At 41.5% G+C, this 66844-nt stretch overlaps 1 protein-coding gene across 2 annotated transcripts; it reads right to left on the bottom strand.

Moving 5' to 3' along the window:
* Positions 1–9561: 9561 nt before the first annotated feature.
* Positions 9562–45761, bottom strand: LOC149448775 (sulfotransferase 6B1-like). 2 transcript variants are annotated; one of them, XM_089694264.1, is made up of 7 exons: positions 45521–45761; positions 32945–33054; positions 29704–29793; positions 21241–21367; positions 17943–18037; positions 12473–12629; positions 9562–9818 (listed from the first exon to the last, which is right to left on the bottom strand). In XM_089694264.1, exons 1-7 carry the CDS (start codon positions 45723–45725, stop codon positions 9769–9771), a joined length of 834 nt encoding a protein of 277 aa, XP_089550390.1. In that variant the 5' UTR covers positions 45726–45761; the 3' UTR covers positions 9562–9768. The 2 variants fall into 2 exon arrangements, with proteins under 2 accessions (XP_089550390.1, XP_089550389.1); XM_089694263.1 differs by having other exon boundaries at positions 9562–9802; positions 45521–45756.
* Between the last annotated feature and the right edge of the window lie 21083 nt (positions 45762–66844).

The raw sequence follows: 66844 nt of genomic DNA, 5'->3' as shown, positions 1-66844 counted from the left end.
GTCTCTGCTCTAATTCACCCAAACGGTGTTCTATCAGGTTGAGGGCATGCCAGTCAAGTTCTACCACCCCAAACTCGCTCATCCATGTCTTTATGCACCTTGCTTTGTGCACTGGTGCGCATTCATGTTGGAACAGGAGGAGCCATCCCCAAACTGTTCCCAAAAAGTTGGGAGTATGAAATTGTCAAAAATGTCTTGGTGTTCTGACACGTTAAGAGTTCCCTTCACTGGAACTAAGGGGCCAACCCCTGAAAAACAACCCCACACCATATTCCTCCCTCCACCAAACTTTACACTTGGCACAATGCAGACAGGAAAATAACGTTCTCCTGGCAACCGCCAAACCCAGACATGTCCATCAGATTGCCAGACAGAGAAGTGTGACTCCCCACTCCAAAGAACATGTCTCCACTGCTCTACAGTCCAGTGGTGGTGTGCTTTACACCATTGCATCCGATGCTTTGCATTGCACTTGGTGATGTAAGGCTTGGTTGTAGCTGCTTAGTCATGGAAACCCATTCCATGAAGCTCTCTACGCACTGTTGTTATGCCAATCCTGATGGCCACATGAAATATAGAGGTCTCTACCTATTGACTCTGCAGACAGTTGGCAACTTCTGCGCACTGTGCGCTTCAGCATGTGCTGATCCTGCTCTGTCATTTACATGACCTTTCTGTTCCCAGTTGCTTCCACTTTGTTATAATACCACTTACAGGTGACTGTGGAATATTTAGTAGCAAGGAAATTTCACGGATGTACTTATTGCACAGGTGGTATCCTATCCCGGTACCACACTTGAATTCACTGAGCTCCTGAGAGCGACCCATTCTTTCACAAATGTTTGTAAAAGCAGTCTGCATGCCTAGGTGCTTGAATTTATACACCTGTGGCCATAGAGGTGATTGGAACATCTGAATCCAATGATTTGGAGGGGTGTCCCAATACTTTTGGCATATAGTGTTGCTAAAAAGATCAATGATGACAGTGGGAACTTGTCAGTGAGAAGATATCTCTAAAAATAATTGTGTGGAAAGTATCCCCACTACACATGACTTATGTTCTAACAAGAGATTAGACCATTGTGATATGCACATACAGTACATTGTATTATGTCTGGAGTGATTGGGAGATTTTGCAGCAAATGATGTATATGCTTGTATATTCAGAAAAAAAAGTCTAAAAATCTGACGAAATGACAGGAGAAAATAAGTATATTTTACTACTTGTAATGGGGTGGATTTACTAAAGGCACATAAAGTGAACACTCTGTAAGTGAAGTTGCTCCAGAACTTAGTAAGCGAGGAGCTCTGCTGACTTCCATCATCCAATCATGTGCAAGCAAAAATGCTGTTTTTTCCCTTGCGTGTGATTGGGTATTCTTTGTAGAGTGAAGCTTTACCTCATGTACTAAGCTCTTGCAAATTGTACAGTCTATTTGCTTTAAAGTAAAATAATGGACAACACCTTTTTTCATTTTGGATAGAGTAATGGAGGGTTATAACCCTTGTCAGTTTTTTTTTTTAATTATTTGCCATTTGTGTCCCCATTGGAAAATGTCCCCTCTATTACTTTTATGGGGACAATGCCAAATTTGGGATTTTCTTTTCATTTTCAATGATAATGGTAAACAGGACAAATAGAGAGGGTGAATCTCCCTAAGGGGACACAGGCAACAATAAAAACCTTACAGGTGTCCTAATCTGCCTCCACTCTATCCAAAAGTAAAAAAATATATATAGAAATCATATTTAAGTTTCTGTGTATTACTGTTGAGAGAACTGACCCAAAAAGGCAGAAACTACTCAAAATTGCTATTATATTTTTACATTTCTTAAATACTGCATGCCTGGACCACTACTTAATGATTGCATGCATTCAGTTATTTATTTCCTTCTGTGAATTGAATTTAATGCTTTTCCATGCAGTATTTACTGAGAGTTTTGCAGTAAACATCGCAAAAATGTATAGTGAATTGACATTTTTCAGGATCACATGCAATCAGTCTTGGACTAGGGCATAACATAGGCCCAGGCATTTTCAGCCAATTTGTCCAGCAACCGCAGGGTGTTTGCGGGGGAGGTTGGTAATGAGATATTCATGGTCGGTCCTCTGCACTGTAATAAGGGACACTGTAATGATTACAGTGCAGTTCCCTTTACATCACAGTCCCCCTGTACATTACAGTTCCCCTAGCAATCACAGCCCCCCATCACAGTGCCCCTTGCAGTCATGCCCCCCCTTTTCTCTCTAATCACTGTGCTCCCTTTTACTCTCTGCCTTTCCTGCACAGTTGTACCTTCGGCAGGGCAAAGGCAGGATTCAGCCTGTGTCTCCTCTCCCGGCCCCCGCTTCACCAACAATGTCATCCTAACAGCAGAGCAGGGAGTTGGAAGAGCTGCAGATACAGATCACATTAAAGTGCAGGTGATTACCCACTTGTTAATATGAAAATATCCCCAGCTCCTCCCGCCCCCTGCTCTGCTGATAGGATCAGATCTATCTAAGTAGATCACTCTCTCTTTATACATGGGATTCCTCTCTATATATCAGATCTCTTCATGTATCAGACCTTTCTCTCTTTTCTTTGTATAGTAGTTTTTGCTCTACCTGTATAGGGGATTGCTCTGTATAGCTGATATATCCATGTATCTTGACGGTCCTTTCTGTATGCATAGTAGATTTCTCTGTATAGATGATCTCTCCATGTATCGGAACTCTGTATTTATGAATAGTAGATCTCTCTATCTATGGGACCCCTCTCTGTAGATGAGATCTCTCTGTGATTTGGATTTCTGTCTCTCTATATAGTAGATCTTTCCCAATCTCTTTCCCAATCTCTCTCTGTATATGGGATGTCTCTGTACAGTAGATCTCTGTATACAGATATACACCCTATTCCAAATTAATATGCAAATTCTATTTAAGTGTCACAAAGATTAAATATTTTGTTTTTCAGTTTAACTCATGGATGGCATTGTGTGTCAGGACTCTTTTGATCACTGAGCACAATCTCGGACACCTATGATAATTAGATTGGCAGGTGAACCCAATTTAAGGAAAAACTACTAAAGGAGGGTGTTCCACATTATTAAGCAGAGCACCATTTTCAAGCAATATGGGGAAGAAAAAGGATCTCTCTGCTGCCGAAAAGAGTGAAATAGTTCAATGCCTTGGACGAGGTATGAAAACATTAGATATTTCATGAAAACTTAAGCGTGATCATCGCACTATTAAGAGATTTGTGGCTGATTCAGAGCACAGACGGGTTTGTGCAGTTAAAGGCACATTGAGGAAGATTGAGCAAGATCCATGCATCTGATCAAGAGAGCAGCTGCTAAAATACCATTACATAGCAGCAAACAGATATTTGAAGCTGCTGGTGCCTCTGGAGTCCCACGGACATCAAGGTGCAGAGTCCTCCAGAGTCTTGCAACTGTACATACACCTTCTATTCGGCCACCACTAACCAATGCTCACAAGCAGAAACGGCTGCATTGGGCAGAAAAATACATGAGGACTAATTTTCAAGCAGTCCTGTTCACTGATGAGCGCCGTGCAACCCTGGATGGTCCAGATGTACGGAGTAGTGGATGGTTGGTGGACTGCCACCCTGTTCCAACAAGGCTGTGACATCAGCAAGGCGGTGTTGGAGTCATGTTTTGGGCCGGAATCATGGGAACATAGCTAGTCAGCCCCTTTAGGGTCCCCGAAGGTGTAAAGATGACTTCTGCAAAGTATGTGGAGTTTATGACTAACCACTTTCTTCCCTGGTACAGAAGGAAGAACTATGCTTTCCGTAATAAAATCATCTTCATGCATGACAATGCTGCAAAGAATACCTCCGCATCAATGGCTGCTATGGGGATAAAAGGAGAGAGAAAGTAATGGTGTGGCCTCCGTCCTCCCTTGACCTCAATCCTATTGAGAACCTTTGAAGCATCCTCAAGCAAAAGATCTATGAGGGTGGGAGGCAGTTTACATCCAAACAGCAGCTCTGGGAGGCTATTCTGACATCTTGCAAACAAATTCAAGCAGAAACTGTCCAAAAACTCACAAGTTCAATCGATGCAAGACTTGTGAAGCTGCTATCAAATAAGGGGTCCTATGTTAAAATGTAACGTGACCTGTTAAAATATTTAAAAAGTTAAAATGTTGTTAAAAGTTTGATTGAAATAGCTTTTGATTTCCGTAAATATGCTGCAAACACAACAAATTACAGTTTTCAGTTCTTTACAACCTATAAAGTGTTTTGAAACTAACTGTGCATAATAATTTGGAACAGTGCATTGTAAGTTTTTTATGTTTAACAAAAATACTGTTATCATTAGGAGGTTTGTTCAATAAAATTTGAATTGTACTCTTAATAGTTGATAACATGAGAATTATGCTGACTGTTATTTACATCAATTATTTAGGTAAATAAGAAAAATATCATTTGCATAATAATTTGGAACACGGTGTATATCTCTCTCCTTCTATCTCCCTTTCTTCTTCCCCCCCATTTCTCTCCTTGTATCTCCCCCTCTCTCTCTGTATGGTAGACCTCTCTTTCACACTCTTGGGGCCCCCGGGGCTCTCCCTGTACCTCTAAAAAGTGTTTCTGTCTCTCTGTCGAACATGTGTAGTCGCTTCATAGCCAGGCTGGGCATGGTGCGGCCCCTGAATGCTCCTCCCTGAGTGTCAGTCCAGACCTTCCTCGCTCCCTAGTCCTTCCATTCAGCAGAGTGGCCAGCTGAGCACTGTTCTGGGGGATCAGGGCTGGATCAACTTGGGGGGATCATTTCTGATGACTCCGGCTCTCTGTGCAGCTCTCCAGCTCCTCCCACAGTGGGGCGGGACAGCAGAGAGAAGAGACACTGGCACAGCTGCATAGTGGGAGGTGAGAGGCAACCATGGTCTGGGTTAACCCTCTCCGGACTGCAGTTGCCACTTATCTACTGCTGTGCGGTCTGGTAATCAACAGGCCACGCAAACCGGGGGTGGGCCCAGTGGCCTCAGCCCACTGGGAAAGTGCCCGGTATGCCCTATGACCAGTTCAGGCCTGCATGCAATATTTAGGCAAAATGTGTCAATTACATACCGCATGTGATTACTCTTGTGAATGGAGCCCATTATCATTGATGGTATTTTATGTTTCTAATTATCAGAATATATTGCATGTAATGGGCATTGTTAATTCTGCAGTATCTTAATATAATAATCTATTGAACTAAGCCCTAATTGTAAATCATCATCTTTGGCAAATAACAAATCTGTACTGGACGATGAAGTGACAGCATACAAAGACACACTGTAGTTTGATCAAAAGCCTATCAACTTGAATATATAATCTCTGTTAAGCAAATGGAGTTACCCCATGGACAAAACTAATTAGATAGTATAATCTATCTTCCTACAGATATGTAATACGGGTACACTCATCCACGGGCTTAAAAGTCAGCCTCTCATGGATAAGCCCCATTCGTCACCATATCCCTCCTAGATTGTAAGCTCCAAGGAGCAGGGCCCTCCTATACCTCTTGTATTGAACTGTAGTGTTGCTGTATTGTCTCCCGTTATATTCTAAAGCGCAGAGCAAACTGTTGGCGTTATATAAATCCTGTATAATAATAATAATTGTAATATCCACTCAAAAATACTTCACTGTCTTGAGGAATGCAAATATGCACTGTAAAACGCAGTACAGACCTCTCCAAAATAATTGGGGAGAGGAGTGAATACCATGTGCATTAAAAATGTGCTCCCAAAGAATGACCCAAAGAAAAAAAGAAACTCTACATTTTTTGTTCCAGAAAACAGTGCTTCGTCAGCAGTATAAAGAATTAAAATAGGTCACATAGTGGCTAGAAGTTGTGCTCGGCTGCACATGGTGGCAAAATTGCACCTATCATTTGTGTCAGCTCTATATATAGAGATGGCCATTAAAATGCCCCCCCCCCCCCAGCACATGCTCAGTTCCTCAAAAGATGCCATCTTGTGGACAAAAAACAACACCACAGCAGCACATCAGTCCACAACACAATAGACACTGCTTGTGCTCTTAACCTCCTCGGCGGTATGATTCTTTCAGATTTTTGGTGCTGAAAGCGGTACATTTTTTTGCATGGAAATATATCGTTTTTTATTGTAGGCTGTAATTTTTAGGAATAACTCACTGAAATCTGTATGAACAAGAGTCCAGTAAACATTCCGGATATGATAAAACTTGAAACACAAAATCATAAATTATAATTTAATAAATAATCATAAAAAATAATAATATAATAATAATACATTTAATTAAATAATATAATCAAACCGAAAACACTGAAATTTGAAATACAGAGGCAAATTCGCACATCGCTGAGCAAAGTCGCAAAATCATTTTCAGTGTCTGATGACGAATTTCCCCACGAATCATTATCACTCAATTCTGCAAGTGGTTCTGATTTACTATCGCTGTTCTCTAGCTGATCTAAACCCGCTTTTGACCTAAAGGGACACTTTTTAAACGCCATGGACTTTTCTCAGTTTCCAGGCAGAAAGAACAGACAAAACGCAGGCAGGGCACAGGACAAAGCACTAGGGACAATATGTATGTGAAATGGGTTGAAACAGCAATGTTTTACTATGAAAAATGTGTTTTGAAAAAAATGACATTTTTTAAAATTTTCAAATTCCCCGCCGCCGGCGGCGCCCGCACGTCCCGACGTCACAGGGACTAGAACACAGAAGTCGGATGCCGGCATCGGCCGGAGGGTATGACCGGGGATGCTGCAGGGGACACATCGTGGGAGCGAAGGACAAGGTAAGCTCTGCACGGACTCCCTATGCAGCGCCGCATGGTAAGCCCGAGTGTAGCTCGGGGTTACCGCTTTTGGCACTGACATTTTAGCCCGAGCTACACTCGGGAATACCGTTAGGGAGGTTAAAGTAGAACTATAGGCAATCATTTTTTTTCATTTCGGATAGGGTAAGGGAGGGTTATAACTTCTGTCAGTTTATTTTCTACCATCTGTGTCCCATTGGGGAGATTTATCTTAACTTCCTTGGGGAACCATTGAAGAGATTTACCTTAACAGGAAGTAAGTAAGATAATCCCCACAAATTAAGATAATTCCTTGGGGACCCCATGGTCACCAGAACTAGTGTCCCCATTGGAAAATTTCCCCTCTATTACATTTGTGGTGACAGCCCAAAATTTGGGGTTTTCTTTACTTTCACTTTCGATGATAATGGTAAACAGGACAAACATAGAGGGTGAACCTCTCTAATGGGGACACAGACAGCAATAAAATCTGACAAGTGTTCTAATCCCTCTCCACTCTATCCAAAACTAAAAAAAAAAGTTTTACCTTTAGGTATACTTTAAAGGACACTCCATAGCAGGGTTTCTCAGCCGGGGTTTCATGGAACCTTGACGTTACTACAAAGGATGTTAGAGGTTCCTTGGGAAATGAAAAATGTCTAAATGTCTAACCACTGATATCAAACCACCACCAATGTATTGGACTGATATACAACTTCCAATGTAAGGAGATGTTTTTTCCACTGGTCACCAATGTAAGGGGCACTATGCTTTTTATTTTCTGGCCATTATTTTTATTTGTTCCATTTCATGATTGTTACTGAAACAGTTTTTTAATATAGTACATAAAAGAAAGAATGTTCAGTCGGGTTCAAATAAATAGAACTTAGGCTTTACTCCAGAAGGTAGTAAATAGACAAAATGATAACTTGGTGAATATACCTCTTCTTGTTCTATTTAAATGGCAAATCATTCCCTGTTTGGTGGCTTAAGAAATTACTCTTTCCAAACTACACTCATGCTTTAGTAGTCCAAAGAAAAGGGTAAACTGCATCTCAAGATTCTACTTTTCTTATTAAACTTGGTAAATCCCCACAAGGAGGTACTCACAATTGTGACCCAGCATGAATAAGGACCATTGTAAAAGGGAATACACAGCCACTTATTCTGTGTGTCACACTCCTTTCTCCCTCTTATAGAAAGAAAATTGCTAAAGACCTCCTCTAACACACCCAATTGTCTGTACTAGAAGAGTGGATTCCACATATATTTTAAAATGTATGCAAGAAAAACCTTTATTTTTAACCAAACTAACTTGCTTGTTAACTAACTTGCTAACTTGGGCCAGGGACCTTTTGCATTGTTTTGCATATTACCCTGCCCATGTGCACCTTTCCATTTTCTGCTAGTTTCAAATATATGAAGAAAAGCTGCCAATTCTGATGTTTTTTTGAATTTAGGTCAGATGCATACTGGAAGTCTCAGCTGCCTTGAAAAGGCTATTCCTAGGCTTCTGACATCAAGATCTCTAACTCATTCAATCAAAGAATACTTAGCATTCACCGAGAAAATGCAAAATTTTCACTGAATGGCACCCATTCCAGAAAGGCGACCTCTTATGTTCACAATGCAGCAGAACAGCCTCTCAGCAAGGGACCCCGAAGCTAGTGGGGATTACTGTAGTAGCGGTTTCTACAGTGATTTCCAGATTCCATAGGAATTCCACAGGTATGGCACATACAAACTTACATTAGTCTAAGCTGGGCCAATCTAACTATGTTAAAATTGCCTGAACTTCAACTTCAAGAAAACGGCTTGTACCCAGGCAAGGCACCAAACATACAGAAAAATTACAGGTTCGCATGTACATAATGCAAATATATGTGTTTATTTGTATTATTTCACCACTTGCCCTCCTGAGTATTTACCCCCCTTCCTGACCAGGCCATTTTTTTCTTTACGGCACTGCATTACTTTAATCAATTGCGCGGTCATGCAAAGCTGCACCCAAATTAAATTTACGTCCTTTTTTCCCATGAGTTGAACTTTCTTTCAGTAGTATTTGATCACCTGTGCATTTTTAATTTTTTGAGCAATAAAAATCAGCGATCAGCGACTTATAGCGGGACTGCGGAGGGCATTCTGACACTGGGGGGAACTGACTTGGTGTCACTTTCATACCCAGTGACACCAATACAGTGATCAGTGCTAAAAAAAAGCACTGACACTGTACTAATGGCACTGGACAAGAAGGGGTTAACATGAGGGGCAAGCTAAGGTTTTACTGTGTGCTGTGTGCTGTTTTACTATGCACTGTGTGTTGGTGCTTCACTGTAATCACACTGCTTTGAATGGCTGTGCTATCCAAAGCAGTGTGCATGAGCTGACAAGGAGGAGAATTGTATTGTTTACATACAGCTCTCCTTCCCGTCGGAGATCCTCGTCAAACGCCAGGCGCCGGAGACTAATCGCCAGCCGGGATCCAGTGATTGACAGCCGCAATTGGCGGCGCAGGTAGGGCGAGCACGCGCCTCGTGCACCTTCTACCCGTAAATGCAAAATCATGCATATATACGTGATTTTGCGCAATCATGCTGCAGTATATCTGCTATAGGGAGGTCGGGAAGCAGGTAAACATAACAGCAAAATGCAACAATTGTAGCTGATCAATGGGTTTTTTTTATATATATTCTTTATTTATTTAAAACTTTTGATAAGTGCATACAGTTGATTCAATAAAGTCAGATAGAAAAACAAGCAGACCAACATGACATAATTTTGTCAATAATCTACAAATGTTTTATTTACTGAGATTTATAACCTGTTAATTCTGATGCAATTGCAGTTACATTGTTTATTAACCATGATTAATTTCTGAAATGTCTAAAACTCGCAGTATTTAGAATAGTCCAGCAAATCTCCCAGTTTTGTTCCAGCAAGATATTGTTGGAACTTTGCATCCACCTCTTTGCTCTGTTCTTCAGTGAAGAGGCTCTTCCAATCTCCAACTTGTCCTGTTCAAAAACAAAACTGATTCTCATATTTCTTAACAGAAATAGCAGAGCACAGACATCTTGTCTAAGTAGCAGTAAAGAAATACAGGTGTGTCTATAAAAGCAGGACTGCCTGTGGTATATATCTTGTTTGCAGTGATAGCAGTGACTCTTTCCTGGTTCTCCTCTTACCTAGCTCAGCACACTTTCAGTGTCACATACAACACCATTTCCTCAGCTCCTCTTCCTCTTTCTGTTGGGGTATCCCATAACTCCGTCCTTGGGCCCTCCTGTTCTGGTAACCTCCCATGGTTTTCAATACCACCTGTACGCCAATGACACCCAGATCCATCTCTTGATTCCTCAACTCACCTCCTCAATCTCCTCACATATCACAAATTTACTGAGCGACATATCAGTATGGATTTCTCACCATTTCCTCAAACTCAATCTTTCTAAAACTGAGCTTGTAATATTTCCTCCTCCATGACCACCCCCCCATGACTTTGCCATTGAGATCAATGGCACAACCACACATGCCAGAGTGCTGGGTGTAATCCTAGACTCTGACCTCTTCTTCAACCCCTACATCCAATCACTGGCTAAATCCTGCCACCACCTCCACAACATTTCCAGAATTCATCCCTTCCTAACTAACAACACCACAAAACAACTTATTCACTCCTTGGTTATTTCCCACTTTGACTACTGCAATGCCCTTCACCTACCTTTACACAGGCTTTAACCCCTTCAGTCTGTCATGACTAATACACCTTACTAACTGAAACGTGACTGCTGCTCCTCGCTGCCAAGTGGCTTCCACTACCAAAACGTATAAAATTCAAAATACTAACCACAACATTCAAGTCCATCCACAACATCGCTCCCAGCTACATCACCAACCTCATCTGCAGATACCTCTCAAATTGTCCACTACACTGCTCCCAAGATTTGCTCTCTAGTTCCCTTGTTACCTCCTCCCATGCTCCCCTACAGGACTTCTTCAGAGCCTCTCCCATCCTCTTGAACTCCCCACCCCAGTTTGTCTGGTAAGCTTCTACCCTGTCTGCCTTCATGCGTTCCTTGAAAACTCATTTATGCAGAGAAGCCTATCCCATCTCCACTTAAGAACTGTACTTGGGTCCCCTCCACCAGATCATACCCTGCAGCTATTGTACTGTTCCACTTTATATTGCAAAGTGCTGTGTAAACTGTTGCCACTATATAAGTCCTGTATAATAATAATAATATTAGGGAAAAGCATACTATAGCCTGCATCTCAGTGAATTATTTTACGTGCATGGGAAGTGTGTCTTTAATACTGAGATCAAAATGACTATTCTGTCCCACAGTTTTTATGCATAAACTCTGATGATATCTTTGTAAGTGCCCTGCTCTCTTTTTTGAATTCCAAAAGTAAAAAAAAAAATATACAGACACCCATATGATTCAGTTATTATGATGCTTTGTTCTCTTTATCAAAAATACAATTTCCTCATGTGGTAACTTTGGGGGCTTTACAAAAATTGCTATAGTTGTTAAATTTCGTAAATGAAACCCATTTTATTGAACTCATAGAAGTTACTATTGAAAAATTTCCTTTACTGTAATTTGTGCTTTTCCAATTTTACATGCTTGTTGTACCAGATTTACATATAAATATATATATATATAGTATTTAATGTATACAGTATACACACAGTGTGTGTGTATATATATATATATATATATATATATAAAATATCAGTTTTATTTGTCTATTGGTATTTTGCATCTCTTAACCTCCTTGATTAACAACTGCTGAGAAGCCTCAGCCATGTAGAGAAGGCATTGTTTTAAAACAGGCCTTTGACTGGTAAATTTAATTGTGAGAAAGCAAGGTATCCATAGATATACAGTAGGAGGGTGGTCAGCAATGCAGGTACAATCACCCTCCATAATCTGTAAGACTGAATCATTCTGTCATTCTGATTGTCTTAAGGGGGAATAAGAGCAATCTGCAAATTTTAATTCTGTCTGATTAATGGTTCCCTTGAACAATGGCTGGGTGGTGACAAGCATATAGGAAAACAGCCAAATCAGGTGACTGTCATTTCATGTCTATTGCAAGCTTTAGGCTAAGCAGGAATAAAATATGGCTGTCCCTATGTACAGACAGAATTACAAAGAATGTAAAGTATGCAAGAATTACTATTTTTAAAACAGTTATATACTTATACGGGCACTTAACATGCTGAAAATCACCATCAAATGTATATTTAAAAACATACAAAAACCTAAAAAGAGCCTGTTCACACCAGCCTGGCCTTTTGCAGTGTATTACACATGCATGTGAACATGCATTGGTTCACGTGTTAACATGCACTGCATTTTGACAGTTAATTCATTTGAATGGGCTGCCCGACACACCACAATGCACAAAAAATCATGCATGCTACATTTTCAGCAGTGCAGCACATCACATCGCAAGCGTTCTGAGAGGGTTGTGTGTGTAATTCAGACAGAATGGCACCAACATGCGTAACATACATTTATGTGCATTGCCAGACCCTAAATGATACCGTGTCAAATTCAACTACGTACACTGCTTGCCTTTAAAAAAAATTAATGATGTATTAATAATTACAGAGCTGCTATAACCTAATGATTTCTAAAACTCTATTTTCTCCTAAATGTTAGAATTGTTTCTACCTTTTCTGAAGAAAGCCTCATTAAGTTTCCCATGTGTGTTTTCAGATTTTTCTTTCATAGATGTAAAAGAAGTTCGTCTTTCAACCTCACAAAGTTGCTCTTCTGTCAAAGCAAACCCAAGGAATTCTGAGATTGTTTTCAGTTGAGTTAGACAATCCTCAAAGTGAAAAGAAAAAAAAAAGATCAGTTGTATTTAAGGTATAGGTTAAGTAGTGACAATTACTGTTCATACAATAAAAAATGCCCAAGAGAAGGGAAAAGTGAAAAGAAATAGTTTTTGACCTTCTCCTTGTACTTTCCCTTTCCTTCTTCCTTCCTATTCCACACCTACCCTTCCCCTTTTACCTTCCCTCCCTCATTATCACCCATTTAGGCCCATAATGAACATGGTATATTTAGTGAATAACTTAAATTCCACATTACTGAAAACATATATCTTGCATGTCCTTAAAAATTTATCCTACCTTCCATTTACCCCATGCCCAAAAAAATGGGGTGGGGGGAGCTTTCTTAGTCACCCAAGTACATTTTTATCTAAAAAAAAAGTTAGGGGCCTAATACCTAACCCAATCTCTGTCCTATTTTTATCCACTATCTCTTTTCCATACTATGGGGATTACTCCACCCGTCCCTCTCTCCCCTCTTCCAATGCATTTTAATTACCTACCTAACTTATATAAACCAAAGACTGTTTAAACTCAATCCAACTTCTCCAGATTCCATAAAATCTTGTATAGGAATAATTTTGTAAATGTATCAACTCTTCCATTAATCTAGCTCTATCTACTTCTCTAAACCATTCTAACATAGTTGGTATTTTGTTTGATTTCCAATATTTCGGAATTAGTACCTTCTCTGTATTCAACAAGAATGGAATAATAGAGATTTTATATTTTTTCATTGACTCACCAGTAGCACGAAGTAAACACTTCTAGATAGCTTTCCAAATTTCAGAGTTACTAATCATCTACTTATATTTAATATTTTTTCCCAATATGGCTGGATGATTGGCCAAATATGAGCATGCATTCTCTGGCCAATTTTGATGGAAAATAGTACCACCTAGTCAACAATTTATAATTAATTTCTTTTATCTACATATCTATTGAGGTAGAGTATATATAATCTATTTAAACAAAAAAACTTATTCCTGCGCCAAAGCTTTCCAAATAACACTCTAAAAATGCTGCTGTGCCAATCGTGAAAACACAAACAATATAAATATAAATAAACAGCGCAAATTTAGATAATTGATCAATTATCTGTGGGATCGATCGAGTTTCAGCACATTGGAGGGGAGGAGATAGGGTCAAGTCCATCTCACAGAATGAAACGAGATGGATCCTAAAATTGGGGTCTTTGTTGCCCAGGGGGTTGAACTCAGATATAGATATCAACTGTTTCCTGTCAGATTGGTAAGAGTAGAAGATTTAGTGTTTAACCTCCCTGGCGGTATGATCATGTCAGGAATTTTGTGCTGAAAGCGGTACCATTTTTTTGCATGGAAATATGTAGTTTTTAATTGTAGGCTGTAATTTTTAGGAATAACTCACTGAAATCTATCCGAAAAAGAGTCTATTAAACATTCCGGATATGATAAAACTTGAAACACGAAATCATAAATTATAATTTAATAAATAATCATAAAAAATAATAATATAATAATAATAAATTTAATTCAATAATATAATCAAACCAAAAACACTGAAATTTGAAATACAGAGGCAAATTCGCACATCGCTGAGCAAAGTCGCAAAATCGTTTTCAGTGTCTGATGACGAATTTCCCCACAAATCATTATCACTCAATTCTGCAAGTGGTTCTGATTTACTATCGCTGTTCTAAAACCGCTTTTGATGTAAAGGGACGCTTTTTGGCCGCCATGGACTTTTCTAAGTTTCCAGGCAGAAAGAACAGTCAAAATGCAGGCAGGGCACAGGACAAAGCAGTGGGGACAAAATGTATGTGAAATGCAGTGAAAAAGCAATGACAGCAAAAATGTCATTTTTTAAAAATTTCAAATTTCCCGCCGGTTCCGCCGCCCGAACGTTCCGACGTCACGGGGACCGGAACACGGAAGTCAGATGCCGGCATCCGCCGGAGGAGATGGACGGGGACACTGCAGGGGACCCATCGTGGGAGCGAAGGACAAGGTAAGTGCTGCAGGGACCCCCAGAGAACGCTGCATAGTAAGCCCGAGTGTAGCTCGGGGTTACCGTTCTTGGTATAGAAATTCTACCCCGAGCTACACTCGGGAACACCGCCAAGGAGGTTAAAGACTATTTTTTATTTTTATTTTATTTTATGCATTTATATTTATTTTTATTTTTATTTTCATTTTCATTTTCATTTTCATTTTCATTTTCATTTTTATTTTTATTTTTATTTTTATTTATATTTATTTTCATTTTCATTTTTATTTTTATTTTTATTTCATTTTATTTTTATTTTTATTGTTATTTTTATTTATATATTTTTTATTTATTTTTATGTTTATTTTTATTTTTATTTTTATTTATTATTTTTTATTATTTATTTTTATTTTCATTTTTTATTTTATTTTATTTTATTTTATTTTAATTTATTTCATTTGATTTTGTAATCTGTTTTTAGATAGATACACATTTGTTAATATGAATTATATTAAATTATAAAGATATTGTTTTTATTTGAATTGTTTACATCAATTGTTAAAATTCATGTTGTTGTTATGTGGATTGGCATCTTGTAAAGGTCTCTCACGTCTTGTAGTGGGAGGAGCAGCCTCTGTAATTATCCTGGGAGGTGGTCTGACCAATTAAATTGGAGGGGAGGGCATTACATTGATATTTAAGTGAGTGAGGACTGGAGATGGGTGTCTTGATAACGCCCTATGGGAGGGGCGAAACGCGTTGACGCATTTCCGGTCCACACTCTATGCGCCTGACGTCATTTCCGGTGAGTGGAACGCACGCGGAGCGGTGCGTTCCAGCGGCCATCTTGGTTCATTGTTTGGTCTAAGAGGAGTTTTGTCCTTGTTTCATTGTGGATGTGAGAGTCCTGGAAGGAAAAGGTTGTATATCTGCTGGAACTGAAGCCTGTTATACATAATAAACATGCCTTTAGCAAGTGATTAACATGTGAGTGGCCTTAATCTCTATTTGGAATAAGTTACTATGGTGTGACAATATTATGCTATGTGAGTTTTTTTCTTTTGGTTGGATGGTGGAGTCTATTCGGAGGGTGAAGATTTTCCCTAGCGTGGCACCAAAGAGGGTTTAGGATCCCTAAAATTCCTTAAAAGGTCTTTTACTCACCAAGTTCTGGTGAGTGTATTCAATGTTGGTGTGTGCACTGGTGGAAGGTGAAAATATTTTTTGAAGAAAAGAAGTTGGCACTTTCATTATATTATTTTTTATTTCTACAATTTAATTATGTCTTCAGCACATGGACTTTTGGGTGTTTTTGTTTATTATTAAGGGGAAACACGAATAATTTATGCACTTATTTTAATGATTTATTATATTGATCAATTATCTAAATTTGCGCTGTTTATTTATATTTATATATAATCTATGCATTTGCACTTTAGATCTTCTGAGACAGATTGATCTAGTGCAAGCTCCCATTCATTCAAAATGAATGAAACCCTGGGATCTAGGGGCAACACCAGCATCCTGTAGATATTAGCGATAACATGTTTAGTTACCCTCCCCTGATCCATGAATCTCTCCAATGGGTTAAACTCTCGGACTGAATGGAGGGGTCTTGGCACACACTCCACAAAATACTGAAGCTGCCTGAATCTCCAAGCATCACATGGTGAGGGGCCATATCTGGCTCTTAGTACTAATAAGGAACATAGGGCATTCCCATTTAAAACATTCTTTAATCTCAGACAATCTGAAGTTGCCCAATTTAAATAAGCCTTATTCTCTTTCCAGGTGGGAAATAGTTTGTACCTGAAAGTGGTATTAAGGGTCTATTATACTGCCATTTCCTATTTTTATGGTGTTTATCGCAAACTCTTAAAGTTTCTACTGTAATATGGGTTGAATTTTTAGACATGCCTCTATACTGACTTGGCAGCCAAATAACATGGCCTAAAGATGTTCCACTTATTTCTTCCAATTGTATCTAATTTTTAAAGAGGGAATTATGCGACCAGTCAACTACTGGGACTTTGCCTTGGTTTGATCCATGGACAGTTTAAAAAAAAAGCCTCAAGTTCAAACTTTTCCCTGAACCCAATTTCACTCTTATGGTGGATGACTTTTGATATTCAACTTGTTCCTTTTTTGGCACTAATAAACAAACTAATGTCAAAAAAGAGGCATAGGATTGCCACTGGTGACATATACTAATGGCAAAATTAACTATAAAATAACATACAGTAGAAAAGGGTCTTTTCATGTCATGCTTTGAGGTCTACATAGAAGATACAAAAATTCTTTAAATTTAAGGTGGGGGGGGGGGCGGGGTAGGTTAAAGCTGTATGTAGTGTGACAGATGTTCACAGACAGCATCAAAGAGAATGAATGAGAGAAGGGTGCTTTAATAATGCTGACAGACAACTGGCCACAATGTGTCTGAAAGGAAGGAGGTGTAGGGGATGTTACCGATCTGGAAAATAGCACAGTTGTTGTCTGAAACAATTGTTACCTACATTCAGGGCTTTTTTTCAGCTGGAATTTGTTCTCTGACTCAGGCCCTCTGCTCCCTGCTCACTCCTATCACTTGTAAACACAGAAGTCCAGCTTCTGTGTTAATAAGTGACAGCTTGTCTCCCAACAGCTCCCAAATGATCTCATGACCGGCTCCCACTTAGTGCAGAATGGGGACAAGGGAGATGCAGGTGCTCAGGATGCAGTTCCGATGCTGGCACCCCCATTGGATGATCTCCCTGAAAGTGAGAGAGGCAGAGCCACCTACAGTGTTTGAGGAGGTACCAGAGCTGGCTAGGTGCTTCAGCTTAATACAGCAACAAAAGTAAGACATATGGAAGATGGAGCATTTAAGGAAAGGGGGAGAAAATGGGGGCAGTGGAGGGCTGGTTGCATGCAGAGGTTAGATCTGAAAAAGGGTGAAAGTGAGGAGTGGATGGGGAATGCAGAGGTCAGCAGCTGTGCAAGAAGGCCGAACTCTGCATTCTGTGTGTACGCACCCCTGAACACTGTACTCTGTATACAGTGCATCTCTGAATTCTGCACTATGTACGTAGCGCACCACAAAACTTTGCACTTTGTGTGTAACCCCTCCAGAACTCTGCACTCTGTACGTAATGCACTCCTGGTATGTAATGCCCCTTTAAGACCCTCCCACTGTTAGTGAAATTTGTGTGTGTATATGTGGGGAGGTTTTTTTGGTGGAGGTTGTGGTTGAATTCCTGCACCTATTTTCTGAGAAAAAAAGCCCTGCATACATTAATGCATGTTTGTGAGGAAATTACTTCACTTTAGGGAACAAATAACTGTATAAAAACCAAACTTACTGTTTTCATATCTTCAAATCTAACTACCATTATATTGTCTTCATCAATGTGTTTGTTCCATTCAGCTAGATATTCAAAATATGATCCAAAACACACTAAAACACAGAAAAAATGTACATATGAAGTGACAGTATTATATTAATTTGTAGAGGCTGAGGGCATTACTTGAAGAACAACAATATCCTTAAAATGTTACTAAACCCACAACAGTAAAATCTGTCTGTATATGCAATAAAGCATGCTTGTTATACTCATTGTGGAATCTAAGGGGTTAATCCTCCACATTGTGTAAAAAGGATGTCTTATCCTGTCTTCTCTGATTCTCCCCTTCATCCAGTGTCTCCTGATAGAACAGAGGCTTGGGGGCAAGCTGCACATGCTCAGTTTGGTGTGTATTGGTAAAGAGTTTTTATTTTCTTGGGAGAGTGCATGTGGTCAGCACAGGGCCAATCAGCACTCACCAGACAGAGGTCAGGGGTCCTGCATCTACCTACAGGAGAATTAAAACTCCTACAAGCTGTAACCAGTGCTCTGCTGGACACTGATAGAAGTCACAAGACTGCTGTAATTGCTGATGAGAAAAGGTATTTAGCAGTTAATATTTACTAAAATAATTGCATTGCCATGTTCTGTGTACTGTGGGAGACCAGATATAGTGAATGCAGGGTCCTGGGTTTAGTAACACTTTAAATTCTGCTGGAAAAACTACAGAAATGTAAAGACTTTAAATAACAAGAAAAAGATTATGAACCAATAACATATAAATACTAACATTATTAATGCTCCTTCACAACTGGCAAGAATACTAAGCACTTCTAGGAATGGCGGAACATGTGACCTGCTCCTCTGTGATGGTGCCTGGACCTAGCAGCCAATGGTTAGGCTTGAGCAGTGTCACATGATCGTGGGAGTGAAGTCAACACTTCCCTGGATCTAAGACAACTAATTTCAGTGGCAGTTGTGCAGAAGCAAAGAGCATCTGTGAAAGAGTACAGGTAAGGTGAGTACAAGGCCATTAGGACTGCCTTTTAATGACATGCCATCACCTTTCCCTGCATGGGCAAGTTGACAGTATTGCTAAATATTAAATGCATTATAATTATGATAGTTTGTGCAACCTTAATGCAACACCTATTATTTTACTTCTTTTGACTGCTCTTGTTTATTACCTGGCCTATACAACACTTACATAAAGCGCCCTACATGAAATTGTTGTCCAGAACTGGCAACAGACAGATAAAGCACATCTAGACCCAAAGAAAAAAATTTAATATGTTGCATCTTACCAATTAGGTAGGACCTTTTTCCTTTTTTTTTTTTTTCCTTGGCTTTTTCCTTTATTTTCACCCAGTGATCCTACCAGTAACACACTTCACTGTATTAGGGTGGCAATGTAATTCACTGAATTACATTTATGAAAGAGCAGCATTGTCACTTAAGGACAGAACTACAGAACACAGGATATTGTTGTACGCTAAACAGACTATAGCAACAACATGGAAACCCATTTTTCCTCATAAAGCAGAAACTAAGAACAGGGAGACGCGGGCCATGATACATGTTGAAGTTGAAGTGGTCCTGCAAGATAGGGTGCAGAAATACACACAGTTATGACAACCCTGGGTGCATCATTATTTACCACCCCATTTTGATAAATTCTTACTTTTCTCCATTGACATTAATTTATGTTCATTCAATGTTGCATGACTGGAGAGCATTTGGGATGCCTTCTACCTTCCCTTACCCCTCCATTCCTCCCTCTTCTTTTCCCTTCCATCCTTGCTTAGTCTCTTGATATACTCACCACCATAAGCAGACTTAAATCTGCTTACCAAATAGATATGACTCTCATATTAAAAATAATCAAACCAGCTTTGTAAGAACTACATACTGGGACAACTGCAATGTTCTCCAGGCAACCCTCTCTTTAGAAGATGATCCCACTTCGCTTGGGAAAGCCAATACAATTTCCACCAGCTCAAAGATCAGTGCGTGCAGGTAAGTACCCAGAAAAGAATCAAATGCTCCATATAGTGTGAAAAGCCATATAATTTAATAAAGAATAGCTAAAATTGCACTCACAGGAGATTAAAAGATGACCGTCAATAATAAAATACCAAAACTCAAGCAAACATCACAATTCAGGCTAACGTCCTGTAAAACATGATGACATCACAACAGGCTTCCTCCTACGTATTTCATAGCACCTGGCATCTACCGGGGCATGGTTGCCATGTTGGGTCACCATGTCTTATTTAACCAGTGAATGCCTCAGGACATTAGGCCAGACAAGCCTTGTTTTTACATTTCTCACGCCTTGTTCTGAATCAGCAGCCATCTTAAAACATACCGGTTCAAAGCCAAGCCTGAATTTTACAAAAGGGGTAACTATAATTGTCTAAGAGACTAGGCACTTAAACCAGGCCTCATTTTAGACCTGTGGCCATTATTAAAAAAGAATAAAGGATCATACAGCCTGCATAATCCAGTTTATTATATCACATGATAGTCAGCATAAAAACCCAATGCAAAGACATCTAGTGGTGCAAACACAATAGTACATAAAAATGCTTTATTAATCCAATAAGTTAAAAACAGAATAAAAATAAATAAATAAAAACAATCCTTAAAGAAGAATGAGGAAAATAAGAAAAGAAAAACCAAACAAACAAGCAAACAAACAAAAAAGTACAAAAATCCTTCAGTATAAGGAACCAAAGCATGCTCCATTTGTTGGCAGTAAAAAAAAAATTATTAAAAAAAATGAGGAAGAATGTTGGCAGTAAAAAAAAAATTATTAAAAAAAATGAGGAAGAATGAGGAAAATAAGAAAAGAAAAACCAAACAAAAAAAGTACAAAAATCATTTAGTATAAGGAACCAAAGCATGCTCCATTTGTTGGCAGTAAAAAAATATATATAATTAAATGGAAAAAATAGGGAGGAGGTGTAGACTAATAACCATGACATCAAATGTAGATCAAAATAACATATCACAAAGGAGGATGATATATAAATTAAGCTAGATAATCAACCATCATTTATAAATGTGGTAATGTTCCAATCAACATTTAAACCATGTGGAAAATATGTTTTAGACTGATATATCCATCTGGTTTCTAGAAATCTCTCTTTTAGAGGTACTTTCCTTCCAATGTAGCCCCTGCTACTTGTTATATATTTATGATAACCAAGTTTGATTTAAATGTTCTCTTTTCTGAAAAGAACAAGAAAATAAATGGAATTTGACATTATTTTTAATGAATAAGAAACCTTTATTATGCTAGAAAATATATTACCATTGCCATTTATATAATCCTTGAAAAACAAGTCCCAAGATTCATAAGTCGGAAGTGCAGGCAAGCTCTTATGAAATCTGTAATAGGAGGTGGCTGCATCTTTTGGGTTGCGAAGGACCAACAATATCTGTAGAGAAAATAAAGGAACAATTTAAAAATTGTCTTTTCCTCCCTCTCTACTGACAATGAATATATATCTTTACCATGTTCAGCTTTCACAGTCCAAACAGGGAATCATGTTTTTTTATGTATATATTGTCTATTGTTCAGAAATCACATTGTTCATTATGGATCCACATTGACATTGGTATACAGACATACCTGGCAAGATCAATGGAACTCAGTGCGGTTGATTTACCAAAGGCATATAGGCTGTTGGCTTTGCAAGGAAATTTGCACTTTGCAAGAGAGTTTTCTCTTAGTGAATATGTGGAAAATTCACTTAGCAAAGAGTATGCAATCACAATTAAGGAAAATAAAAATAGCACCATGCACCATTTGTCACAGTGTCCAAGTGTCAACATCTGTACCAGTTTCCCATCAACATCTGTCATAGTGTACCAGTGCACAAACACATCTGTCACAGTGTACCAGTGTCTCATCAACATCTATTACAGTGTCCCAGTGCACATCAACATCTGCACTAGAGTCCCAGTGCACAACATCTGCAATAGCGTCCCAATACACAACATCTGCAATAGTGTCCGATTACAACATCAACATCTGTCAGTGTCCTATTGCAACATCAACATCTCTCAGTGTCCCTAGTGGACCTTCAACATCTGTTGGTGCCCCTCATGGATCATCAACATCTGTCGTGTCCATAGTGGATCATCAACAACTGCTGGTGTCCGCAGTGGACCATCAACATCTGTCACAGTGTACCAGTGTACATCAACACCTGTTACAGTGCAGTGTCCCAGTGCACAACATCTGCAACAGTGTTCCAGTAGACCATCAAGATCTGTTAGTGCCCCAGTGGACAATCAGCTAGAAATGTGAGGCTCATTTCATTCTGAATTGAAATTCAAACAAAATTTTTGTTATTCAGAAATTCGGATGTATACGAATTTTCGAATTACAATAGTATTGAATTTAAACAAATCCGAAATAATGAAATTAAATTCGTCCGAAATATGGAATTATCTATATTCGAATTGAAATCAAAGCAAATTTGAAAATTAAACTGAATTAGAAAACAAATTCAAAATGCAAACATATTGCTGACTATTGCTGATTTCCTTCATATTGCAAAATTCGAATTTTGAAAAGAATAGAATAAAACAGAGTAGAATAGAAAAGAACAGAATAAAATAGAATAGAAAATAAAGGAATAGAATAGAAATAATAAGATAGAATAGAATATAATAGAATAGAAAGAATATAGCTGTCTTTTGAAATTCAAATTTTGAAATTTGAATTTTGAATAGAATAGAAAGATTATAGCCATCTTCCGAAATTTGAATATTGAAAAGAATAGTATAGAATAAAACAGAATAGAAAAGAATGGAATAAAACAGAATAGATTAGAATAAAAGATAAAAGAATAAAATAGAATATATTATAAAGGAATAGAATAGAAAATAATAAAATAGGAAATAAAAGAATAAATAGATTCGTAAAAAGAATAGATTAGAATAGAATGAAATTCAGAAATTTCAAAAATAATAGAATAGAAGAAAACAGAATAGAACAGAAAATAAAAGAATAGAATAGAAAAAAATAGGCAATAAAATAGAATAGAAATTCTCAAAAAATAATAAATGATAAAAATTCCATTTGAGTACAGTGTTGTGTGACTGAGTAATTGTCATGCAAAGTGTGATAGCACAGAATGCTGAAAATTGGCCTGGGCCGAAGTGTCCAATGTTAAGGTGGTAAAGTGGCTTCTTCAGAAAAAATATTTAAGTACATGCTGTACTTTATGTACCTGTAACGTATTGAATAAATACTTGTCTCTCCCACTGCTTATGATGCCAAAGGGGAATCTTCAACTAAAGTCTTCTAAGAAAGCTTTCGGGAGTTTTAGTTCTCTGTGTCCCACAATACACTTGAGGGTTCCTCCTGATAACACTTCATCACTACAAGACACTGTCTTCATGACAGCACTGTGAGCAGCTACTTACAGCAGGTACTGTAAGTATGTGCCATGTTAAAGATGTTACCATTAATTTTCAGTGATCTAGGAGTAAAGGCTGAGGACTGAAATTATCTGTAACACTGTGCTGGCTTGTGATGGTGACTAATGAAATGTCCTTTTAACTGAGCTCTGAGGATTAGATCCCTGAGGCTACTTTCACACTGATCCACCGCAAAAACACAGCAAAAATGCATAGGTATTTTTAACGCGCTTCTGCCGTGAACATTTCTGAACATTTTTAAAGGATACATGACTTAAAACTACACCAAAAATGCTACTTTCACACTGAGGAGTTTTTGAAGCATTTTGAATTAAAAAGTGTCTGAAAGGCTCAAGAAAAATGCTTCCCTATGTATGTTAATGTATATCTATGTACAGTATCTCACAGAAGTGAGTACATCCCTCACATTTTTGCAAATATTTTATTATATCTTTTCATGTGACAACACTGAAGAAATTACACTTTGCTACAATGTAAAGTAGTGAGTGTACAGCTGGAATAACAGTGTAAATTTGCTGTCCCCTCAAAATAACTCAACACACAGCCATTAATGTCTAAACCACTGGCAACAAAAGTGAGTACACCCCTAAGTGAAAATGTCCAAACTGGGCCCAATTAGCCATTTTGCCTCCCCGGTCTCCTGTGACTTGTTAGTGTTACAAGGTCTCAGGTGTGAATGGGGAGTGTGTTAAATTTGGTGTTATCGCTCTCACTCTCTCATAGCAGTCACTGGAAGTTCAACATGGCACCTCATGGCAAAGAACTCTCTGAGGATCTGAAAAAAAGAATTGTTGCTCTACATAAAGATGGCCTAGGCTCAGGGGACTGACAACTCATGGGGTCCCCAGGCAATAGGGGATCATGGGGCCCCTGTGTCCTTGCCCGAACTAAAAAAAGCCTATGAAAAAGGTACCAGGGGCATCTCATAGGGCCCCTTACTGACCCCGGGCCCTCGGGCAGCACCTGAGTTTCTAAATGGTCAGTCTGCCCCTGCCTAGGCTATAAGAAGATTGCCAAGACCCTGAAACTGAGCTGCAGCATGGTGGCCAAGACCATACAGCGGTTTAACAGAACATGTTTCACTCAGAACAGGCCTCGCCATGGTCGACCAAAGAAGGTGAGTGCCCATGCTCAGCGTCATATCCAGAGGTTGTCTTTGGGAAATAGACATGAGTGCTGCCAGCATTGCTGCAGAGGTTGAAGGGGTGGGGGTTCAGCCTGTCAGTGCTCAGACCATACGCCACACACTGCATCAAATTGGTCTGCATGGTCGTCATCCCAGAAGGAAGCCTCTTCTAAAGATGATGCACAAGAAAGCCTCAAACAGTTTGTTGAAGACAACGAGACTAAGGACATGGATTACTGGAACCATGTCCTGTGGTCTGATGAGACCAAAATAAACTTATTTGGTTCAGATGGTGTCAAGCATGTGTGGCGGCAACCAGGTGAGGAGTACAAAGACAAGTGTGTCTTGCCTGTAGTCAAGCATGGTGGTGGAAGTTTCATGGTCTGGGGCTGCATGAGTGCTGCCAGCACTGGGGAGCTACAGTTCATTGAAGGAACCATGAATGCCAACATGTACTGTAACATACTGAAGCAGAGCATGATCCCCCTTCCTTCAGAGACTGGGCCGCAGGGCAGTATTCCAACATGATAATGACCCCAAACACATCTCCAAGACGACCACTGCCTTGCTAAAGAAGCTGAGGTGATGGACTGGCCAAGCGTGTCTCCAGACCTAAACCCTATTGAGCATCTGTGGAGCATCCTCAAATGGAAGGTGGAGGAGCGCTAGGTCTCTAACATCCACCAGCTTCGTGATGTCGTCATGGAGGAGTGGAAGAGGACTCCAGTGGCAACCTGTGAAGCGCTGGTGAACTCCATGCCCAAGAGGGTTAAGGTAGTGCTGGAAAATAATGCACCTCACCCATCCTCCAATAAGGGAAAGAGAAAAGAGGATTTTTCGTACTCACCATAAAATTGTTTTCTCTGTGTTCAATAGAGGACACAGCATCTGGCTTGCCACTGCCCGGGTGCACTGCCAGAGTGTGTAAATACTTTGTTTTTGTTTGCACTGCTATGCCATTTGAGTTTTGTGTCTGTCAACCACCACCAGGGGCTGCCTCCTGGGCTGTCTTTTGTTTTTTAGTTGCCCCTAGAATCCAACTCCTACAGGTGGCACTATATGCAACTGTTGGGTATCTAAAGCAGAGCTCTGTCCTCTGAATGCAGGGAAAAAGATTTTCGATGAGTACAAAAAAAGTTTGCATTATTTTTGATAATTATTCTAAACTGAAAATGTATCTTATGTCTCATTATTATACAAAATATGTATAGTGCCAACATTTTGCACATCACTGTACAAAATAAAGATGGAGACAGTAGTTACAATACAGTAAAAGACAAGAGTTCCCTGCTTGTGAGAGCTTAATTTTGTACATACAGTACATCACCACTGCTCTATGTATTGCCCTTGTATTGCCATTTCTGTGTAGTAGAAGCTAGTTAGCCTGCATATTGGAATGCAAATATCAGTAAAGCAGTTCAGTAACAGCTACACTATATTGCCAAAAGTATTGGAATGTCTACCTTTACAGGCACATGAACTTTAATGGCATTCCAGTCTTAGTCTGTAGGGTTCAATATTGAGTTGGACCACCTTTTGCAGCTATAACAGTTTCAACTCTTCTGGGAAGGCTGTCCATAAGGTTTAGGAGTGAGTCTATGGGAATGTTTGACAAATCTTCCAGAAGCACATTTCTGAGGTCAAGAACTGATGTCGGATGAGAAGGCCTAGCTCACAGTCTCCGCTCTAATTCATGCCAAAGGTATTCTATCAGGTTGAGGTCAGGACTCAGGTGCAGCCCAACCCCCAAACTGTTCCCACAGAGTTGGGAGCATTACATTTTCCAAAATGTCTTGGTATAATGACGCCTTAAGAGTTCCCTTTACTGGAACTAAGTGGTCAAGCCCAAAACCTAAATAATAACCCCACACCATAATCCACCCTCCACCAAACTTTACAATTGGCACAATGCAGTCAGGCAAGTACTGTTCTCTTGGCAACCGCCAAACCCATTGTCAGACAGAGGCCTGGCTCGCAGTCTCTGCTCTAATTAATCCCAAAGGTGTTCTATCAGATTGAGGGCAGAACTCTGTGCAGGCCAGTCAAGTTCCACCACCCCAAACTCACTCATCCATGTCTTTATGGACTTTGCTTTTTGCACTGGTGCACAGTCATGTTGGAACAGGAAGGGCCCATCCTCAAACTGCTCCCACAAAGTTGGGAGCATAAAATTGTCCAAAATGTCTTGGTATGCTGATGCCTTAAGAGTTCCCTTCACTGGAACTAAGGGGCCAAACCCAACCCCTGAAAAACAACCCCACACCATAATCCCCCCTCTTGGCACAATGCAGTCAGGCAAGTACCATTCCCCTGGCAACCACCAAACCCAGACATGTCCAGACAGAGAATCGTGGTTCATCACTCCAGGGAACATGTCTCCACTACCCTAGAGTCCAATGGCGACGTGCTTTACACTACTGCATCCGCTTTGCATTGCACTTGGTGATGTAAGGCTTGGATGCAGCTGCTCGGTCATAGAAACCCATTCCATAAAGCTCTATATGCACTGTGGTTGTGCTAATCTGAAGGCCACACAAAGTTTGGAGGCCTTTGACGTCTTCTGCACACTGTGCGCTTCAGCATGGAAATTTAAGGGATGAACTTATTGCACAGGTGGCAAACTATCACCGTACCACGCTTGAATTCACTGAGCTCCTGATAGCGACCCATTCTTACACAAATGTTTTTAGAAGCAGTCTGCATGCATAGGTGCCTGATATTACACACCTGTGGCAATGGAGGTGATAGGAACACCTGAATCCAATGATTTGGAGGGGAATCCCAATACTTTTGGAAATATAGTGTATCTTTTATTTGAAATGAATGTAACCTGCTTCAATTTAATGTGCAGTGCTAATCTGCTTAACCTATTTTTCTGTGTGTTGAAATATTTTAGAAAATCAGCAATTGGAATGCGCTAAAATATATCAAAATTAATATCACAAATACGTGTATAAAAGTCCCAGCATTTTAAATGTAAAAAAGTCTCCAGTGAAAATAATCCATAAAATTCGTGTATATAAGTGTATAGAAAAAATGTCCAACACCCCAAACAGAAAATTTTTTTCTTCTTTAAACATATAAATCCACCGTGCTTTATCCACCACCAAATGAATGGAATAAACTCACCAGAGCTCAATGCTGATTAGATTATAAATCAGCACAAGCGCGTTTGCTCTGGGAGCGATGAGTAAGTAGATCATGAAGCAGCGCTCTATAGTATAGACACTTCCAGACAGCAGGAATAATACTCTGCAGTGACTTTGAGGTATAGCCAAGACTCCTTATAAAACGATCATCCTCCAAATGTATAGTAATATCACTCAAAAATAAAGAAAAGGCATGATGGCGCACCTGACACTGGTATAACACGGTATGACACTGGTCCTCCGTGAGGACGTCAGAGTGACGAAACGCGTAGGGCGGAGCCTATTGGATGACGTCAGGACGTTCCCTGGAGCTGTCGGCGAGGCGTCCGCAGTGAACGGGGCTCGTTCATTCCGTATATCTGATCGCTTGTTATACCAGTGTCAGGTGGACACTTTATTTTGTGAGTAGGATGCAATTGTAATAAAAGTTTTAATGGTTCTTACTTGCTGCACCATCATGCCTTTTCTTTATTTTTGAGTGATATTACTATACATTTGGAGGATGATCGTTTTATAAGGAGTCTTGGCTATACCTCAAAGTCACTGCAGAGTATTATTCCTGCTGTCTGGAAGTGTCTATACTATAGAGCGCTGCTTCATGATCTACTTACTCATCGCTCCCAGAGCAAACGCGCTTGTGCTGATTTATAATCTAATCAGCATTGAGCTCTGGTGAGTTTATTCTATTCATTTGGTGGTGGATAAAGCACGGTGGATTTATATGTTTAAAGAAGAAAAAAATTTTCTGTTTGGGGTGTTGGACATTTTTTCTATACACTTATATACACGAATTTTATGGATTATTTTCACTGGAGACTTTTTTGCATTTAAAATGCTGGGACTTTTATACACGTATTTGTGATATTAATTTTGATATATTTTATCGCATTCCAATTGCTGATTTTCTATATTTCACCAATATTTTGGGTTGAAGGTTTGCTGCTGGGGAGGATTGATATTGTTGATTGGCGCTTTCTTTATATACCGTATTTGCCGGCGTATAAGACGACTTTTTGACCCTTGAAAATCTTCTCAAAAGTCGGGGGTCGTCTTATACGCCGGTACACATGTTAGGGGGGCTGCGGCATTAAGTACAGGGGTTTGCAGGGGCTGACGTCTCTTACCTGGATCCAGTCCCACGACGATCCGGTCCAGGAAGCGCGGCGTCTCCTTCAGTTCGGCCACTGGATGTTCGTGCGGCTGCGCGGCTCCGCCTCCTCACCGGTGATTGGCCGCCAGAACTGTAGCTCAGGAAAGGCACACAGGCGGCCAATCACCGGCGAGGGGGCGGAGCCGAGCGGCCCCGCGAAAATTGAGTGCCGGAGCAGCAGGTAAGTGCTCTGTGTAGAGGTGCTGCTGCAACCACATATGCTGGCTGCAGCAGCACCATATGAGAACAGGGTCAGCAAGTCTCAGTGGGAGGAATAGTGCCCCATCATTGGTGTCACTGATACCAATGATGGGGCACTATTCCTCCCACTGATACCAACGATGGGGCACTATTCCTCCCCCCCACTGACACCAACGATGGGGCACTATTCCCCCCCCCCACTGACACCAACGATGGGTCACTATTCCTCCCCCCACTGACACCAATGATGGGGCACTATTCCACCCCTCACTGACACCAATGATGGGACACCATTCCTCCCACTGACACCAATGATGGGGCACTATTCCTGCCACTGATACCAATGATGGGGCACTATTCCTGCCACTGATACCAATGATGGGGCACCTATTCCCCCCACTGATACCAATGATGGGGCACTATTCCCCCCACTGATACCAATGATGGGGCACTATTCCTCCCACTGATACCAATGATGGGGCACTATTCCTCCCACTGGTGTGCATTGGAAGAGGGGTAGTCTTATACGGCGAGTATAGCCCAAACACTACATTTTAGCAGGAAAAGTAGGGGGGTCGTCTTATACGCCCAGTCGTCTTATACGCCGGCAAATACGGTATTTTGTTGAAATATTTTACCTATAATGTAAGTGGTCATTTAAATATCACTACTTTCTGAACACGGCTGGACACTTACCTTAGTCTTCTTTTCAAAGAATGACCTTGGCATATTGTGAATCCTCAAATGTGTTGTCATGATCCTTGGTGAAGGTTGTTCTTTACGTTTCTAATAGGATTTTAAAAAAGTAAGTCCTTTAGTTGCTATCAAAATACATTAGCAAAGAAATACAAAGGTCTGTTCATTAAACCAGCATAGCTTGTTCACATCGTGAGCAGCAGTAAACACACCAAGTCGTATAAGGAAAATGACAGGTGCATTTGGCTACAGCATACATTAGCTTCATGTAATATTACTTCTCATTTCACTAAAATAGTCCCTAAAACTCTAGTGAGAATCAGTAATGCTCATGTGCAGAGAATGCTGACATAGAGCAACAGCTCAAGATTCTGATATGGGCATACTGATTGGCATCCTTTCCAGAAGCTACAGGGCATCCCCCTGGCGGCAAGTGAGGGACCCTAAGTGGCAGGGTGGGCTGGCATTAACCCTAGGGTTGCCATCTCATCCCTTTCAAGCCAAACACATATTAATTACACAGTTTCCATGGCTGATTAAGGTGGTAATTAAATTCACTAAGTGCCTCATGTGCATCAAATTAGTCTCAGAACCTGTGTAACTAATATGTGTTCAGTTTTAAAGGGATGAGATGGCAACCCTAATTATCCCCAAGGTTGAGTCCAGGGCTAATATTGGGGAATTGAGAAACACTGGGCGCTCTTCACTTTTTTGCTTCAAACACAGGGAAGCTGGTTACGGCCCACTATTGGACGTCAGATCTGTTTCCAGCTCATACAGTGTAGAAAACCTTTAAAACACTGGCAACATTGTAAACCCATACAATCTAGGTTGATAATAGACTTCTCTGAGCTTTCTCCTAGAAGAGTCACCAGGCCCCCATGAGGATCCAGCTTCATTCAGCTCCTTCCACCAGCAGTTCCTATCCCTGGCTCTCAATCCTTCCTTTTTCTTTCAGCCAGGATAGCTTGTGGCCTCCATTAGCTAGCACATATCATTCCCCATAGAGGCTACAGGCCTAACAAGACAAACAACTCAACAACACACCTCCTTAGGCCAAGGTGTGACGAGCCTCACAAGCTCAGCCCTAACTTTTTATGCTCTTTCCAGCAAGGGAATAAACCTCCTAGTGGTTGGTCACGTGAATATTCATAACCCAGCATTACTGTGGCCTCTTACTCTAGTGGCAGAAGTACCAGGGACACCTACTGGCAGAAGGCAAAAACAGAAATACTGAGGTCACAGAAGACCAAAATAGTACAGACTAGGAGCTTGGGCTGTTTACCTTCAATCAAACTACATTTAGATAGTCTTTCCTGTTTGGGGCAGGGTAGCTGCAAATACAATTACATTGTAATAACATAAATACAATTACATTGTAATACCATTTATTACACTGTCTTAGCCTACACGGAAAATGTAAAAATAAAGGTTAAAGAAAAAATCAAAGCACACAATTAATAAACATCTTCATATTTTCTTTTTATTATACTGTTGTACTAAAAAGCTCTTTTGGGAGTAAAATAGGCCAGTGGGAGGAGTTTGTGTGGGTTGGCGTTACATCAATAAAATTTTAGTAAGAGTGAAACTTAGATTGTAAAGCACTGCGCAAACTTTTGATTCTATATGAATCCTATAGAATAATTATTATTATTATTATTATTATTAATAATATAATTGTAATAATAATGATAATAAACATGGAATATAGTTGCTGCTTCTTGAAATTGTGCTTTAGTGATGGGATTGATGTTCGAGTCGAACGAAAGTTTGACTCGAATATCACCAATTCGTACATTCGGGCTGTTTGCCCGCCACGCCCCACAATGCACTGCACACTGACAGTGCATGTGATTGGTCAAAGCAATGCACCTGACAGATCAGGAGCAATGCTTTGGTCAATCACAACACAATTGGGTGGGGCTAGGGGTGACACCACCGCTAGCTTCGCTTAATTGTTTACTTCTGACCGGCAAATGTCAGATAGCGGCAACTGCACAGTGGGTGCAGACGGGTCTGTGGGCGTCGGGTATTTTTTTATTTCAGCAAGTCAACATCATCGTGACAACACTTGATGTCGTAATTGACGATGGATTACAACAATGGAATCATTATTTTGGATTTTTTTTTTTTTTAAATAAAAGACTTATGGTATGGATTAAGGGGGGAACTGTTTTTTTTGTTTGTTTGTTTTTTATTAAAATGCAATTTAAAAAAAAAATATCAGCCCTGCTGCAGCAGGTTCTATACATTGTACAGCTGTGCAACTTTGCAGGTAATTTAAGCCCCCCCCCCCCCCCCAGGCATCATATTTAAAGGAATGTTTCTTTTTTTTTTACTTAAAGCAATGAAAAATGACTGCCCTTTTAAAAAAGGTGCTTTTTGAATTTTTTTTTTCACTGATTAATGTCCCTTCGGGCAGTACCCAAGTCTCCATACCCCTTTTATGGCCAATAACATGCATAGAAACCTTTAAAGTAGGCACTTTTGAATTTACAAGTTCAAGTCCCATAGACTTATGGGACTTTTATGCATTATGTTCGAAGTTCGTGGTTGAACTTTTGTTAGATTCTAATGTTTGACCATGAACCAAACAGGGGGGTGTTCGGCCCATCACTATTGCAAATATTTGATAGGAACGAGCCACAGAGGACCCATATCCAAAAAGAGGAGTACAGTGCTGACTTAAAGCAGGACTTCACTCTCTCAATCAGAATGGACTATTTCTAATCCTTATGCTGCCAGCTTTAGTAAATAGATAGGAAAGTATATCATAATTACTTGTTTTAATTTACTTCTGGTTTCCATGCCTAGGCAAATGATGTCATACATCCCAGGAGTCTTCAGGAGGGGAGGGAGGGTTCTCAACTCAGCCAATACCTGAGCTAAGGACAGATGGATTTCAGGAAGTAACTGCTACTTGAATCATCTGCCCTTACTCAAGATGGCCACTGCCAGAAATGCCAGGAGTTGTTTTTCAAAATTATTTCTCAGCAAAAAAAAGCATGGAGACATGGATGAATGGAGACGTTTGTTTTGAATATTAAAAATGAATTATATAGCATTTTTGGTTTGTGGTACTCAGATGCAGTGCAGTTTCACTTTAAGTAGGGTAACATTTGTCTTGCATACTGTCTCTTCAGGTGCATCTCCACCTACGTTTTCCTGCATTACCTTGTCTAATTTTATCTAGCTGTTTATTACAATTTGAACAGTTTTTACTTATCTGTTAAATACTGACCTCTATTAATTCTGGACTTCCAAATTCAAGTGTTAGTAGGTCTAACACTGTTTCTTGATTTTTAAGTAAGCTCACCATTTCATTTATTATTTGGAATACCCAGTTAGTACCTAAAGAAAATGGGAAAAGAGCATTAAATACTCAATTTTTTTACAGTTGTGTACATTGCTATACTTCTGAATAGGATTTTCAAGCCACACCAGTTAATGCTTTGGGCATATCTAAACAGATAGCTAAATCACATTTTCAAACCCTACAACATGCCTCACTCCATAAGGTTTCTTTATATGTTTATTATGTAGAGAACAAGCAAAACACAAAACCTTTTTCACCTTTTAGTCAGGGAAATGTTAAATATTTCATATTTACCATTTCCAGACAGAAAGAGGAGCTTGCCTCTTTCTATCTTTACCAGACTAACCTTAACTGCTTTGCTGATAAAAATCTGTTGCTCATAGAGCTGAGTGAAAGTTCCTTCTGAGAAGGTGCCATATGGAAATTTATTTAAATAGACAGCCACAGGGTTCCATAAATAATAGAGACCTTATTTGGGTTATACAATTGTCTAGATCAGTGGTTCTTAACCTTTTTGGAGGTACTGAACCCCACCAGTTTCATATGCGCATTCACCGAACCCTTCTTAATTGGAAAAATAAAATATGATTTTTAAAATTCAAAACATAGGTATATATTTATACATAGGTGCACAAAATGAACAAAACCATTAAGAACAAAGAACAAATATAGAGTCTACAAACTAATATATGGTATACAGTATATATTTCAAAACTGATATATATATATATATATATATATATAAATTAAAACTAGACATTCCCAATTATTTAAGATATAAGTGTGAAAAGGTTTGACAATTGAAAATATACATATAGTAATTCATCCCCCATAGTAATTCATCCCCCCTATAGTAATTCATCCCCCATATAGTAATTCATCCCCCATAGTAATTCATCCCCCATATAGTAATTCATCCCCCATAGTAATTCATCCCCCATATAGTAATTCATCCCCCCTATAGTAATTCATCCCCCATATAGTAATTCATCCCCCATAGTAATTCATCCCCCATATAGTAATTCATCCTCCATAGTAATTCATCCCCCATATAGTAATTCATCCCCCATAGTAATTCATCCCTCATAGTAATTCATCCCCCATATAGTAATTCATCCCCCGTATAGTAATTCATCCCCCATAGTAATTCATCCCCCATAGTAATTCATCCCCCATATAGTAATTCATCCCCCATAGTAATACATCCCCCATATAGTAATTCATCCCCCATAGTAATTCATCCCCCATATAGTAATTCATCCCCCATAGTAATTCATCCCCCATAGTAATTCATCCCCCATATAGTAATTCATCCCCCATATAGTAATTCATCCCCCATAGTAATACATCCCCCATATAGTAATTCATCCCCCATATAGTAATTCATCCCCCATAGTAATTCATCCCCCATAGTAATACATCCCCCATATAGTAATTCATCCCCCATATAGTAATTCATCCCCCATAGTAATTCATCCCCCATAGTAATTCATCTCCCATATAGTAATTCATCCCCCATATAGTAATTCATCCCCCCTATAGTAATTCATCCCCCATATTAATTCATCCCTTATATAGTAGTAGTAAGTAAGTAGCAAGTAGTAAGCCAAGTCCCCCCTGTGTCAATTCACTTACCTTTGCTCCGCGCGTTCCTCTCGCCGTATTCCCGCGCCGTTCCGGTCTTCAGGGCGGACTGTGAGAGGAGCCTAGCTCCTCTCACGTTGTCACGCTGCCCCGCCTACACACATCCTGACAGCCAATCATTGGCTATCAGGATGTGAGTGGCAACGAGACTGGCCAATCATTGCATTTGAGCGCGCTGCCCTGGCTGTTTTTTTTTTTTGGATCACGCTGCAGAGTCCCTGCCGCCCGAGAGGAGGGAGGGGAGCGGGCGCCCGGCACACAAGAGCTGCATTAAAGCGTATAAAGAGCCGCATGTGGCTCGCGAGCCACGGCTTGCCAACCTCTGGGCTAAGCGATGTTGCGTGACCACCTGCAGCCAATGATGGACAAGCGGGGCATGTCATCACGAATCATATGAGTCGGGTGTGGGTCTTCACCTCCGCCGAACCTGCGAGACTGACTCACCGAACCCCTGGGGTTCGATCGAACCCAGGTTAAGAACCACTGGTCTAGATTCAGTAAATACTCTTTATTGACTCAGCTGGAGACAGGGAGATATTGGGAAGAATCACAATTTCCCACCTTAATTCATATGTCCAAAAACCGGGATGAAATTAAGTGGATTATGAGACATGATGGGATTATTCAGTACTTACCGATATGGGAGAGGGGGTGCTTAAAGTGGTAGTAAACTGCAGATTGAAAAAAAAAATCCCTGCAAGGTAATGTCATATTGTTCTAGTATGCATCATATACTATCACATTATGAAGGACTTACCTTAAAATAAAGCCCTTCAGCGGCACGCTGTCCCTGCTGCAGAGGCTTTCATCTTCACTATGTTTTTCTTCTGGGTTTGTTAGCTGCGGGTGCTTGACTGGCGTGAGTCTCAGGCCACGGCATAGTGCTCTGAAGGAAAGGCACAGGTATGCTGTTCCTTAAGAACGCATGCGCTAGCTGTAAAAAAGAGAGAGAATATCTTCTAAAAAGTGCACATTTAGGAGATATTCATTTTATCTACAGGAAAGTTTTATTATAAGCTTACCCATAGGTAAAAGATACAAAAGTGGGTTTACTTCCACTTTAAGAGAGCTACAGAAGTTACAGGGCTTTGAGGGATGGTATTCCAGGGGAATCCAACTCCTTCATCGATTATATGATAATGACCATCTGAATTAATTTCAGATTTACAGAAGGAATTTGGTATTCCCTCTCAGAGGTTCTTTCAGTTCCTTCAACTCTGTCACGCCCTCTGAGTACAAGCAAAGCGGACTACATTTGGACAGGTTACCATTCCACTTATGGAGCAGTTGGCATCTACTACAGACAGGAAAGGACTCACCTCTTCCCATTATAACTTATTGTTGAATAACTCCCTTGGTAACATACAGCTTTATGATAGGACAGGTTGGGCTAAAGATATTAACTCCTTGGGTGGGGAAATCTGGCAGGCTATTTTGGAACAGGTTCTGGTATCTCTCTCACCAACCCAACATTTATCCCAACTTTTTATTATACATAGGGTGTACAGAACTCCATGTAAATTATATCAATGGCATCGTAGAGAGAGTCCGGACTGTCCTAGATGCAGGGGATCCCATGTGGACCTTCTTCATATGCTCTGGAAATGTGACAAATTAGTACGCCATTGGCAGGGTATCATTGCTACAGTTAAGCAAGCCTTCTAGACTCTTTTACACCATTGACATGCACTATGGTTCTTAGAAAAATAATTATTTACTCCCAAAGTCCAGACCTCTCTCTCTAGGCTACTATTTTGCAAATATAATATATGTTCTTAAAATCGATATCTCCACTTCCTCCTACCTTTCTTAACCACTTCGTAGATTGCTGGGGATCTACCGACACAGGGAGGTGCTGCACGCCCAAACGGGCGTGCAACACTCCCTCCCCCCTGTCCGCTGTTTCCACCAGACACAGAGGAATGCGGATCCTGGTCATCGGGACCCGGTGATCATGTGATCACTATGCGATCACATGATAACATGACAACAACGCTGTTATGAATCAATCTGATTCATAACAGCTTTGCTTCTTTTTCTAGAGAGGTGTGATCGACCCTCAGCTCTCCCATGGTACATGGGCCAATCACAGCACTCTGTACCATGTAACCATCTGCAGCCAATCACAGATCACTGTATTTTTGAACTGTCATAAACTTAACCCATTCATGACAGTTCAAAGCAAACAGTACATTGCAGGAGCAATAATCTTTATTGCTCCTGCAATGCAAAGTGTAAAAAAAAAATCCCTGATCACCCCCCCCAGAGCAGTACAATGTTATTATGGCAATAGTGAACAACTCCGATGAGAGTAAATTTTAAAAAATGGTAAAAAAAAAGAAAAAGAATATTATAAAAATATTGAGAGACTTTTTTAAAAAAAATATATTTTTTTTTTAACTACTTGCCGCCCACCTGCCCACAATGTGTGGACAAACAGTGGTGCATGCATGATCCCCCCACTGCACCCTATGCCGGCCCAGGGAGAGAAGAGGGAACATGGCACTAAAAGCACTACATTTTACACACACACGTTAGATTCACATATTTAACCTTAGCATAGTTAACCCTTTTAGCACCCTTATTAATCCTTTGATCACCCGGTCACCCAGCCAGTAACATTACTACAGTGTCAGTATATAGACTTTTTCACTGATCACTGTATTACTGCCACAAGCAATATATTATTCACGATCAGAACTATACTAGTGCCTCCTTAGTATAGTGTTCCCAAAAATGCTGCATGTGTTGGTAGGATCAGCCTCATTCGCTGCCAGCATTAGCATTTAGCCCCTCCGCTGTTTTTCACAGAAGATTTGTATGAATTTATTGTGAACCAAAGCAATTTATAAGCACAACAATTCATGGATACCCACCCAAATTCAGCTTTTGCCAGGCAATTCACATAAAAACCACGGTTTCCGAATTTAAAACTTTTTTTGGTCTGACCCTCAACATGGGCATTACAAAAAAGAATGAATTGCTGTCATATTGGTCCACAGACCAGATTCATCATATGATCATGTTCTCTGCTGTGACATATATGTCCCACAAGGACCAGCAACATACTAGTGTATTGCTGGACTTTGAGTGGTTTGAGTGGTTGATGATGCTACAGGCATCATCCTGGTAAAGTTTTTTCAGCTGGTGGCTGGCTTTCATGTAAAAGCAATCCTAGCGGTTAATTAGCTGCTTCCTTCCACGGTTTTCTTTTGGCTCCCCCATCCTACAAGGGAATCCAAAAATTCAGTCGGCAGTTCCGCTGGCTGACCATAGAGCCGATTGGAGACCAGAATGGCTCCAATCATCTCTATGGTCTAAGAAATGGGAAGCTACAAGTTTGTTGCCATTGCAAGGAGTGCGCAGGTTTAAAGCATGTTATGTTTGGTATCCATTTACTTGGCTTAACATCATCTTTTATATTTTATCAAACAATTGGGCAGTATATTGTGTTTTGTCCTAATTAAAAGGTATGCGCTAATAAACTTATACAAAGGTGTATATCATCATCCAAAAAACATTAGTGTTTTAAATAAATTATAAACATAAACATGAACATAAACATAAAGGTACCGCCCCTTGATGACGTCGGTGTGATGAAATCGGTTTGGCGTAGCCTACTTGATGTGGACGTTAGAGAGCCTTGCTGTTCTGTGCTGTATGGGAGAGATCCGCGGTGAGCGTTAACTGTATCTCAACCCTTTTTTGCGATTGAAGCTGGTGTCTGTTGGACACCTTGTTTGTGAGTTTCCTTATACCTTTTTTATTAAAGAGATAAATTAAAAAAACTTATTGCACCATTATGTTCTCTTTTTTGTCCCTGAGTGTACTGTATGCTCTCATGGAGATATGAGAAAGAGTGGAGAAGTTCATCATAAGAGCTTGGGCTGCAAAGTTGTTTGTCTGTGATTATTATCTGGAAGTATCTGAAACATCACCATATCTATTTGGACATCGGGTTCATTGCTCCCAGAGCACAAGTGCTGTTGCTCGTTTATAATTTGACCAGCCATTAGCTCTGGTGAGTTCATTTAATCTCCTTTGGTGGTGGATTTTTCACAATTGGTTCAAGTCACTGAAGATATATATATATTTTTTGGACACTAATTTATGTTTGGACACTATAATTTATTTAAAACACTAATGTTTTTTGGATGATGATATACACCTTTGTATAAGTTTATTAGCGCATACCTTTTAATTAGGATTATTGTTGCCAAAATTTATTTTGGGTGGGATATGCTGCTGACATTTTGGTGTTTTTTTGTAAGTGGCGCTTTTTTCTTTTTTTAATTTGGTATATATTGTGTTTTGTGCATTAAAATTCACAAAATTGTATTTTTCAAAAAAAATTGTGTTTGAAAAATTGCTGCGCAAATACTGTGTAACATAAAAAATTTCAACACCCAAAACAAAATATATAATGTTTGGGGGTTCGAATTAATTTTCTAGCAAAAATCAGTTTTTTCATGTAAACAGAGTGTGTCAACAAAGCTCGGCCTTCAAGTGGTTGGAAGAGTGAGAGATGTGTGGCATAAGCTTCCAATGTGTTTTGGTGTGTTATTCCACATATACCCATTGCATGTGTGAGCAATATATCATTTACCGTATTTTTCGCTCCTTAAGACGCACTTTTTTCAATGTCAATGAAAATGTCAATGCGTCTTATGGAGTGAATGTCAGAATATCGGGCCGGCCACTCAGCTCTTCTCTCCTGCAGGACCTTACCTGTTCCTCTGTCCAGCGCTGTAGTCTTCCCGCGCCGGCTTCTGTGACAGCCGGGTGCCCACTGCGCATGCGCAAGAAGCGCTGCACTTTGTGAATGGTCCAGCGTCTTCTGGGACACATGACAGGTCCCAGAAGGCTCCGAGCATTCACAAAGCGCAGCGCTACTCGCGCATGCGCAGTGGGCACCCGGCTGTCACAGAAGCAGCCGCGGGAAGAAGAAGGAAGGACAACTCCGCGGAAGTGTCAAATTCAGGTACCCGTTCCCCCTCCCTCCCCAAAGGTCCGCAGTCTCTGGTAATCTCCTTTACTTTCTGCAGTCTCTGGTAATCTCCTTTACTGTCTGCAGTCTCTGGTAATCTCCTTTACTGTCTGCAGTCTCTGGTCATCTCCTGTACTGTGTCCGCAGTCTCTGGTCATCTCCTGTACTGTGTCTGTAGTCTCTGGTCATCTCCTGTACTGTGTCCGCAGTCTCTGGTCATCTCCTGTAGTATGTCCACAGTCTCTGGTCATCTCCTGTACTGTGTCCGCAGTCTCTGGTCATCTCCTGTACTGTGTCCACAGTCTCTGGTCATTCCCTGTACTGTGTCCGCAGTCTCTGGTCATTCCCTGTACTGTGTCCGCAGTCTCTGGTCATTCCCTGTACTGTGTCCGCAGTCTCTGGTCATTCCCTGTACTGTGTCCGCAGTCTCTGGTCATCCCCTGTACTATGTCCGCAGCCTCTGGTCATCTCCTGTACTGTGTCCGCAGTCTCTGGTCATCTCCTATACTTTGTCCGCAGTCTCTGGTCATCTCCTGTACTATGTCTGCAGTCTCTGGTCATCTCCTGTACTATGTCTGCAGTCTCTGGTCATCTCCTGTACTGTGTCTACAGTCTCTGGTCATCTCCTGTACTGTGTCCACAGTCTCTGGTCATCTCCTGTAGTGTGTCTGCAATCTCTGGTCATCTCCTGTACTGTGTCTGCAGTCTCTGGTCATCTCCTGTACTGTGTCTGCAGTCCATTGGTTCAGAATATTTTTTTTCTTGCTTTTCTCCTCTAAAACCTAGGCGCGTCTTATGGTCAGGTGCGTCTTATGGAGCGAAAAATATGGTAAGTGAAAACTTGTGTAAAAAAAATTGTTTTTGTCATTTCCCAAAAATTTGTGGCAATAAATAAAATCTTCCATGGAATCAACATGCCTCACAGCAAATTTCTTGGTGTGTCTACTTTCCAAAAAGGGGTCATTTGGGTTTTTTTTGTACTGCCCTGGCATTTTAGCAGCTCAAGAAATGTGATAGGCAGTCAGAAAGAAAAAGCTGTGTAAATTCCAATAAAAATATACCATAGTTTCTAGGCACTATAACTTTCACAAAAACTAATTAATACACATGAATTGGGATTTTTTTCGCCAAAGACATGTAACAGAGGCCTACATTTCTGACTAACTTTGAATTTATTGAATATTTCTTATAACCAAAAGTAGAAAATATAATTTTGTTTTTTACAAAATGTTCAGTCTTTTTTTGTTTTTATCACAAAAAATAAAAAACCAGAGATAATCAAATACCACCAAAAGGAAGCTCTATTTGTGTGAAAAAAGGACGTAAATTTCCTTTGGGTACAGCGCTGCATGACCGCACAATTACCAACTGAAATAGCACAGTGCCAAATAGCAAAAAAATGGCCTGGTCATTGGGGGGGGGGGGGTAAGTCTTCTGGAAGGCAAGAGGTTAAGGAATGTAAAATCTTGCTACAACAAGGTACCCCTTATGAATTTACCAAGCTGTGGGATCCATGGTTACAAGTTCCGGAATCAGCCCCTTTGACACTGATGTCTCTACATATCTTTCAATGTTAATTTTATTGCTGGTGTAGGTGACTGATGTTTGGATGGATTATGCTATGGGTGAGGTGGAGTGCCATGGGCACGTAATGGGTAGGCAACTTATATGAGCATTGTGTTTGCACTTGGAATAGGACATATCAGTGGTACTACTCCTTAGTTTCTTATTTTTGTAGAACAATGAGTATTCTTCTCTGCTCTCATTTGCGCTTTTTAAGCACAGGAAGCTTTAAGTAATGTCATAAATGTTTTGGGGTCGTGACATTGATCTCCTTATTTTGTATGTTGTACTGATTTTTGGTTATTTGATCATCTACCAATTATTTTTATACAGTGCTAGATGCATTATGTATTAGTACTGCAGAAATGTAGGTTTGCTAATGTACATTAAGTTTTGTTTTGTGATTTGTTGTTTTTTTTTAAGTTATTTGAAAAACAAAAAATTGCCACAAAGGGGTTTCTGTGCTTTTTCCAGAAAACTAAGAATGTTCTGCAAAATCAGTGTCATTGGTGAAAACTGTATTTATGTTATTTGTTTAAAAAAAAGGTTTTATTTCATTGTCAAAATATATAAATAATCAAACAAGATTTACCCATATGCCAATCACAAAACCTAAGGGTAAAGTTACAATTCGTCTCCATTTCCCAGGAACAATCCCTTTTTTAAGAAGTTTATCCCTGGGAAACTAATATCCCCAGCAGTGAGTGCTTATTAATCAAACAAGGAAAGACACTCCTTGAGAAACAGAACTGGTCACCAATGTTTTTTTAGGGAGGGGGAAAATACTACCGACCATTAAAACTTTTCAGGGTTGGGGGGGGGGGTGTGAAACACCAATTCTTTTCAAGGGGGAGGAAGGAAGCACTATTAATTTCCAATGCTTTTTCTGGGGGAAGGGGGACAAGTTTTTTTTGTCTTAAAATAAAAAAGTTATACTTACCTACCCGATGCATTGATTTTGCACAGAGTGGTCTCTTACCACCTCTTCTGGAGTCCCCATTCAGCTCTCTCTGCTTCTCTTTTCTGAGTGCCCCTTCAGGAAGCCAGCTGCTAATGGGGGACCTATGTGCACATGCTCCAGAGCCAGGCTGTGTGCATCTATAGACACATAAAGCATGGCTCCACTACACGTCTTGCTCTCTCCTCACAGGACAGTTTTGTATCACCAAGAAGAGGGACAACCTCAGCAAACCACTGGCCGATTTCTATTGCTGGAAGGAAACTACCTGAATAAAAGCATTTTTACTGTAATGGATCAATTTGGGGTGTTGCTGCTATGTAAGCTAATTGTTAAAGAAACAATTCAAATCCAAATATTTGCTGCTAGACTACTCTGTCACTGATAAAAAAAAATTATACAGTTACATAGCACCATGTATAGCTGTAAGGCATCCCCAAGCATGTAGTTTAAGGGATTTGTGTATTTTCAATGTTGTTCCCAATGCAATATGAAAATGTCTTTTCATTTGATTAAAATATACTTTTGCATTGCTACATGTGCCTCATGTAGAGATGATCTAAATGATTTTATCTCAGCAACTGTTTAGCACAGATGTTATACACTATATTGCCAAAAGTATTGGGACACCTTCCCTTACACGCACATGAGCTTTAATGGCATCCCAGTCTTAGTCTGTACCGTTCAATATTGAGTTGGCTCACCCTTTGTAGCTATAACAGCTTCAACTCTTCTGGGAAGCCTGTCCACAAGGTTTAGGAGTGTGTCTATGGGAATGTTTGACCGTTCTTCCAGAAGTGCATTTGTGAGGTCAGGCACTTATGTCGGACGAGAAGGCCTGACTCGCAGTCTCTACTCTAATTTATCCCAAAAGTGTCCTATTGGGTTGAGGTCAGGACTCTGTGCAGGCCAGTCACGTTCCTCTACCCCAGACTCACTCATCCATGTCTTTATGGCCATCCCCAAACTTCCCACAAAGTTGGGAGCATGAAATTGTCCAAAATGTCTTGGTATGCTGACGCCTTAAGCATTCCCTTCACTGGAACTAAGGGGCCAAGCCCAACCCCTGAAAAACAACCCCACACCATAATCTCCTCTCCACCAAACTTTACACTTGCATTTTGTCTAAATGGAAAAATGTCTCTTAAAACTTCCAAACATTTCAGAGAATGCCTCCTCCCCCCCTCCTCTCCCACTTTTGGGGGGGGAGTAGTACCTAGTTTTAGTAGGTATCTGCTCCCACTTCAACTCCGAATGCTGGAGATCAAATCACCCTTCCTCCCTGCACACAATTTTCCAGGTCACGTCACAAGTTCCAGGAGGCTCCGGGACTATTCATACAGCGCAGTATGGTTTATCTCAGAAAACTTGTCAACTGGCCCAGGTGAAGACAGCGCTGGATCCCTGGTAAGTGGCCTTTTTTAAAAAAGTCAACAGCTACAGTATTTGTACCTGCTGACTTTTTTTTTTCTTAAGACTGAAGATCCTTTTTAATAACAATATCAGAGTCAGGTTCTTTATTGTGTTAAATTCTTGAATTACTAAAACGTCATTACAACGAAACATACATCAAAGCAGAGCTACAGGAAGTGATGTTGCTCCGTTCCATTGGAGACACCTGGAAGTGGTGAGATTTCTTGACCGGGAAGACATACTGACTGAGTTCACACCAAGTGTGGTGGACCCGGTTTGCTAAAAGATTCAGTGATTAAACTCTGGTGCGGGGCGAAATGCACAGATACATGTGAATGCATTTACTAGAATGGAACTCTGTTGCTGTATGGATGAGTATTTTTAATAACAGCTTTTACAATGTTAGAGTTCCACACCCCCCCCACCCCCCCCTTTCCAATCCTGATAATGCTGCAAGGAAGGAGAGATACAGCCCTGGACAGGGGCGGACTGACCATTTGGAAACTCGGGCACTGCCCGAGGGCCCGGGGTCAGTAGGGGGCCCCATGAGATGCCCCTGGTACCTTTTTCATAGGCTTTTTGAGTTTAAGCAAGGACACAGGGGCCCCATCATCCCCTATTGCCCGGGGGCCCCATGAGTTGTCAGTACGCCCCTGGCCCTGGATATTGTAACCCCTTAAGTGGCAGAGCACATTTAGACCTACTCTATTGGGAGGGTTTATGGTCATCTGGTGAGTTCTCCAGGGTGGTGGTGGCACACAGTGGTGGAGTGGAACACTGAAGATATTACACTGTATATAATCTTTATGAACTGTGTGTGGTGCAATTTTTACACTTGGTTTGAACAGTTGCACAGAGCATCGTATATACAGTGCACTGTTATGGAAAAGGTTCATTGAAAGTTGCACATATGAACATTTAATTTCATGAACTGTATGTGGTAGAGTTTATACAGTATATCTGGTTTGCACAGTTGAATGGTTGCACTTTTATGGAAAAGAAAGATTGAAGACTGCACATACGGACATTTAACTTTAAGGCACTATTTGGATGTTAGATTGTTTTGAGAATATGCACTTTATTTATAAACTGTTTACATAAGATATACTGTATAGTGAGTTATATGAGGTCTGTATGGTAAGAATAATAGAAATTTATATAAAGTGCAGCACAATAAAATAAAGAACTAATATCTAGTGCAAAAGTTCATGAGAGCCAAATATGCTGAAATCAAAAGAGGGACAAGCAATGCTCTCTGCTAAAATCCATTTACTCAAAAAAGAATTAAAATCACACTTACAAGTCTAACACTTTTTCCCAAGTGCAAATTACAGCGTTTTGAAATCAGACAAAGGTCAATCGACAAGATAGATCCAGATGCCCCTAAAAGCAGCTTTCAAAATGTTGTGTGTGCATGAGCCCTAAATAACCAAAAATGGTGAAGTCCTGGGGTAGCCCATGACCCGTTCAGGTGTGTCCAAGGCATGATTAAGGGAAAGATCCAAAGAGTGCTGCACTTTTCCTTGCCATTTCTTTGTTGTCCAAACGAACACTGAGTAAAGACTATCTCACACTCGCTGATGAGCTGAATCTGTAGATTTATTAATTCATATCTCTATAGCACATTTTTCCCTGGGAACTCAAAGTACTTTTATCTGCTAGTGGGTCAGAATGTGAGGCAGCCACCTTGGGCACACTCAGTACAATAAAATACTAGGGAAATATTTGAAAAGGAGTCAATTAGCCCATCAGCATATCATTGGAGTGTGGTAGGGCACCAATCTTGACCACTGATGTCTGCGTCTGTGTTAACCCTTGATGTGCCTGAAAGGAAGCACATGTCTATGGGTATGTAACTTCATTTCTACTGTTTTAGGACTTAATAGGTTTTATTAAAATGGAAATTTGAACAGTTGTATTCAATAATTGTACTCACCACATTTGGGAGAGCAGGCAATCAATAAATCATCCTCCCTGGCTTCAAATTTTTCAAGTACCTTAAATGACTCCTCACTGCAGACACTACTAAGGTACAAAATCCCCTTATAATCGAACAGTAAATCCTCAGATGAAGATTTGCCAGGATTAAATAACAGGCCCATGAGTTTTTCCCGATCTTTAGTTTGCTTAGTTAGTGCCATGTCTCACTCTTGCACATAACACTTCGACTGATCATTTCTTGTACAACAACCTGTTTATACAGGTTTATACAGGCAAAGGGTGTGTTAGTACTTTGTGACAAAGGGCACAAACACATTCGCATGTAATAGAAATTTTGGATTAATCATTTACTAGGGCTTCTGTTATGTTTTGCAGACATACTGTATATTGTAGCCTTATGATAAGCAAGACTATTACAAAATATACAGTATGCAATTTAACACTGGATTCCTTACTGTTCATTCTAAAATGTATTGTTCTATGGATATTTAGAGCATTTATTACTAAAAATTAAATTATGGAAGGTAAAAACAGTTGAACATTTTAAGTATTAAAATCTTTCTTTAACCCTTGTTTTAGTTATGTGGGCTGAACAGAGCACCGACAGTTGGATTTTCACCTAATTATGATTGTGATTTTAAACAAAATGAGCCCATGGTCAGCCATTAAAGTGACCTGCTTTATAAAGTATTATAATTCTGTACAGGTTGGCAGTGGAGTCTCAATGGCATAAGGGACCTAAACCATCTAAAGTGTGAAATGTCAATTGTCAGCCAAGCAAATATTGAGAGTGTTACATAGTTACATAGTTAATCTGGCTGAAAAAGAGAAAAGTCCATCCAGTTCAACCATTAAAAAAAAAAACGTTATAATCCTATACCCACAGTTGATCCAGAGGAAGGCAAAAAAAACCCCAGCAAAGCATGATCCAATTTGCTCCTGAAAGGAAAAAAAATTCCTTTCTGATCCCCCGAGAGGCAATTGGATATTCCCTGGATCAACTTTACCAATAATGTTAGTATCCAGTTATATTCTGTGTATCTAGAAAATAATCCATGTTTTTTTTTAAAGCAATCCACTGAGCTGGCCAGAACCAACTCTTGCGGGAGTCTATCCCACATTTTCACAGCTCTCACTGTGAAGAAACCTTTTCATATTTGGAGATTAAATTTCTTTTCCTCCAGACATAAAGAGTGCCCCCTTGTCCTCTGTCATGATCTCAAGGTGAATAACTCTACACTGAGTTCACTATTTTCTGAATTTGAGCTTTGCCACCAGAACAAGAGGTTAGAGTATATCTGCCAAAGAAAAAGTATACTTACTGGCCACTTTATTAGGTACGCCTGTTTAATTGCTTGGTAACTCTAACATACCTGGTGGTAGAACCTGGAGTGCAGAGGAAGGCCTCCCTTGTGCCCTTGCTCGGGGGCCCTGGTAGAGTAACAGGGAGCGCCGGAGCACAGAGGTGCATGAGTGCCTGGTAGGACTTCTGCAGGTGGGTGTTGACGTGCGTCTGGGATGCAGGAGCAGCTGACAGAAGTGCAGGAGCAGCTGGTAGATGGCATGGTGACAGACGTGCAGGAGCAGCTGGTAGATGGCATGGTGACAGACGTGCAGGAGCTGCTGGTAGGTGGCATGCTGGCAGAAGTGCAGGAACTGCTGGCAGATGGCACACTGGCAGAACTGCAGGAGCGGACTGGCAAATGACACGATGGCAGAGGTGCAGGAGCAGACTGGCAGATGAAATGCTGGCAAAGGTGCAGGAGCAGACTGGCAGATGGCACACTGGCAGAGGTGCAGGAGCAGCTGGCAGATTGCATGCTAGCAGAAGTGGATGCCAGCCAGTGGTGTATTTAGGTTTTGTGCTGCCCTAGGCAACACAAAAATCGTCTGCCCCCACAGACACCGACCAACACAACCTCCGCTTCCCACTCCCACTGAGAGAGAGCCTGACATTGACCAACAACACCCCTGCCCCTCACTCGGGAGAGAATTCCACTATCCCCCCCCCCCAAGCGATTGAGAGACACTCATCTTCACAGCTCTGAACATCCCGGGAAGGAAAGCCAAGCTCTGCATACACCATCAAGCAAGCCCGCAGCCGCTCTCGGATCACACCTGGTTCCCATGGTGCGCTTGTCCCTTCTTTCATCCCTTCTTCTGGGGGGAGGTGCTGCCCCCCTAAAAAATGCAGCCCTAGGCAAGTGCCTTGTTTGCCTTGTGGTAAATACGCCCCTGATGCCAGCAAGGATCAGCTGGTTCGGGTGCAGGAGGCAGAGTAAGGCAAGGTCAGACAGTCCGGGTCGGCAACTAGCAGGCAGAGCAAGCATAAACAGCAGGCAGAAGAACAGTCAAAGGGCAGGCCAGGGGTCAGTACAGGCAGTGTTTAGGCAGGGTCAAATAATCAGATCGGAAACAGAATCACAGTTAACAGGATGCACGGTTGCTTAAATGTAACAGACCAAACGTCACTAATGCAAGGCACTAGCCCAGCTTAAATAGCCTGCCTGGAGCCTATGCGCTATTGCGCATGTGCACTTGTGCACACTTCAAAGTGCGATCGCACACACACATATGCTAATCGGCCATGAGGAGGGCTTACAGGGGTTCTGTGCCTGCACATAGATCTGTGCATTCCCTGACAGTAACACAAATTGCTAATCACCCAATCGCATGGCAGCAACTCAATACATTAACAACCAGGTCACATCGGGTGTGACCTGGCATGCGGTTGCATGCCGTGCAACTTGAAAATAGCATGCTAAGCCGCACCCTATTGTCCACAGTTAGAGCGGTCAAATCAGTGCGGTTCAGGCTTGGTCGGAGCCGCACCAATTTCTAAAGTAGTACGTGCACTACTTTTGGTGCCATTTGCATAGACGTCTGTGTCAGATGTCTTGGAAATCACACTTGAAATCGGCATCTCACTCGACTTTGAAATTGTGCGACTTCACTGTAAGTCGCACGATTTCAAAGTCGGGCTTGATTTGACCTGGGGGTTAGTCATCTAGACGTGATGAAGACGACTTGCTGAAGTTTAAACCGAGCATCAGAATAGGGAAGAAAGGGGATTTAAAGTGTTTCTAAACCCACAACAGTAAAATTAGTCTGTAATGCATGCTTGATATACTGACTGTAAAACCCCTTCATTGTGTAAAAAGACTGTTTGATCCCGTCTTTTCTGATCCTCCCCTTCTTCCAGTGTCCCCCTCTTATCTCCTGATAAGACATATCATTTGGAGACACTCTGCACATGCTCAGTTTGGTGTGTATTGCTAAATAGTTGTTTTTTTTTCTTGTGAGAGTGCATTTGATCAGCACAGGGCCAATCAGCACTGTCCAGACAGAGGTCAGGGGTGTTGCATCCTCCAAGAGCAGAAAGAAAACTCCTCCTACACTCTTTAACCAATGCTCTGCTGAACACTGATAGAAGTCACAAGACTGCTCTAACTGCTTATGAGAAAAGGTATTTAGCAGTTTATATTTACTAAAATAATTGCATTTCCATGTAGTGTGTACTGTGGGAGATCGTATAGAGAGAATGCAGGGTCCTTGGTTTAATAACACTTTAAGTGACTTTGAATGTGGCATGGTTGTTGGTGTCCGACAGTTTTTAAAAACTGCGGATCTTCTGGGATTTTCACGCACAACCATCTCTAAGGTTTACAGAGAATGGTCTGAAAAAGAGAAAATATGCAGTGAGTGGCAGTTGTGTGGACGGAAATGCCTTGTTGATGTCAGAGGTGAGAGGAGAATGGGCAGACTGGTTCGAGATGATAGAAATGCAACAGTAAGTCAAATAGCCACCTAATACAACCAAGGTATGGAGAATACCATCTCTGAATGCACTACACGTCGAACGTTGAAGCAGATGGGCTACAGCAGCAGAAGACCACACCAGGTAGCAAGGTATACCTAATAAAGTGGCTAGTGAGTGTATGTTCTGGTGACAACTGTCTAGGAGGGGAATTTCTCTCACTTTGAAGAGATTTTCTCTTACATACTGTTGCATCTCTGGGAGAAAAATCTCCTCAACAGGACAGAGAACAGCAGTAAAACCAATACGCGGCAGTCTAAAACAAACAACATGAGAAAATAAAAAGGAAGCAAGGTCTTTTACAGAATGGAAAGGGGGGATATTCATGTACCTGACTGTGAAGCCCAAGATGACGAGGGTGGCCTTTTGAGCAATGCCAAGAAGCTAGCGCTAGTAAACTTGAGCTTTGAAATACAGAAGTCCTTCCGGTGACAGTATGGAGTCTGGCCACAAGCTACAGTATGTTCAGCAGCGGCCAGGCAAACAGGTGTAGGGTCAGGATCAAGTTCAAGGTTAGGAACAGGCAGAAGTCGGTAACATGCTGGCAGCAAGGTACCAGGTCAGGACATGGAATCGTGGTCAGAAATCCAAGCTGAGATCATTAACGCAAGCGAGCAGCAGACATAGCAGGCAAGGGTGATCCAAGATAGATGTCAGGGTCAGTAACAAGATAAGAAAACTTTCAGGAACTAAGAATACAGGACCAGAGCTGAAGACAATCCAGCACGGAGGCCAGGCAGACCCTGGGTTTAAATACGCCACCGGCACCAAGACCTGTGGGAACATGCACATTCTTGTCTTTGCATGTATATTTAGGTTTCTATGCGTAGGACCCTGCACATGCAAATAGAAATCAGCACTTGCTGCACTGGAATGAGTACCTGCTATACGAGATCCCTGACAGATACAACTTATTTGAGCCCCATTCCATAGGCTTTTGGAGACCCCCTTTCATCTCCTTCTCTTTTCTTTTTTATTTTCTCCTTCCTTCCCCCTTTGTCTTACTTTATTGTTACTGCCCTTTTAAATCCCCTCAGGGCTTACTTGTTGGGTAGCAGTGGCGGGAAAAGGCATAGGCATGTGACTTTTGTAGAATTTTCAACAGCACATGGCAGCCCCTATTTAAACCCTGACCTAGAATGTCAGGCTTCAGTGGACAGCTATTTCGCTGCAAGCTGTCCACCACCCTCCCACGCTTCTAGCGGGCACTTTGCAGGTTAGTTTTCCAACTCTTCTGCCCATTGACTTCTAGAAGGTTCTATGGTCCTTCAGAGCCAGATGGAGATGATAGAATCCCACCCTCTTAAGCTATCCAGCTTGACCTGCAGTGACCCGACCTTAATTACACACTCGCACAATTACCATGAGTCATACACAATAGATTTACCTACACTACACTAGTAGCACACTAGAGGGTGCTATATATACACTATATTGTCAAAAGTATTGGGACTCCTGCCTTTACACGCACATGAACTTTAATGGCATCCTAGTCTTAGTCCGTAAGGTTCAATATTGAGTTGGCCCACCCTTTGGAGCTATACCAGCTTCAACTCTTCTGGGAAGGCTGTCCACAAGGTTTAGGAGTGTGTTTATGGGAATGTTTGACCATTCTTCCAGAAGCGCGTTTGTGAGGTCAGACACTTATGTCGGACGAGAAGGTCTGGCTCGCAGTCTCCGCTCTAATTTATCCCAAAGGTGTTCTATCGGGTTGAGGTGCAGGCCAGTCAAGTTCCTCCACCCCAAATTTGTTCATCCATGTCTTTATGGACCTTTCTTTGTGCACTGGTGCACAGTCATGTTGGAACAGGAAAGGGCCACCCCCAAACTGTTCCCACAAAGTTGGGAGCATGAAATTGTCCAAAATGTCTTGGTATGCTGATGCCTTAAGAGTTCCCTTCACTGGACCAAAGGTGCCAAGCCCAACCCCTGTAAAAGAACCCCACACCATAATCCCCCCTCCACCAAACCTTACACTTGGCACAATGCAGTCAGGCAATTACTGTTCTCCTGGCAACCGCCAAACCCAGACACGTCCATCAGATTGCCAGAGATGGAAGCGTGATTCGTCACTCCAGAGAACAGGTTTACACTGCTCAAGAGTCCAGTGGCGGCGTGCTTTACACCACTGCATCTGACACTTTGCATTGCACTTGATGATGTAAGGCTTGGATGCAGCTGCTCATCCATGAAAACCCATTCCATGAAGCTCTCTACACACTGTTGTTGTGCTAATCTGAAGGCCACACAAAGTTTGGAGGTCTTTAGCTATTGACTCTACAGACAGTTGGCGTCTCCTGTGCACTGTGCGCTTCAGCGTGTGCTGATCCTGCTCTGTCATTTTGCGTGGTCTATCACTTCATGGGTGAGTTGCTGTTGTTCCCAGTTGCTTCCACTTTGTTATAATACCACTAGCAAGGACATTTTATGGATTGAATTATTGCACAGGTGACAACCTATCATGATACCACGCTTGAATTGACTGAGCTCCTGAGAGTGACCCATTCTTTCAAAAAATGTTTGTAGAAGCAGTCTGCATGCCTTGGTGCTTGATTGTATACATCTGTGGCCATGGAGGTTATTGAAACACCTGAATGCTAAGTTTTGGGGTGTGTATGTATGCATATATAAATATAAATATATATATATATATATATTTGTTACATCTTTTTCTGTAAATACTTTAATTGCACCATTTTGACCTTTTTAGTAATAAATCCTATTTTCTGAAAAGTGTTGAACTGTTTCTAAAGCTCTTACTGCAAACTAAGAATCCCTGTCTCTGGAGAGTGCTCCTGTATGTATTAATCCTTTGCATACATCTGTCTGTGGTGGCAGTGTGTATTACAGACGCTTAGTCTAATATCATAGTGTTACTGCTAAGATTTGTGAGTTTCCTCCTTCTCTGTAAAAAGGTGGTGGTGGCAGTGTGAAGGGTTAATTGCGTAATTAACCTGACCCAGTAACAATCACTCCCAGGCTGCTGGCACATAGATTGTGGTCCAGCGAGCTGGAAGATCTTTGTGTAGGGCGCAGCTGAGAGTGGCATTGTTACGCAAGTGACAGCGCGGTCTGAGACCGGCTGGTCCTTCGGTCACAAGTTGGTGAGAAGGGCTGGGGTTTGACACCACGCACTGTCACAGTCTGAGCTCCTGTGTGCTGCTATCTCCTGTATCCTGCATCGACTACTCGTGTACTGACCCCGGCTTCATTCTCTGACTGTGCTTGTTTTCCACCCATCCTGACCTCGGCTAGTCTATCGGATTTCCTTTTGTCTCCTCCCATTGTACTCTGCTCCTGCGAGCGGTCTCATCCTCAGCTGGGCGTACCCGGGGGCCGCGACCTGGTCCCAGCTTGCTACAAGTCCATCCCCACCATCAGGGGCTCTGGTAAAGCAGGGTGGAGCTTAGACTCTGCACCATGGGGAACCCTAAGTTGACTATCTACAAGGGCTCACTACCACAGGTGCTGACATTTTCTATGAGAGCTACATGACTAAGCTTAAAAACTTCCTCTCCTAAAATTTTCTTTTCCTTTTTTCTCTTCCTTCATCAACTCTTTCCCCTCTTGCTATATTTTCTGCTTTCCAAAACTTAATCCCTTGTCTCCTATACTATTTCCAGTTGGTTCTTTTCCACTGTTTCCATACCCCCCTTGTAGTCTATTTGCATGTATTAACTTTGATAATCCTTTGGAAGGCATTCCTGAAGAGTTGCTGCACTGGATTCTTGACGTTTGCTTTATAGCATTTCCTGCATTACCTGTTACTCGTTCCGACCTGACGGTGCAGTCAGCTTCTGGGGACACACAAACAACTCATCAGCACCAGCTACTGCAAAAACTGACAGCCACTCGTGTCACTTGTGCTTCCTTACCTTACCACAGCCCTTGAGTCGGAGGTGTAAGAGCAGCCTACCTCTCCACATCAGACTCAACCACCAGGTACGCGAAGGTAAAAACATCTGTATCCTAAATGGAAACAAATAGATACAATGTTTCAACCGCTGTACATGTGAAGGAACTGTCAGAGAACTGTCAGAAATAGCGGAGCTCTCTGCAGGGACACTTTTGCCGGCTGCTCGGGAAAAATCCGATCGCGCACCCGAAGTATGCTAATATTCGGATTCGCCGCGAATCGAATTTTTCCTGAAATTCGAAACGAATTCCACTTCGCCTGGTTCGATTCGCTCATCTCTAGTTGTGACAATAAACTCATATGAGACAATTAGGCCCCTCTCATATGGGCAGACTCCGCCAAGCAGATCTGCCTACTTAGGGGGGATTTGTCCACTGATCCCTGCTGAGCAGGTGGATGACAGGTCCGTGTTCGTTGTGCAGAGCAGACATGGACACAGCACACTGTCCTCATGCCCACATCCAACTTTCATCTGATCCGCTAGACAGATTAGGAATGAATCCCCCATCCGTCTGTTTTTAGAGGATTGGACAGGCGAACCTGATTGGTCTGATCATGTGAAAGGGGCCTTATTGGCACAGGCCTACTAAGCCTAAAGGTAAACCCAGCCCAGGTTAAAACATAAACCTTTTAAGACCATTGTATATTTAGTTATGAATGTAAATTCTAACTTTACAGGCCACGTACACAAATCCATTTACTGTGTTTGAGAGGTACTGAATTCAGGGCAATACACATTTATAGATAGATGTTTTGCCATAAACTAATGGGCCTCGTTTGCCCTCCACCACCCAAAAAAACAAGGGTCAAGCCCATGCTCCACTTGCCCTAAACACTAGGAAACTGGTCCTTTCTCAGTCTGCCATGAAAGCAGATTCCTGGTTTTTCCTTCTTCTGCCACAAACACATTCAGATCTTGGCAACTGTCCTCGTACAAGAATCAAACTCAAGTCACATCTGTCTTTCTGTCATGAACACATGGTGTCCTGGTTGGTCCTTCCACAACCTTGCAGGGGCATGATCTGCTTTGTTTCTGGCATGTACATGCAGGAATTTTGTGCATCTTTCTTTTGCCACAAGCACATGGCTGCAAGCGGGATTCATCACTCCAGAGAACATGTCTCCACTGCTCTAGAGTCCAGAAGTGGTGTGCTTTACACCACTGCATCCGACATTTTGCATTGCACTTGGTGATGTAAGGCTTGGATGCAGCTGCTCGGCCATGGAAACCCATTCCATGAAGCTTTCTATGCACTGTTGTTGTGCTAATTTGAAGGCCACACAAAGTTTGGAGGTCTTTAGCTATTGACTCTGCAGACAGTTGGCGGCTTCTGCGCACTTCAGCATGATCTGACTCCTTTTTGTCGTTTTACGTGGCCTACCACTTCGTGGTTGAGTTGCTGTTGTTTCCAGTTGCTTCCACTTTGTTAAAATACAACAGTTGACTCTGGAATATTTGGTAGCAAGGAAATTTCACGGATGGACTTATTACAAAGGTGGCAACCTATCACGGTACCACACTTGAATTCACTGAGCTCCTGAGAGCGACCCATTTTTTTCAAAAATGTTTGTAGAAGCAGTCTGCATGCCTAGGTGCTTGACTTTATACACCTGTGGCCATGGAGGAGATTGGAACACCTGAATCCAATGATTTGGAAGGGTGTCCCAATACTTTTGGCAATATAGTGTATATATGACTTATCCATAAAATCATTGCATGTGAATATTAGCAAACAAAAGATGTTGTATACGAGTTACAAATTATAGTACTGTATACCTAAACCAGACAACAAAAATGTAATATCAATATATTATATAATATAATAATATAATATGATAAAACTCCAAGATGTGCAAGTAGCCCTAAAGTGGTATTAAACACTAAAAAGTGTAATATATTGCAGCTTACCAGTCCATAGACATGGTGGTTGCATTAGATCAGAAAAAAAACTGATCCTGCCAGAAATCCAATATCATTATAACTTCCCGTGCACTGAACTGAAATCTCAAACAATAGGGTTGGTTTACTAAAACTGGTACAAAATTTGGTGCAGGTCTTTTTTTGTAAAAGCTTAATTGAACAAGCTGAAGTTAGCAGCTGATTGGCCACCATGCTGTAAGGGATTTCCGGCAAGACGAACCGCGATCGGAAATGTGCGATCACGCACGTGCACACGCATGGCGAAGATTGGCGTCAGGCGGCCAATTTAAGGAGTGTCTCTGTTCATGTTCAGTGCTGACTGGTCTTCAGCTCCCCCCTGTGTCCTGTTTGTTACTGTGTGATTCCTTTGTTGCTGACCCAGCTTGTTCCTCACCTGACTCTGATGACTCTCCTGCTCCTGGTTCCTGAATTCGGCTCTGCTCCTGACTTTGGCTTTTCCTTCTGATTCTATACCGCTCTGCCTGACTGTTGATGACCCTGGCTTTTCCATGACACTGCTCCTGTCTCTTGTCCTCACTGCCTGCCATGCTCTGGTGCACGCCTGGCAATCTACCAAACCTGCTCTGCCTGCTACTCCTGTGCCAAGATCAGAGGATCATCAGCCTTCCAAGGTATTCATTTGCAAGAGCTGCAAACAACAACTACTGGCACTCTTGTTCCCCTGGGTCCTAGACTCCCTCTCTTTCAACTCTTAGCGGGGTCAGGGCTAGTGAGACAAGTGAGGCCAACCTCATCAATTCAGTCTTCCATCAGGTACGTGACACATGCCCAACTGCACCAAATGTTTCACTCTCCAGTTTTAGTAAATCAACCACAATGTGTTCAGTCTTCTCAGCTCTCTGCCATTCTTCCGTGAAGGTCAAGAGAAGTGGAGGTATTTGCGACTCAAATCAGGAGCAAGCAGTCTAGAGTTAAAGTGGAACTATAGCTATATGTGAACATTTTCTGGCAGGTGTAATTTTATTGCAGAAGAGATTCTGTATATTTCTTCTGCAATAAAAAGCTTCTCTTCCACCTGCCAGCTGCTCATCTCCTAAATGTATACTGAGCCATAAATGGGCAGCATGCCTTAGTTGAGGAATAAATATTCTCTTGTGCACAAGCACATGCACAGGATTATGTCATCCTGGATCAGGCAATCAACCTGTAAGAAGATCAAGTTAGGGGTCAGTGACAATGTGGTAACTCATGGATGCCGAATCATTCAAAGGGAGGCAAGACTTTCAGGCTTTAAATCCCGCTCCTCTGAAAATATACAGTAGTACAGGTAGTGAGCATTGTCACCCCAGAACAGGAAGTGTGTTACTGGCAGGATTACAAGGTCATAATTTATGGAAACAAAGACTGAACACTTATGTGAAAATGAATGTGGCACCCACATCTAAAGACTGCTGAGCTACAATATACTACACTTTTTTGCTTTGGTTTAGAAACACTTTGGGGCCTGTTTATGAATCAGTGACTGTGACTTTCACCAAATATTCAATGGTGGTATATGAATCACTGTCATTTTAAACACATGCACCAGAAAGATTCACCTACAGTGAATGTTTGGTAAAGGTCAGATAAACTGCTTTATTAATATGCCCATGTGCAGTTTAAAGAGTAATCCTGTTTAGGGCTGCAACTAATGATTATTTACATAATCAATTAGTTGGCCAATTATTGTTTCGATCAATCGGATAAAAACCTCCAAAAAGTCTGGTGTATATTTAGTTAAAATGTGAAGTTTAAAAAAGACAATGTATTCTTGAATATCTATATGCAGTGGTAAATATAATAAACCATCTATATGGTTGGGGAACAAACTATCCAATCCACTCTGATATCAAGAGACATAAGAGATATACAGTGTGTCTGAAAAAGAATGACCTGATTTTTAAAAATGTTTAAAAACCTTATATCTGTGCAACCACGCACTGCGAATGAATGAGTGTGGCCTAGAATTTCAAATGATGGCCACTAGATACCTTTAATACAGCCCAAATAGCCGCTAACCTCAGTCATTAACAAGATGGCGTCTATGCAACAGAAGGTATTTTGTGTTCTCCAATTTAGCAATATAGATGAGGATGGACGCCTCTCAAACCGAATCCCAGGAGTCAGAGAGGGATGTGGTAGGATGGCCCCAGTCGTCACTCTGACCACGCCCCCTGACACAGTTCGCCCCGCCCATAGGGTCTTGGTCACAGTAGCATCCATCCTCATCTATATCGCTAAGTGTCTGGAGTTACTTGTGATGCTGCTCCTATCTTTTCTGCTTTGCCTGCAGGGTAACCTTCGTTTTCTGTCAGTCTTGGGCAGTGTCAGAAGCACATTCATGATCTCCAATTTATCAAAACTGAGTCCATAATAACAGTGCAGCGTGCATTTCAACAGCATTTTGGAATTGATTCACCAGTGGCAAAGAACATTTGAAGAATCAGGGTGTTTACGCAAGGGGAAGATTCCAGGGCAACCATGCACTTCAGAGGAAAATGTGCAACAAATTCAATTGGCTTATCAGTGAAGCCCACACAAGTCCGCTTGTTGTGCTAGCCGAGAACTTTCAACCCTCATACTGTTTGGCATGTGTTAAGACAATGTTAAGACCATACTGATTGCAACTAGTGCAAGCTCTTCATGTAAGTGACATTAGAAAACATTTAGATTTCTGTCATATGCACCTAGACAACATGGAGGACGTCAGATTCTTACCACGGTTCATTTTTAGCAATGAAGGAAAGTTTCATCTGGTAAAGTTTCGCGTCACAATGTTTTCATATGGGAACTTAAGAAGCCATGCAAACTTGTACAGCATGAGTGAGATTCACCAAAAATTTATGTTTTTTGTGCAATTTTGTTTACAAAGATTTATGGCCCTTTTTCGTTTTTGAGGGAAACACTGTTATGGAACATTCCTATCTTGAAATACTGAAGAACTGACTTTTCCCACTTAATGAAGACTCTGAAGATTTCATTCATCAGTAAGATGGAGCACTGCCACATTGCACAACCAAGTTTGTCGGTTTCTAAAGAAAACATAGCCTAAACATTGGATAGGTCGCACAGGACCCCAAGACTTGGCACTACACTCTTGGCCCCGAAGATCTCAAGACATTAAACAATTTGACTTTTTCTTGTGGGGATAAGTAAAACAATGTGTTTATGTTCCACCATTGACTACTGACTTGGATGAGCTCCAAAACAGAATCACGGTTGCAGTAACTTCTGTGGAAGAAAACACACATTGGGGACAAATTCAGCTATCTTCATGTTATCTGTGCAGCATGTGGAGGACACATAGAGCATTTTTAACCTGGTGAGTGAAACGTGAGGATTTACTAAATAGTTTGTAATTTGTTATGCAACTGTAACACATTTGTAGTGCCCTCCTAGTTAGCTAGGGGGAGTTAGAATCCTGATTGTCTGACAGGATGGCTGAGTAGCAGCCTGGGTGTGATAGTCTGGAAGTGAAATTTGGGTCAGAGCTGAGAGGCTCTGCAGGCCAGCCCCTCTGGAATTTCCCCCTGCTGTAGAGCTTTGAAGGAAGGTCCAGAGGCAGTAGGTGGATCTGAGGAGTAGCTAACTTGTACTCTTGATGAATCCTGGCCAATCCCCAACAGGAGGCTTGACAAGGGGCTAGGACAACCCTTAAGGGTAAGGGTGCCTTCCCAGCAGCAGGAGCAAGAGGAGAGTTGGACATGAGATGTGGAAGAGAGAGAAGGATGTGAGGCTAGAGGCAGGAGCCTGTGAGGGGGCCCAGATGGAGAGGGGCTCACCTGCAGGCAGAGGATTTTGGAAGGTGGAAAGCTTGGACTTCACCAGCCCCCTGAGAGAGGACCGCCTGTGTTACAGGAAAGGAGTAGCCCAGCTAGAAGGTCTGGTAGCAGCCATCAACCCACTAGCAGCACAGGAGAGGGAGCAAATGAGCAAACTTCCACCCCCTGGGCCAGTAAGGGAAAAGGAGCACTTTAGTGTGGAAATGGATTTTCTATCTTACCTGGGACTGTTTCACACTGCAGTGGCGGGCACTGGATGCCCTGCCCAGGGATTCACCAAGTACAGCTGGATGAGGAGAGGAGTCATCTGTGGTCTGGGGTGGTACTACATGAGATGCTGGCTAGCTCTCCAGAAGAGAGACTTTGCTGTAAAGACTTGCACATAGTTGCTAAGGAGTTCTGTCCTCAGTTGGCATTTCCCTTGGGCATTCCATGTACCCCTTACCCCATCCAAGTGCTAAACCACCTGATAAAACTTCAGAACAAAGCTCAAGGAGTGGTTACTATCTCCTAGTACACGTTTGAATAGAAAATACTTATTGCCTGGCTGTGCAGGGGTAGTGCTACACATTTTCATCATTTAATATAACTATTTGAAATTCGGTCATTCTTTTTTAAACACACTGTATTTACTATTAGAGGTTGACTCTGGTACATATTATAGACTCAGAGATCAACATTTTTAGATCAACAGAGAGGCAGGCTTTGATGGCATGCTAGGATATTCAGTGAGCACACTGAGCTCTGGGTCTTGTCCTGGATTGGTCCAGCATAGAGAGGTCCAGCCTGGATGCTGCCCTCCCAGGCAATGCTGCTGCATCTACCGTCATAGGCATCAGGTTGGAAACCATGGCCAGATCTAGGGGGGTGCTGGGGTGGGTTGTGCCACCCCCCCAGATTTCTGTTGTGCCCAGGGGCGGACTGACCATTCGGAAACTCGGGCACTGCCCGAGGGCCTGGGGTCAGTAGGGGGCCCCATGAGATCCCCCTGGTACCTTTTTCATAGGCTTTTTTGAGTTTGGGCAAGGACACGGGGGCCCCATGATCCCCTATTGCCCGGGGGCCCCATGAGTTGTCAGTCCTCTCCTGGTTGTGCCCCTCCTGGCCAGCTGAGTTTTTTTCCCATTCCCACTCCTGAATGCACAGCCCTGTGCAATGAACTGTGATTAGTAAAGTTCAGGCAGTGGTAGACAGGAGAAAGGCTATGCTGTGTCCTCCACCTTCTGTCAGTTCAGCGATCCTCCATACAGCACATCATTCAGGATCGCTAGTTTAGACAGAACACAGTTTAATTGCCCTGCCCTATACACATTTCCTTGTGCATGAGCAGTCCTTGGAGGAGGCAGAGTGCTGTTAATTAACCACTTGCACTCCAGTGGATTTACCCCCTTCCTGACCAGGCCATTTTTTGCGGTACGGCACTGCATTACTTTAACTGACAATTGTGCCGTCATGCAACGCTGCACCCAAATGAAATTTACATCCTTTTTTCCCACAAATAGAGCTTTCTTACAAAAGGAATTTGATCACCTGTGCATTTTTTATTTTTTGCACTATAAACAAAAAAAGACCATCAATTTTGAGAAAAAAACAATATTTTTTACTTTTTGCTATTAACCAATATAAACATTTAAAAAATCTAATTTCGTCATCAATTTAGGGCAAAATGTATTCTGCTACATGTCTTTGCTAAAAAAAAACCCAATACATGTAAATTAATTGGTTTACGTGAAAGTTATAGCATTTTCAAATGGCGATATACATACTGGGATTTTTTTTCTCTTTTCTAGTAATGGCAGCAATCAGCAACTTATAGCAGGACTGCGACGGGCATTTTGACACTGGGGGGAACTGATTTGGTTTCACTGACATCCCCAGTAAGACCAAAACAGTGATCAGTACTAATAAAAAGCATTGACACTGTACTAATGGCACTGGGCAGGAAGGGGGTAACATCTGGGGTGATCAAAGGGTTAACTGTGTGCTGTGTGCATGTTTTACTATGGGGCTGTGTGTGTGCTTTCAACTGGAAGCACACTGCTTTGTTTGGCTTTGCTCTAATTCTCTTCCTCCGTCGGTATTACTCGGCGATCACGGGGTGCCAGCGAGTAATCACCAGCCTGGACCCGATGATTGACAGTTGAGGCTGCGAATGGCGGCGCAGGTAGGGTGTGAGCCCCTACCTGGAAATATTAAATCATGTATATATACGTGATTTTGCTCACCCCTGCTGCCCTGTGTGCAGCTCAAACTAGTGATCCTCTGTGATGTGCTGTGTGGGGTTTAGGTTAGGGTGGTGTGGCCTCTCCATCATGGAAAGGCTTGGTTTGCACTCTCCCCATCCGCTTCCCTTCCTGCGTCTGTTTCCCGTGCATCGGCGTGACATCATTGCGCTGAAGCTGGAGCGGTGACGCCACGCATCTTGTGGCCAAGCAGTGGCTGCCGCGGCCAGCCTGTGTGGCGATAGGCCTGCCCTTATCCATTCCAACTATCATAGAGGCTGATTGGAGCATTTCCAAGCCAACTTGTGGGTATAAAGACACCAGCCTGGGTGTCTTTGCGCCGCTTGTGCAGCCATGGCGATACACTCTTTCCTTAAACCTGGCAGGTTACAAGTATATTTTTTGAACAGTTTTTGGAACTTTGTTCCATATAAGTAGACTTATATGCTCTTGCACATTACTACCTGTGTTTGTTATAGGCTTATAACACCAGAAAGGTCTCTCTCCCTATGTGATTTGGATGCCAAGCCATTAGCTCTCCATATTGAGTTTGATTTGCTACCTTTGTATCCCCAGTAAGTGCCTTTTGCCTCCAATGCTCCCTGCCCTTATTTATTTTTTGGCATATATGTAGCATCACAATTTATTCATACTTTATTGTTTATTCACAGAGTATCGTCCATACTAATATTGGGGATCAGGCATTTCTTTTGGAGGCGAATGGAACGGCGGCTGTTTTTCTCTGTTTCTTTTTTGTTGTCTTTCACTTCTGCCATGACAAGATTATGGAGCCATTAGCTACATTCACTTGATTAATGGTTTTAATCAACTGGTTTTCTTATGTTCTCTGCCCTTGAGTGGGGCTATACAAGTGAAAAATTATGTTTCTTGAGAGTGTAATTATTTCTTTGCTGGAGATATGTAAGATTTGATGCATAATGATATGTTTACAATAGGTGTCATGCTCTTCAAGCAATTCTGAAGAAGAGGTTACTATTGGTCTCGATACGCATGAAGTGCAAACATATGCATGATTCATTTTCCTCCATTGATTGTAAAATCTTGTTTGATGATACCGCCATATTTTGTAATTACATGTTTTTTTAACATTGTATAAATAAAACATGGTTTTTAAAATTGTTATTCTTTAGAATATTTTTTAGAATATTTTCTATGGTTTGACCTGGGCCTTTAAAAATCTCACCACAAAGAGGGGTTTCCATTGTATTTTCATAGGGATGATGGCACCTCTTGTATCACACCCATTCCTTTTCACTGACAGGATGAGGAGGACACAGCACAACACAGCCTCTCTTCTTTCTCCTAAGAGGGGGATTTGTTTTTTTTGGGGGGGATTTGTGCTATGAGGGGGTAGGAAAATTTGGGTTAAGAGGAGAGAGCTGGGGAGGATTTGTGCTAGGAAGCGGAATTTGGGGGGATTTCAGTGGGGAGAAATGATTTGTGCTGGGAAGAGTAATTTGGAGGGGGTTGTGTTAGGAGGGGGGATTTGGGGGATATGATTTGTGCTGGGACGGGGGATTTGGAAGGGAGGAGTTCTGCTAGGATGGGAAATTTGAGGATAATATGATTTTTGCAGTGGGAATCAGGGGATTTGCGCTGGGAGATGAGATTGAGTGGCAAAGATTTGTGCTGAGAGGGGGTATTTGGATTGGGAGGAGGGTGAATTATTGCATTGTTCTGGGAGGAATTTTGGCTTGCAGGGGGAGTTTATGCTCAGGGGTTAAGTGTGTTGATCAGTGCTGGTTTTTTTTTTTTTTGTTTTCTGAGTGGGAGAGAATTATACGGAGACATGAATTGAGGGCATTCAACAGATCCCCTCCTCCCCTCACAGCACATATCTGACATCGAATTTCCTTACAGACACAGTCTCAATCTGTAGCCAGCTACACACTGTGCAGATGGATGATGTCTGTAAGGGAATCCAATCTCAGCTATGTGCTCTGTGGTGCAGAGGAGCTCTGAGTACCCAGGCTGTTTGCAGTGTGGGGAAGGGAGGAGATCTGTTGCGTGCTCTGCTAGCAGTGACCCTGTCCTTTTCTCTGCTAACCACTGTCTTCTGCCCTGCTGACCCCTGTCCTCTGCGCTGCTGACCCCTGTCCTCCATCCTGTTGACCTGATAACCCTGTTTCTCCATCCTGCTGATACCTGTCATATGCTCTGTTGACTCTTGTCATTTTCTTTGCTGACCCCCTGCACACTGCCCTACTGACTCTTGTTCACTGTCCAGCTGCACACTGTCCTTTTCTCTGATAACCCCATGTACACTGTCCTACAAACTAATGGCTTCTGTAGACTCCCTATAAAGTTCTGATTCTCTGCCCTACTGACCCCCTGGACCCCCTGTATACTGCCCTACTGACCTCACGTCCGCTTTCCCCCGGACATTTTTGACTACACCTATGTTTACTGTTTGCTACAAGCACAGACTTTAATATAGCTTGTTCTGAAGAATACCTAAGTCCTCAAGTTGTATATAGTTCGTATTTCTGGAGTATCTCACCTAATTCCCTCATACCTGTACAAGTTCTCCAAAAACAATAACCCACAAAAAACAATACCTCTAGACTAGTCATTGAAGAAATGTGTGAATGAGCCTATGTGCCTGGCTACAGGGCAAAGCTGGTGGGGAAGATATGGACATTATTCCTGCAGCTCCTAGGGGAGTAATGCTACATATAATAAAGCAGCACTAAAGACTGAGGCATTTTTACATGGATATTTTAAATATAATGCAAAATACTGGTAAACTTTTACTTTAAATTTAATTGTAAAGCCTTATATTACCTCCAGTCTATCAGCCTCCAGCACAAAGCTCTTAGGCCCCTTTCACACGAGCAGTCCAATTGGATCCTCCTGTCCGTTTTTCAGGCGGATCCAATTGGACCCTCCATCCTCCCCTATAGGCACGTGGATGTAAACAAACTAGTGTCCCCTTATACCCAGCTACCTCCAATCCAATCCAGCAAAAAACCCACTAGGGGATCCTTTCCCCTCTGTCTGCCGGATCACAGCCAGTTTGTTTACTGTCAACTGCCAATAGAGCAGACTGGTCATCCACCCGTTCTGCTCTGCTTAGCAGGGGACTAGTGAACAGATTCCCTGCGAGCAAACCAGATAAAAACAGATTCCACCCCATGTGAAAGCGACTTTAAATTAATTGGATTTTTTTTTTTTTTTTAAATAATAAACATGTCATACTTACCTCCTCTTCTCGGGTCCCCCATTGGTGTTGCTGGCTCCTCCTGCCTTCAGAGTGCCCCTATGGCTAATCACAAAATATAGTATAGAGTGGCCCTGTAGCAAGGTAAAAAAACTTCTATCTTTAGAATTACCTTAAATCACTTCCTTCTCCTGCCCAGGACTACATGTCCAATGAGGCATTGTGCCTCACACATTCACAAGTTCTCAGGTACTTACTGACATGTATGGACGGTGTACTGAGCTGTATGTGTGCTGCTCTGTATTTCCTGATATATAAACCAACAATGGATTCTGTATGCAGGCCAACTAATCGGCTGACCAACTATTCGATAATGAAAATAACTGACAACTTTTTTTTTTATAAACGATTATAGCTGATTATGTCAATTAGTTGTTTCAACCTTAATCCTATTATTTTTCATTTATTATCTGTGCCAAATTAATGTTTTGCCAATATTATTTGATAATGAAGACAGTCTTCGGTACACATCTAGCTTAAAAAGATATTAGTAAGTCTAGACTTTATCTAAACAGGCCTCATACACACAGGGCATTTGCTTTGCTCCTCTGAACACCAGAACTCCTTGCTCCAGCAAAGTTGCTTAAAAACGCACCTAAAGTGGAATATTGCACAAGTGTTTAGGCGCACTTGGGCACGTCAAGTGTTTGCGTGTTAATGGATTCCACTGGCCAGAATATTAATTTATTCTGGCCATTGGATACAATAAAGCTCAAACTTTCCAAGTATTCAGCATTTATTCTGCTCTTCCCCTGAAAGCGTATTTGATGGGTCAGCCTGTAAACATTGCTCTTCTAAAACGCTTGCAAATGCCTGTGTGCACATGGACACATAGGGGTTTATTTACTAAAGCTGGAGAGTGCAACATCACTCAATAAATAGAAACCAATCAGCTTCTAACCTCAGCTTGTTCAATTAAGCTTTGGTAATAAAACTTGGTTTCTATGCAGAAGTGAGCCTGATTTTGCACTCTCCAGCTTTAGTAAATAAACCCCATATGCTAAGAAAGAGGTGCTTTTAAAGACTGCTATACGTTCCAGCCTTTGAACGCCTATTAATGGACACATGGGTTACCATGGAGGGATGTTTAGAGGCAGAAAACAAAAGTCAATCCCCCTTAAAAGCATTTTTGATACCCAGTATGCATGAGGCCTTAGAGTTATCTAGAGTGTTAAATTCTACAACCTTTCACCAGGAGACCTTAATGTTAGAGAAGTGTGTTAAACAGTAACAGAAGGTTTATCTTAGAATTGGAGGTCATCCAACAGCCTGCTGTGTGGTTGAAACACTTTAAAAATCTGTTTAAAGCACTATAATAAATGTTTATTTATTATATTGCAGCCTACCAATTCGTACATGTGATGATTGCATATTTTTTTCGTTTTTATGCTTTCATTCCTTTTTATTCTCTTGGTGACCCAGCCAATAAGTCTGTTGTTTCTAAACAGAACAAGCTGCAGATGTAGCAGGGGTGAGACAAACCATTTAACACTGACAGGGATGCTTACAATGACCACTCTTTATTTATTTATGCAAAACCTTTATCCCAAAAGGAACACTGTTGCTGTAACTGCTTAAAAAGTGGTAGCTGGAGTTTGGCTTACATTTGTTAGTGTATCTAAATCTGCTGGTGCATCTTACATTCCCCTCCCCTCAGACTGAAAATGCTGCTGTCTAAAGGTGTTTCTGTTACGCCTTCATTCAGAGTGTAGCCATTCTACTACAGGGGGAGTGTTAATGGTAAGATCACCAGGTGAAAACAGAGGGCATAAAGCCTAAAAAAGAAAACCACCAGTCACCACATCTAAAGATTGGTAAGCTTCAGTATATTACTTATTAAGTTTTGGGTTTGATACCACTTTACGGTTACTTGCACACTAGGCATTTTGCCCGTGTGCATCCAATCCTGGTGTTTTAGTGCGCCTGGGAGGCACAGTTGTAGCATCCAGCCCTGCTGCCTGCAGCCTGTCACCTGCCAAAGTCTATAGCAGACTGAAATGCTATTTGGCTGGATGGGACTAAACACTATAGCAAGTGGTACTCATACTTAGGGCCCTATTTTTTCAGGGAAGTTTGCCCAGGCATAGGCCCCTGAACCAGCGGCGGACTGACAACTCATGGGGCCCCCAGACAATAGGGGATACTGGGGCCCCTGTGTCCTTGCCCAAACTCAAAAAAGCCTATGAAAAAGGTACCAGGGGCATCTCATGGGGCCCCCTACTGACCCCGGGCCCTCGAGCAGTGCCGAGGTTCCAAATGGTCAGTCCGCCCCTGCCCTGAACACATGTGGCTCTAAACTCATGAACAAGCAGCACTCACTACAGCATTCAATCCCATCTAGCCGCAGTGTATTTCAACTTTTCATAGACTTTGGCATGCTGCGGGCAGCAGGGTTGGACACTGGACTTGTGCCTCCAGGA

This window comes from Staurois parvus, unplaced genomic scaffold (genome assembly GCF_062004578.1).
Source record: "Staurois parvus isolate SC_StPar_1 unplaced genomic scaffold, SC_StPar_1.0 ptg000657l, whole genome shotgun sequence".
Taxonomy (NCBI): Eukaryota; Metazoa; Chordata; class Amphibia; order Anura; family Ranidae; genus Staurois; species Staurois parvus.
Note: the sequence above shows the minus strand (reverse complement) of the source record. Positions and strands in the feature narration are given on the sequence as shown.

Bases quoted from the DNA above. Each gene is read 5' to 3' on its own strand.
- LOC149448775 (XM_089694263.1), bottom strand. From the start codon at position 45,725: ATGGCACTAACTAAGCAAACTAAAGATCGGGAAAAACTCATGGGCCTG. The intron at 33,055-45,520 runs GTGAGTACAATT...CATTTTCTTTAG, and splicing joins TGCCTGCTCTCCCAAATGTG to GTACTAACTGGGTATTCCAA. The intron at 18,038-21,240 runs GTAATATATTTT...TCTGTGTTTTAG, and splicing joins GGATTATATAAATGGCAATG to TGTGTTTTGGATCATATTTT.